Source organism: Zingiber officinale, chromosome 4A (assembly GCF_018446385.1).
Source record: "Zingiber officinale cultivar Zhangliang chromosome 4A, Zo_v1.1, whole genome shotgun sequence".
Lineage (NCBI taxonomy): Eukaryota > Viridiplantae > Streptophyta > Magnoliopsida > Zingiberales > Zingiberaceae > Zingiber > Zingiber officinale.
In genome coordinates this window covers 160,255,605-160,327,305 of record NC_055992.1, presented here as the reverse complement: position 1 = coordinate 160,327,305, position 71,701 = coordinate 160,255,605, and the positions used below count along the sequence as shown (strand labels likewise).

Here is a 71,701-nt window from a genome sequence, read left to right as displayed (position 1 = left end):
AAGTAGGGATTCAATCCCAACTAACTGCACCTGGTATACCCCAACAGAATGGTGTAGAAAAAGGAAGGTATAGGACTCTTATGGAAATAAGTAAATTGATGAGTTATTTAGAATATTACCAAAATCATTTTAAGGATATACTCTGGAAACGGAAATGAATATAGTACCTTCCAAAGACAGAACTCTCTACTCATATAGAATTGCTGAATAGGCGTAAGCCTATTTCGAAGCATATTCGGATTCGGGTAGTCCAACACATATGCAGAAGAGAGACAATGATAAGTTGGACAGGAATTCACTTGTTTGTGGGTTATCCTAGAGAAATGAAAGTTGGTTTATAGTCTTAAAAATCAGAAGGTCATTGTTAGCATCAATGACCGATTTTTAGAAAAGGACTATGTAATAAACCATGTGCCCATAAGAAAATTTGTTCTTAAGGAAATAATAAAAGACATGTCTAATCTAGTACCAACTGTACAAGATGAGATACCACAAGGAAACTGCAACACGTATCACAAATGATACACAATTGCAGAAAGTGTCTTGTCGTAGTGGGAGGGTTGTTAGGCAACCTAAAAAGATTCATGTTTTGGGAGAGTTTTTGGATTCGATCCCTGGAGGACATGAACCTGATCTCCGGACATATGACGAAATACTCCAAGATAAAGATGCAACATCTTGGCAAAGAGTAATGAATAACAGAATTAGAATATATGTATTCTAATAAAATCTGGAAGCTTGTAGAACCACCAAATGGTGTAAAAGCCTTAGGGTGTTAAAAGGTCTATAATAGGAAAAGAGGGATAGAAACGAAGGTAGTAACTTTCAAAGCAAGGCTTGATGAAAAAGAAAACTTTTTCACTGGTAGCCATGCTTAAGTCTATCCGGATTCTTTTATCTATTTGGCAAGTGGATGTCAAGACAGCATTCCTTAATGGAAGTCTTGATGAAAGCATCCATATAAAGCAACCAGAAGGGTTCATTGCAAAGGGCTAAGAGCATCTTGTGTGCAAGCTCAGTCAGTCTATGGACTGAGGCAAAGCTTCAAGGTCTTGGAATATCCGGTTTATCAAAGTAATCCAGACCTATGGATTTATTGAGTAAACGGATAAGTCTTGTGTATACAAAAGGTGTGATGGAAATGTGGTGGTATTTCTTGTACTATACGTAGATAGCATTTTTAGTAGTTGGAAACAATATCAAAATGTTGTCAGAAGTAGGGGTATGGTTGTCCAAATAATTCGATATAAAGGACTTGGGAGAATGTATATATTCTTGAGATCAAAGTAATAAGGGATCGCAAGAAAAGAATATTTTACTTATCCCAAGCTTCATACATCGGAAAAATCCTTGCTCGTTTTAAGCATGCAAAACTCCAAGAAAGGTTTCTTACCTTTTCAGGATGGAGTAACTTTATCTAAAGACATGTCTCTGTAGACATCAAAGGAGATAAAGGAAATAAAGGCAGTTCTTTATGCTTCGGCTGTCGGAAGCCTAATGTATGCTATGCACGAGATTAGAAATCTGTTTTGCCAAGGGCATAGTTAGCAGATATCAAAGTAACCCTGGACAAGGACAGTGGATTGCAGTAAAGCATATATTGAAGTACCTTAGAGGCACTAGAGAATATATGCTAGCTCACAAGGCAGTTAATTTGGTTCTTGTGGGTTGCATGGATTTTGACTTCCAATCGGATAGGAACAATAATAAGTCAACCTCGAGATTTTGTGTTTACTTTAGGAGGAAAAGTCATAACTATGGAAGAGTGATAAGCATAGGTGTTTTTCTGGACTCCACCATAGAAGCTGAGTATATGACAAGCCTCTGAGGTAGCATAAAAGCTGAATGACTTAATAACCTCAAGATAGACTTAGATATGATTTCTAGTTTGTCCAAAGATTACTACAATTTATTGTAATAATAATGGTGCAGTAGCAAACTCGAAGAAACCATGAGTCTATAAGGCAAGTAAACACAATAGAGCGCTAGTACTACCCAATACGAGAAATTGTATAACGAGGAGAAGTTGTTGCCGCCTAGATTGCATCAGATGATAACCTAAGGTCCTTAAGGCAAGAGCTTTTTGAAAGGCATGGGAATCAGATGTATGGCAGCAGATATGGCAGCTTAGTCTTTTAGTATAAGTGGGAGATTGTTAGAATGTATACTAAAAGCCTAGCTTTTGGTATAAAATATTTATCTAGAAATAAGAATCACATTGGTCAAATGTCTACATTTGTGATAAATGTAGTTGTTCAATTAATTTATATTGTAGATAACATGGTGTGTGGTGTCACACACAGAAGATCATGTTATCAGTACCTTATAAATTATAAACAGTAGCTCATGACCAAAATGGAAAGGAACAAACCATTAGAAGGTCGTAGTGTAATTAGGTATCAGTTTATCTTGACTGTATAATTACACTAGTACACTTAGAGTGTATTGAGTAGGACCATTTGAGGTCGTTTCTTTTATACTGACTTTATAAAGAAACAAAGACCTCGGTTATTATGGAAGTGTGTGCTCTTAATCCTAATATAATAACAAGCACATATATTTGATATTTATTTCTTTAATTTATCAATGGGTGAGATTTAGTTCGATGAATCAATAAGCCCGATAAGTTGGGAAATGACATCACTTATAGTGTGTGTTGTTGATTATAGAAGGAAACTGTGTCCTAGAGATACTAGGTTGATAATGTCCTCAAGAGGAGCTCATAAGGATTGTCATGTTAAACCCTGCAGGTGGACCTAGTCCGACATGATGATAAGGTTGAGTGGTACTACTCTTGGACTAAGATATTAATTAAATGAGTTGTCAGTAACTCACTTAATTAGTGGACATTCGATATCTTAAACACAGGGAGACTAACACACTCATAATAAGAAGGAGCCCAAAAATATAATTTGGGATTGGTGCGGTAGTTCAATAATAGTTCTCTAGTGGAATGAATTATTATTGATAAAATTAAGTTGTGTGTTCGGGGCGAACACGGGATGCTTAATTTTATCGGGAGACCAAAACCAATTCCTCCTCTCGGTCCCTATCGTAGCCTCTTATTTATAGAGTACTATACCCACCTATACCCACCTTCTATACCCACCTAAAGGGGGTCGGCCAAGCTAGCTTGGGAACCAAGCTAGGGCCGGCCTAAACATGGGTTTAACTAGATTGAACCCAAGCTAGAGGGGCCGACCAAATTAAATTAAAAAAGAATTTTAATTTTAATTTTTATTATGTGGAAGATATAATTTATTAAAGAGGATTAAAATTAAATTATCTCTCTTGTAAAAGATCTACAAAAGATTAAAGAAAGAGATTAGATCTCTTTCCTTATTTGTAGATTGGTGAGATATTTTATTTTCTCATTAAAAATTATTCACATGTTGTAAAATTAAAATTATGGAAATTTCTTTTTATCAACCATGAAGAGATTTTGAAGAGAAATTTTAATTTTAAAATTTCCGGAAACAAATTAGGAAGTTTTAATTGTTGATTGAAACTTGTCTAATTTGATTTCATGATGTGGCCGACCATTAGAATTTAATTGGAGAAATTTTATTTTATTTTTCTCAATTAAATCATGTCAAGGAAATTAAGGAAATTTTATTGTAATTAAATTTCCTAATTTGCTTAGGCCAAGGAATATAAAAGAAGGGGTGAGGGTGCCTTCATGAGATAGAACCTTTATTATTTCTCTCCTTCTTTTCCTTGGTGTTGTGGCCAGTCATCATCCTCTCCCTCTCTTCCTCTTGTGGTGGCTGAATCCTTCATCTCCCTTGGAGCTCTTGTGGTGGCCGGATACTACTTGGAGAAGAAGAAGAAGAAGGAGAGAAAGCTTGCATCTCTTGGAGCTTGGTTGATGTTTTGTTCTTCATCTTTGGTAAAGCTTCCTTATTGTGGACGAACCTAGCTAGGAGGAGAAGAAGGTGGTTGGTGTTTTCTCATCTCGGAAGATCGTTGCCCACACAACGTCCGAAGTTAGAAGAGGAATACGGTAGAAGATCAAGAGGTCTTTCTAGAAGGTATAACTAGTAATTTTTCCTTTCCGCATCATGCTAGTTATTTATGGAAATAATACCAAATACAATAGGCTTACGTTCTAGTATTTCGAATATGTTTTTCGAAGTTGTGTTCTTTTGTTTTGTTTTGTTTTTTTTCCCTTGTGATTTGATTGTTCTTTTTGGTTAACCTAAAGTTATTTTAGGAAATTAAATATTAGATTTCTATAAAAGGTTTTGTCTAGTCGGTGGTGGTTGCTACCATATCCAAGAAGGTCATGTGCCTCGCCACGTCAGTACTGAGAACCAATTATGGAAATTAATATTTAATGGAATTAATAACTTAAGGTGACTTGGGTCGAACGTGTTAAGTTCCGCAGGAGATCCAAGTCAAAACCTAAAAGAACAAATAGATTAAGTTTTGGATCAAACGTGTTAAGTTCCGCAGGCGATCCAAAATTTAATTTAAAAGAACACATGGTAGCTAGGAAAAGGTTCAGACCTTTGTACAAAATTTTTGTACAGTGGAACCTCTAGGTTTTCCGAGTAGCAACCAACAATGAAAGGACCTGCAAGGAAAGTGCATCTGACACCATACTTTAACAGACATGCATATCCCTGGCATTACAGTAGAAGCTTTTGTCATACGATTCGCCGATTGATCATACCGTGTGTTAGCGGTACTATTTCCCAAAAGGATATTGAGAGATATTCCAATTGTAACGATCACCCTTCTTACTACTACTACTCTCTGAGGATGACCGTTACTTAACTATTAACTCTACTTAATTGGTATGATTAAAAATAACATGGAAACCCTACCGAAAAATTTCGGCAGAATCTCCCCTGTACCGGTGACCTTAAACTGACATACATAACATAATATACACAGCCACAGGCGGCTGGAACACATATCAAACACACAAAAGGAATAACATCACCACGCAGTTTAATGAAATCAAATCATGCAAGTAATGAATAGCGGAAACAAAATAAAACATACAATTAACTAACAGCGGAAGACTAAATGACTCATCTAATACATTCTTAATAAATGGCAATCTTAATAAATTCTTAAACTAAGTCCCAAGGCTTCCATAGTCCTGGCATCACACACCATCCGCGCCACCTTGTCGCCTTCCTTCCTATATCTTTTCCTTTCCTGTATCTGCAGTAAGAGGAAGTGTAGTCTATAAGCAAAATTTGCTTAGTAAGCGCTATCTAACTCACAAAATCACGAATGTGCATGTATACGAAAAGAACTGGAAACTATATGCTCTAAAAAGAAATAAAGCATAAACATAACTGCTCATGTCAAACTAATAGCAAGGAAAAGCTAAGGAATCTACTCATGTAATTCAAATGGCTAATCATGCTACTCATCTAATAGGTAAACATGAAATCTACTCATCTACTAGATAAACATGGTAGAATAAAGAACTAAACTTACTAATTTTTAGAACTATATGAAACTTATTTCATTGTTCTAAACTTATTCTTTAATACTTTATGTTTATGTAAAACTCGTTTTACTTGCTCAAAAACTTATACTTATAATACTTCAAAATAATAATCAACTTCTCTTGGGCCCGGCAACTGTGCTTTTACTTTTGTAACGACCCGACCCATTTAGCGGCCCATTTGGCGACCCTATGATCGTCGACCGTCGACCGTCGGCCGAGCCGTTACTACTAGGTTATCTAAACCTAGGGACGACTATGGGAGCCCAGCCCAAGGACAGAGAGTCCAGTACAGTGCCACTGATAAAAGTAAAATACTTGTTATCTCTTAATACTTCTATATAATGCCTCGGCATTTTCTTTAGCACCTTGTGTGCCAAAATCCCTAAAGTCTTGACTTTGGGATTTACTTAAGGCCTTGGCCTTTTTCTTTCTTTTCTTAATCTTTCGTATACTTTTCTTATAAAAGAATGCTTCTTACAAAATTGAAATGTTTAAACAAATTCTAATACTACAATGCTTAAACAAAATCTGCATACAAGTTTAAACAGAAATCTGCATATTAAGCTTAACTAAAATCTGCATATTAAGCTTATCTAAAATCTGCATACTAAGCTTAATGATCCTGTCTGGAAGCTGAGAAAACGAACCTGCCGGTGTGACGTGTCTGGAAGGTTGACCGCATCCCCATGACCCGGTTGATGATCTGTCCGCTGCGTTGACCAAGTCGTCTGAAGTCCTCCTCCGGTCAACTGTACCTGTATCCAGCGACCGGGTTCCCCCGGTCTCTGGTACCTCGGTGCTCGAGGCAGATCCCAATGATATATAAATATCCGGATAATAATAGAATATTGAAATAAATACAAGAAGAGTGCGATGACGTACCATGGCCCTGGGGGCGCCCTCGGATGGATCGATGAGCTAACCGTGGAGCTGATCAAGTCGTCGTGACTCAGAAGGGTGGATGAATCTGAGCCGATCGAAGAGGAGTTGAATCTGCAGGTGACGACACGGAGCTGAATAAGCATGGATCCAAAAGGTGACACACAATCGAAATACAACATCGGCATGGTCGGCATGTGACAATGGCGCGTAGGTCGGAACACCCTAGAGGCTCAAAGGCCTGATCACCGGCGAGGGCGGCGCTGTGCGCGCGGAGGCTGCCGGCGAGGGAGGCGCTGTGCGCGCGGAGGTTGCCGGCGAGGGAGCTGCTGCGCGCGCGGAGGCTGCCGGCGAGGGAGGCGCTGCGCGCGCGGAGGCTGCCGGCGAGGGAGGAGAGGAGGAGAAGTCCCACAACAGAGTCGCAAGGAGGAGAAGGGAAATGGCGACCGCCGGCGGCCGGTGTCGGCGCTGGTGAGGGGGGGGGGAAGAAGAAGTGCGGTGGCGGCGGGCTCAAAAACACGAACCCCTCCTCTGCTAAAAGCCGAACCCTGCTTCCCTTTAAAGTCAAACCTAATTGGACTTTAAATGACCAAATTGTCCTTTGACCTCCCATTAACTCCTCCCATGCCACATTCATATCCGGAACACAAGCCTCCCCTTCAAGTCTAGTCGAAGGAGGCGTGAGTCCGACTGACTGGACAAGTCTATCGCAAAGGGCTGAACCTCTCACGATATCAAAATCAAATCGCTGAACCCAAAGTATACTGTCTCCAGCGATCGGTCGCTATAATAATAGTGTCGCATGAGATAATACTCGTGCCGAGCGGATCAAATCTGTAACCGGACCAATGCCTAGTACGCAGCCGCGAAGATACCAACTGGACGATCGAAGTGATGCCGATCGGGTGGATAGACGCTGAGCGGAAGATGCTGAGCGAACGACAACACACCGAGTGCTCGCCATGTAAACTGACAGCCGACCGAGCGGCACGTGGGACGCTGAGTAGACCGGCACGAGGCCGGGCGTGCGACCTAGATCAAGCGGTGTGGCCGAACGGATGATCGGAAAGATGTCGATCGAGTGAGTAGACGGCGAGCGGACAACGCCGAACGGGCGACAGAGAAAATGACGATCAGTCGATCATGAAATGCTGGCCTGACGTGCTGAATGAGCAGCATCGAGAATGGTCAACGAGCGAACATAAAATGCTGGTCCGGCAGTCGAGTAGCGAGGAGTTGGCAATGCTGAACGAGCGATCGGAATGATGCCGATCGAATGGATAGATGCCGGACAAATGCTGTCGTGCGAACGATCGTAATGCTGCCGATCGGATGTATAGATGCCGGACGGATGCTGTCGTGCGAACGATCGTAATGCTGCTGATCGGATGGGATGTATAGATGCCGGACGGATGCTGTCGTGCGAACGATCGTAATGCTGCCGATCGGATGTATAGATGCCGGACGGACGATGCCATGCGTGGTGACGTCGATCGGTCAGATAGATACCGGGCGGACGATACCGCGCGTGCGACCGGAATGACGTCGATCAGAAGAATAGATACCTGGCCGCGACGACTGCTCGACCCCGAACGGGGGAGATAGATGATCATGAATCTGGTTCGTGACCAGTGAAGGCCGCTCAACCCCGAACGGGGGATATAGATATATGATGTGCTGGTCCGCTGAACTGGTCCGAAACCGGTGATGATCGCTCGTATATAATCCTCCCGGCCGATTGGCTCGGGGGTCTTCGCCATCGCTACGGGCTTGTACATAATCCTCCCGGCCGAACGGCTCGGGATCTTCGAAAGCGAGCCTGCAGCTCGGATATAATCCTCCCGGCCGATCGGCTCGGGGGTCTTGGGTAATAATTCGACCCTGAACGGGGGAGATAAATAATCAGGACAAGCTGGTCCGTGACCAGTGAAGGTCGCTCAACCCCTAACGGGGGAGGTATGATATCTGAAGGTGACGACCATTCGACCCCGAACAGGGGAGATAGAATATATGATATGCTGGTCCGTGCAGAGGTCTTCAGGCCGGGGGGTTTATAGTCACCGGTCCGACTGCGGCCCGACTCTTGGTCGGTCGCCCGGGAGGTTTATAGTCGCCGGTCCGACTGCGGCCCGACTCTTGGTCGGTCGCCCGGGAGGTTTATAGTCGCCGGTCCGACTGCGGCCCGACTCTTGGTCGGTCGCCCGGGAGGTTTATAGTCGCCGGTCCGACTCTTGATTTTTAACGACGGTGCTCGTCGGTCTCCAAGTGAGACTATATACCCGGCCGAACGGCTCGGGCCTTCACATCGAGCGCTGGGCTCGGATATCATATACCCGGCCGAACGGCTCGGGCCTTCACATCGAGCGCTGGGCTCGGATATCATATACCCGGCCGAACGGCTCGGGCCTTCACATCGAGCGCTGGGCTCGGATACCATATACCCGGCCGAACGGCTCGGGCCTTCACATCGAGCGCTCGGCTCGGATACCACATCGAGCGCTGGGCTCGGATATCATATACCCGGCCGAACGGCTCGGGCCTTCACATCGAGCGCTGGGCTCGGATATCATATACCCGGCCGAACGGCTCGGGCCTTCACATCGAGCGCTGGGCTCGGATATCATATACCCGGCCGAACGGCTCGGGCCTTCACATCGAGCGCTGGGCTCGGATATCATATACCCGGCCGAACGGCTCGAGGGTCTTCGGTCGAGCGACTAATACAGATCATATAATTGACAAAGAACAGGTAACAGAAAAACTGACCGAAGTCATGAGGATGGCAGAACTCTCCGACATCGTCCATCTTCACGTTCCAGATCAGGCACGTTCCCACAGACGGCGCCATTTTGATCCTGTCTGGAAGCTGAGAAAGCGAACCTGCCGGTTGACCGCATCCCCATGACCCGGTTGATGATCTGTCCGCTGCGTTGACCAAGTCGTCTGAAGTCCTCCTCCGGTCAACTGTACCTGTATCCAGCGACCGGGTTCCCCCGGTCTCTGGTACCTCGGTGCTCGAGGCGAATCCCACAGATGCATAAATATCCGGATAATAATAGAATATTGAAATAAATGCAAAGAAGGTACGAGAACGTACCCTGGCCCAGGGGGGCGCCCTCGGATGGATGAGTGAGCTGGTCGTGAAACTGACCGAGTCGTCGGTGCGGAAGGGTGGATGTGAACCAGTAACGGAGCTGGATGTAGCGGAGCCGAATGTGGCATGAATCTGAAAGGTGACACACAATCGGAATACAACGGCGACACGACCGGCGTACGACATCGGCTCGAAGGTCGGAATGTGACAACGGCGCGTAGGCCGGAACACTAGGCAAAGTCGGCACCAGGACTGCCGGTAAGTGCCGGTGGAGGGCTGCTCTGCGTGTAGAGGCTGCAGGCGAGGGAGGCGCTGTGCGCGCGGAGGCTGCCGGCGAGGGAGGCGCTGTGCGCGCGGAGGCTGCCGGCGAGGGAGCTGCTGCGCGCGCGGAGGCTGCCGGCAAGGGAGGAGAGGAGGAGAAGTCCCACAGCAGAGTCGCAAGGAGGAGAAGGGAAATGGCGGGCCGGGGGGGGGGGGGGGGAAGAAGAAGTGCGGTGGCGGCGGGCTCAAAAACACGAACCCCTCCTCTGCTAAAAGCCGAACCCTGCTTCCCTTTAAAGTCAAACCTAATTGGACTTTAAAAGACCAAACTGTCCTTTGACCTCCCATTAACTCCTCCCATGCCACATTCATATCCGGAACACTTAACAAAATCTGCATACTAATACTTTATAAAATTTACATTGATCAACATGTAAATCTCTTTTCTCATTTTCTAAACTAAGCTTCTATTCTGAACTTATTACTTGCATATCTAAACCTCTAGCTCAGATTTAACATAAGAAAATTATCTAAACCTCAAGCTCAGATTTTACATAAGCAAATTATCTAACCTCATGTTCAGATTAAACATAAGCAAATTATCTAAACCTCATGCTCAGATTTAACATAAGAAAATTATCTAAACTTCATGTTCAGATTAAACATAAATAAATTATCTAAACCTCAAATCTATATACTTGAATGAAAGTAACACATCTAATTGGATCTTCCACATAACAAGACAATCTCATTGAATTCCTTGATCATCAAGTAAACTTACACTTCAAAACTGTGCAATAACAAAAGAGATGAACCAAACAAATTTGATCCTAAACCTTTAGAAAACTTTAGCTATTTAGTGATACGGAGATACCAAGGATTTAACTCTACCATAATCTGTCCGAACTCTTATTGCATCAAGAGAAAGCAAATTCAATCAAAATTTATGCCACTCCAGAAAGATCAACTCAACTTCTGTGCTTAACCCGTGTCCCATAACAGTTCAGGAACACAAAACCAACCGGAACCCCAAGAAAGCAAATCAACCTTAAGATTCAAAGCTCCACTAAACTCAAAACACCATTCAATCCTCCGAATAACTTCTCGATCAGGCATTTGATCAAACAGGTATCATGCAGAAATCTCCCAGCCTCAACAACATGAAAGAAATCAAATTCAAATTCATTCTTAGCCATGTGAAAGCCATGAAAATCACGAACCGAACCCCACTTGTAAACCCGAATCCCTCAACAAGACTTAAGCAGAATACAAAGCTTTAAATCTGAAAAACTAGGGTTCTATGGCTAACTCAAAACCAAGATTTCTTCACGGTAAAATCCAAAAGCCATGTATGAAATTCCTCCTGAAACTGTGGCACGGTAGAAAACACAAGCAACTTCACAGCATACTAGATAAGGAAGAAAACCATATATGAAACCTTAACTCACGGCAGCAACAAAATCTTAAACATGTTACAACATACATGCAAAGAAGGAAAACCAAGCCCGAAACTTCAATTCATAGCATACCCAAAAACAGAGGAAACACCAAATTAAATTTGAAAATAAGAAGAGGAACATGGAATAAACCTCGGAGCTATCCTACTGCAGGTGAGTAAGCGACTTACCTCTTGTTCTTTGACTCACAACCGGAATAACTTCTAGGGTTTCGGCGAGCTCGAGGTCCCAGCTCTTCCTTGCACTCACGAGCTCTCCTTGACGAGAGGGACTCGGGTCCGAGAAGAGCTCGCGGAAATCCTCTTTGGCCGGCCGCCGGAGAAGCCCCAACTCCCTGCTGCGTCTTCGCTCGAGAAGAGGAGTGTCGACGCGCCGCGCGTGAGAGAAAGGGGAGGAAGTTAGGTCACGGGTAATCAATCAAGCCCTAAGTTCTCCTCTTTTATAACTTCAATATTCGGTTAACTTCTTTAAATAAATTTGCTATCAATTCTAAACAGAACCGACGGCCTGAATACTTGGTCAGCAACGGTTTGGCGCGAGTTAAAGGTCGCGTGTTCGAACTCTGCTCGGCTCCCTTTTATTTTGGTATTTCTGTTCCCAAAAAAAATTGCTTATATAGATTTTATTCCATACTTTATTAACAAAACTCTCGTAGACCAGCTGGTTGGCTGAGTCCGGTTAACATTTGGTTCGGGTCCGAGGTCTTGGGTTCAAAACCCAGCTTTAACACTTTTATTTCTTCTCTTTTTTTTTAAACTTCTTCCTCTTGGTAAAAATACCAAACGAACTCCAAAAATTGCATAAAAATACTCTATAAATTCCTAAAAATCTCTAGAATATTTTAAAGGTATTTCTAAATATTTTTAAGAACTTTTAGAATTCCTAATGAGGAAAATTGGGTCGTTACAATCCCTCATACCTTATAAAAAGTTCGTCCTCGAACTTAGACTAATTCTGGATATTTCTGTCTTATACTATACTTTACTAGTGGTACTTCTTTATTTCTTAATCTCTTAACTTCTCGATCCTCTATTATTCATCTCGCATCGTATCCATTAATGGTCTTTGGAAAACTTGATATCTTCCCTATCCTTTCTAAACATATTTATGTATATGAATATAAGAGAAACAAAACTAAAATTGTCTCTAATCTTCCTAAGCATATGTATCAAAACATAGAAAATTAAAACATGAATTGTCTTCTTTCCTAAGCACATATAAGCAGGTACTCTATACTGTAAATAATAAAGAAAGCATAAAAGAAAATTAAATACTTTCTTACTTGAAGACAACAAGGATGGTGCTGATGTGTGATGCTGGAGAATGGGAACTGCTCTGATACCAACTGTAACGACCACCCTTCTTACTACTACTACTCTCTAAGGATGACCGTTACTTAACTACTAACTCTACTTAATCGGTATGATTAAAAATCACATGGAAACCCTACCGAAAAATTTCGGCAGAATCTCCCTGTACCGGTGACCTTAAACTGACATACATAACATAATATACACAGCCACAGGCGGCTGGAACACATATCAAACACACAAAAGGAATAACATCACCACGCAGTTTAATGAAATCAAATCATGCAAGTAATGAATAGCGGAAACAAAATAAAACATACAATTAACTAACAGCGGAAGACTAAATGACTCATCTAATACATTCTTAATAAATGGCAATCTTAATAAATTCTTAAACTAAGTCCCAAGGCTTCCATAGTCCTGGCATCACACACCATCCGCGCCACCTTGTCGCCTTCCTTTCTATATCTTTTCCTTTCCTGTATCTGCAGTAAGAGGAAGTGTAGTCTATAAGCAAAATTTGCTTAGTAAGCGCTATCTAACTCACAAAATCACGAATGTGCATGTATACGAAAAGAACTGGAAACTATATGCTCTAAAAAGAAATAAAGCATAAACATAACTGCTCATGTCAAACTAATAGCAAGGAAAAGCTAAGGAATCTACTCATGTAATTCAAATGGCTAATCATGCTACTCATCTAATAGGTAAACATGAAATCTACTCATCTACTAGATAAACATGGTAGAATAAAGAACTAAACTTACTAATTTTTAGAACTATATGAAACTTATTTCATTGTTCTAAACTTATTCTTTAATACTTTATGTTTATGTAAAACTCGTTTTACTTGCTCAAAAACTTATACTTATAATACTTCAAAATAATAATCAACTTCTCTTGGGCCCGGCAACTGTACTTTTACTTTTGTAACGACCCGACCCATTTGGCGGCCCATTTGGCGACCCTATGGTCGTCGACCGTCGGCCGAGCCGTTACTACTAGGTTATCTAAACCTAGGGACGACTATGGGAGCCCAGCCCAAGGACAGAGAGTCCAGTACAGTGTCACTGATAAAAGTAAAATACTTGTTATCTCTTAATACTTCTATATAATGCCTCGGCATTTTCTTTAGCACCTTGTGTGCCAAAATCCCTAAAGTTTTGACTTTGGGATTTACTTAAGGCCTTGGCCTTTTTCTTTCTTTTCTTAATCTTTCGTATACTTTTCTTATAAAAGAATGCTTCTTACAAAATTGAAATGTTTAAACAAATTCTAATACTACAATGCTTAAACAAAATCTGCATACAAGTTTAAACAGAAATCTGCATATTAAGCTTAACTAAAATCTGCATATTAAGCTTATCTAAAATCTGCATACTAAGCTTAACAAAATCTGCATACTAATACTTTATAAAATTTACATTGATCAACATGTAAATCTCTTTTCTCATTTTCTAAACTAAGCTTCTATTCTGAACTTATTACTTGCATATCTAAACCTCTAGCTCAGATTTAACATAAGAAAATTATCTAAACCTCAAGCTCAGATTTTACATAAGCAAATTATCTAACCTCATGTTCAGATTAAACATAAGCAAATTATCTAAATCTCATGCTCAGATTTAACATAAGAAAATTATCTAAACTTCATGTTCAAATTAAACATAAATAAATTATCTAAACCTCAAATCTATATACTTGAATGAAAGTAACACATCTAATTGGATCTTCCACATAACAAGACAATCTCATTGAATTCCTTGATCATCAAGTAAACTTACACTTCAAAACTGTGCAATAACAAAAGAGATGAACCAAACAGATTTGATCCTAAACCTTTAGAAAACTTTAGCTATTTAGTGATACGGAGATACCAAGGATTTAACTCTACCATAATCTGTCCGAACTCTTATTGCATCAAGAGAAAGCAAATTCAATCAAAATTTATGCCACTCCAGAAAGATCAACTCAACTTCTGTGCTTAACCCGTGTCCCATAACAATTCAGGAACACAAAACCAACCGGAACCCCAAGAAAGCAAATCAACCTTAAGATTCAAAGCTCCACTAAACTCAAAACACCATTCAATCCTCCGAATAACTTCTCGATCAGGCATTTGACCAAACAGGTATCATGCAGAAATCTCCCAGCCTCAACAACATGAAAGAAATCAAATTCAAATTCATTCTTAGCCATGTGAAAGCCATGAAAATCACGAACCGAACCCCACTTGTAAACCCGAATCCCTCAACAAGACTTAAGCAGAATACAAAGCTTTAAATCTGAAAAACTAGGGTTCTATGGCTAACTCAAAACCAAGATTTCTTCACGGTAAAATCCAAAAGCCATGTATGAAATTCCTCCTGAAACTGTGGCACGGCAGAAAACACAAGCAACTTCACAGCATACTAGATAAGGAAGAAAACCATATATGAAACCTTAACTCACGGCAGCAACAAAATCTTAAACATGTTACAACATACATGCAAAGAAGGAAAACCAAGCCCGAAACTTCAATTCATAGCATACCCAAAAACAGAGGAAACACCAAATTAAATTTGAAAATAAGAAGAGGAACATGGAATAAACCTCGGAGCTATCCTACTGCAGGTGAGTAAGCGACTTACCTCTTGTTCTTTGACTCACAACCGGAATAACTTCTAGGGTTTCGGCGAGCTCGAGGTCCCAGCTCTTCCTTGCACTCACGAGCTCTCCTTGACGAGAGGGACTCGGGTCCGAGAAGAGCTCGCGGAAATCCTCTTTGGTCGGCCGCCGGAGAAGCCCCAACTCCCTGCTGCGTCTTCGCCCGAGAAGAGGAGTGTCGACGCGCCGCGCGTGAGAGAAAGGGGAGGAAGTTAGGTCACGGGTAATCAATCAAGCCCTAAGTTCTCCTCTTTTATAACTTCAATATTCGGTTAACTTCTTTAAATAAATTTGCTATCAATTCTAAACAGAACCGTCGGCCTGAATACTTGGTCAGCAACGGTTTGGCGCGAGTTAAAGGTCGCGTGTTCGAACTCTGCTCAACTCCCTTTTATTTTGGTATTTCTGTTCCCAAAAAAAATTGCTTATATAGATTTTATTCCATACTTTATTAACAAAACTCTCGTAGACCAGCTGGTTGGCTGAGTCCGGTTAACATCTGGTTCGGGTCCGAGGTCTTGGGTTCAAAACCCAGCTTTAACACTTTTATTTCTTCTCTTTTTTTTTAAACTTCTTCCTCTTGGTAAAAATACCAAACGAACTCTAAAAATTGCATAAAAATACTCTATAAATTCCTAAAAATCTCTAGAATATTTTAAAGGTATTTCTAAATATTTTTAAGAACTTTTAGAATTCCTAATGAGGAAAATTGGGTCGTTACACCAATGATTCCACTTTTCGACCTAGCGGGGTGACCGATCGGCTGGGACTCCGCCGATCATTCAACCTCTACTGTTCTTTCTTGTGGTGGTTGTATATAGTTGCTTGTTATCGCCCGACCGAACTAACGTTCCGGTCGTCCCAATGATCCTCTGCTCCGTGACGAGCGCCTTAAAATCTTGGATGTACGGACGTTCTACTTGGACCGGCACTTTACCGATCCGAAGCATTACGCCTGATCGGCCATGAAGTAGAGCTCCGATCGACTCCTTTTTGGTGAGCCCATTGGTCCTCTGACATTGATCTCCTTGACTATGACCTCCACGTTGATTACTATCTCTATCCTTTGACCCACACTTATTGGACCCTTTTTTATTACCACATTAGTTGAAATTCAAATCCTTACTCTATAATAATAATTTTATCCCATACTAACTAACTCAACCCTATACAAGAATAAAAAAATTACGCAAAATCTTACTATAATAAGAATGATAAAGACATTATATATGTTAAGATAAAAATATTCCTCATAAATTATTTATCTATATTGGGAATCGGCAATAATGAACCATTGGGAATCGGCAATAATGAACCATTTCAAATGGATGGTATCATATTTTCAAACAACTAGATACTATGATAGTCAAAATAAAAAATTGCATTAATTTTTAATATATACATGTTAGAATGGTAAAAATATGATAAAAAGTGGGAATGATAATAAATTAACAAATATAAATCAATGGTTATCGTTAATTAATATTAGTTAAATGCACATGATTAATTTTATATATATATATATATATATATATATATATATATATATATATATATATATATATATATATATAAATAAATAAAATACGCGACGCGCACAGTCCATAACTGTGCGCATCGCGCAGGAGATGCTTTGTTTCTTTTTTTTTTAATTTTCTTTAATAAATTAAAAAAATCAATTAAAAAAATTAACATTTCCTTATATAAATTTCTAATATATTAATATATCCCCTCAACATATTACAATACTCAATAAATACTTAAATTAATTTTATTTTAAATTTTTTTTAAAATCAAACATTATAACCTAATTGGGAAGTCTGAACCCCAGAGATAAAATCTAAAAAAAAATAACTTTGATACTATAACCCAAAGTCTGAACCCTAGAGGTAAAATCTAAAAAAAATAACTTTGATATTATAACCCAAAGTCTGAATCCTAAAGGTAAAATCTAAAAAAAAAATAACTTTGATACTATGACCCAAAGCCTGAACCCTAAATAGCTTTGATATTATAACCCAAAGTCTAAATCGTAGAGGTAAAATTTTAAAAAAATAGCTTTGATATTATAAACAAAAGTCTAATCCTAAAAATAAAATTTTTAAAAAATACTTTAATTATTTGTTTTAATTCAAAAATTAAAAATAAACTAAAACCTTATATCTAATTATTTGTTTTAAATCAAATTTTTTTTAAAAAAAACTAAAACTAAAACCTGATATGCTGCACACACAGTCACACATCATACGGGCGCGCAGGATATGAGGATCGTGTGTGTGTGTATATATATATATATATATACACACGCGATAAAAATGTGTTAAACTCGTATAATAGTATAATGAAAGGCGGTACTCAAAAACTTTAATAATAAATTATTATAATGGATCCTACCTTAAAGAATAACATTTAATCAGATGAATAATTTTCAAAGGTGATTTAACCGTGATAACAAAAAATGGCGGCAATCTTTGAAATTTAGCGCGATGCGCAGTTGGATTAATCTGTTAAGAAAATGTAGGTTAATTAAAACTATATACATACATATATATATAGCTCAAAGAATGAACGACCGAAACTTGTTCCACAATCAGGCTTCAATCCCTCCATCGGCGGCGACATGGCGACCAGGTTGGCCAAGGGGAGCAGAGTGGAGGTGATGCGGCGAAACGCCGACGACAGCCGCACACCTCCGTATTCATGGCGCTGCGGCGATCTCCTCTCATTCAATTCCCAGCAGTTCATCGTTCGCCTGGACGACCCCGAGGTGCCGGTGCAGTGCGTGTCGAGGGACTGCATCCGTCCGTGCCCTCCTCCCTTCGTCGGCCGCTTCCGGTGGAAAGCCGGCGACCCGGCCGAATTGTTCGAGGACCACGCGTGGTGGCCGGCGAAGGTCGTCGACGTGGATGATCGCCGTAGGGTCGTCGACGTTTGGCGCTGGAACTCGGCGACGCAGATCCGAGTTCGCCCGTCCAAGCTCCGGCAGAGGAAACAATGGATTCACGCGAAGTGGTCTGTGATCGATAAGTCTGAGGTATTTATAAATTATGACATCGATAAAAAAATCGAATTAATTAATTTTATGCTTCTTTCTCTAACATCTGTAATGGCAGGCGGAAGCAAAGGTTCCTTCTCAGCCGTGCGAGGACAGAGAGTCCTGCAACATGTCCGGTCGGAAGAGGATGAGTCCGTCGGAGGGAGAGGTGGATAGCCGTCCCTGCCGGCGCCAAGTTGTTTTCTGGACGTCTTCGGTGGATTATTCCAGTGATTCGGCATCGTCGTCTTCGGTTAACAGTCCGGAAAATTAATTGCTAATTAGTTGAGGCAAGATTACAATTCCGTAGGTTAATTTGGTTAACTGATGTTGTTTGTATTGTATTGTAGACTGTTGAACAATGTGTAAATGATTTGATTATGTATATATTAGAAAAACAATTATATGTAAATTGTAGTGCATTTATGGACTCTGTATTCTTCAGTTGGACTACTTCTCAGCCGTTTTTTGTAAATAAAGTGAAAATGATGGTGTTATATATATATTGTGTTAGGTTTGTGAGTCTGCGGCTTAATTATATTCTTCTGGTTAATTTCCTCTCGTTGTTTGCCATCTCTTTTTTCTCTTGTTATATATTGTGGAAGGCAGGGGATGAGGAGAGCAAGACCCGGCTAGATCTGTCGGCTAGGTCTAGGGACGAGGAGATCTTAAAAAATTCGTCTTTGATGTATGATTATTTTATACTTTTATTAAATTTATTTTAAATTTATTAATCTTATTTAATTCTCATGTTAATCTTATTTTATCTTTTTATTTAATAATAAATTTATTAAATATAATTTATTTAATAATAAAATTATATATATATATATATATTGAAAATTATCATCAAACATATAAAATTGATATATCATCATACTAAAATATAATAATATTAATATTAAATAAAAAATAAATAATTGGTTCTCGATTTTTTCGAAGTTAATAATAATAATAATAAAGGACAGGTAAATATTTTAATACCAAAATAACTAACTAATAATATGTTTTCAATTCTTTTATAGTGATAGATAGATAATTTAAATAAGTTGATAGTTTTTTAAATTTTTTATTTTTCACATTTATATAGTTTTAAATATTTTAAAATACAATTAAAAAAATTAAACCAATATGGAAATATCAGTAATCGGCAATTATGAATCGAAATCATTTTTTAAAATTAAAATTAAAAGTCATAATTTTTTAAACCATCAAACTATTCCGAATTATTATCCGATTTAAATATCCGACAAAGATAAGGAACTAAAATTACACCAGTTCATAGAGAACTAGATAAACATTACCTTTCAAATTGATTAAACATACAGTTTTTTTTTTCTAATTATATTTCTTCTGCGATTATTTGAAATACTGCTGCAATATACGTTAGTTAAAGATGGAATCTGTTATCTAAGCGGTCTTTTATGAAGAGAGCAAGACCCGACTAGATCTGTCGTCGGGTAGGTCTAGGGATGAGGAGAATAAGATCTGGATAGATCTGTCGTTATCCGTTGATCCGATTCAACGAGTCTGATCTTAATAAGTCCCGTCTTATATTTTTATTAAAGTCAATTTATTTTAAATTAATTAAATTTATTAATCTTATTTAATTCTCACATGTTAATCTTATTTTATCTTTTTATTTAATAATAAATTTATCAAATATAATATTGATCCTGTCCGAACCATTATCAATGGATACTGGGGATGTGGCGCTCCCTGCTGTATCCTCGAGTGCTCCGGCGAACCTGCAACAAAACCGAGCCGGGGGGGTGTCCTGGCGACGACCCTCCGACGCTCAAGTTAGGCGAAGGAATAAGAAAGTGGCTTTGAAAATGTAGACTCGTGTACCTCCGGTTGAAGAAATGGAGGCCTTATATAGACCTCTCGAAGGAGCCTGGGCACACCAATCGAAGCGATTATCTGCTTTCGACCATGCCTAGGTGTGGACCTGTCAGAAGGGCATCCATAAGACCATACTGCTACTGTATCAACCTGTCCGTGATGTGATGGTAGGGCCTTTAATAGTGCCATCTTGCGTACAGTCTAATCATCATGCCTTTGCTGACATATCATATCCCGAGCCAATCAAATAGGCCGTTCGGCTAACCACTGTTCCCTCGCCACGATTCCGGCCGAGCGGACACCTCCGCTCAGCCATTCGGCTCCTCACGATTCCGGCCGAGCGGACACCTCCGCTCGGCCATTCAGCTCCGGTTCTTCTGCTTTGGCGTCGGAACCCAGACCTTTGGCTGGGTAATCTCTGGTTCCGCTCGGACGGGACCCCATCTGTGGGTCCCCCATTCTTACCGCCGGATTACTTGCCTCCCCTTCAAGTCTAGTCGAAGGAGGCAGTGAGTCCGACTGACTGGACTGTGTGTCCGAGCGGGCGGTCGTCGCCTTATCGCTGCTGCTGATATCCCTTGAGCCGTTCGGCCCTCATGCCAAATTTATCCACTCGGCTCTTTGCTTTGTATGCCTTGGCGCCCAACGTGGATGCTTGCTTGTCTAAATCCTCTTGAAAATCGCGCAAGTCTTTTTCATTAAGCCGAAGCATGCGCGGTATGGGCGCATTAATTGCGCTTGGTGACAGAGCGTCACGTGGCTTGTCTCTAGTGGCGGTGATGCTCCGTACGATGGGACGTCCTTTGTTTTGAAATGAACGGCTAGATGATGACCTCGCCTATTGTGCCCTTCATCCGACGAACGAGGCTGAGCGGTCTCGTTTGTATAAAGCCCTTGTTCTGGCCTTCACGCCGCACTCTCTGTTTCATCGCGCGTCCTCTGCCGAAGCTGCCTGCTGCTAGCTTACTCCGGCGACTCCCCGTGCTTGTTTTCCGGTGGTTTTCGAGTTCCTGGGCTTCTTTCCTTTGATCTTCCCTTAGTAAGCTTCTTCTCTTCTCTCGTCCCCTTGTTTCCGAGTATTGCTGGGCTTTCTTCCCTTCTTTAATCATGGCGAGCACTTCTGCACCCGCTACCGAGGTTTACGGTCCGTGGTATATGAGTATGGAGAGTAGGTTAGATGAGGAGCACGCCCGACGCGTTGTTAGGACCTACGGGATCCCGCATGACCATGAAATAGTTATAGCCGGCCCGACCGACCGGCCCCATAACCCGCCGATCGGTACTATCTGTTTTTTTCTGGACCAATTCGAGGGCGGCCTTAGATTTCCTACTCATCCATTTATTTTGGAAGTTTGTAATTATTTCCGCATCCCGCTCGGCCAACTTATGCCGAATTCCTTTAGGCTACTGAGCGGGATTGTCGTTCTCTTTAGGCTGCACAGTATCCCACTTGACCCCAAAATATTCCACTACTTCTTCTACCCCAAACAATCCGAGTTGGGTACTTTTATTTTCCAAAGTAGAATAGGCTTCAAATTTTTTGAGAACATGCCGACCTCCAACAAGCACTGGAGGGAGTTCTTCTTCTATATAAGACTTCCCGAGCGGCCAGCATTCCGAACCAAATGGCAGACCGCTGTGCCGACCTAGCCGGAGCTCGGCAAATTCAGAAGCAATCCGACCTACCTTCATGCGGCAAATTGCTTGTCCGGTCAGCGGTACAAAATCGACCAGTTGCTTCTCAAGGGGGTGTTGTACATTTTTGGATTATCTCCCGTTCGGGCCAATCTCCCCTACCGCATGGGTAAGGACTCTTTACTCCCTTCGCCTTTTTTGTCTAACTGATTTTAATTTCTTCTACTGCAGCTGAAGTCATGTGGCGCTCCAAGGCTACCGATCATCTGAAATTGAAGACTGTGGAAATCGAGGCGGCTACCAAAAAAGAACTCGCCGAGCGGGGTCTTATCCCCAGCCGCCCGGCAGATGTAGGAGAGGGGGGGACGCAGTCCGCCCCTGAAACAGAAGCTACCCAACCTGCTTCAATGGAGGTTGAGGCGGATCCTGTTTCCTCTGCTCCAGCCGAGCTGGGAGTCCCCCAGGCCGGGGATTCACCACGGGAAGTTCAGCGGAAACGTCGAAGAGAGTCCAGCCTTCCGCCGACCTCAGAGGGCGAACCGCAGGCGCCGATCGAGATCGCTTCTCCAGATCGCACGCCTTCGCAGATCAGGACCCCCGTGGCCTCGCCCACCGCACAGCCCTCTGGTTCTCCTCCACGGACTCGTCGCCGCTTACGACGGTTGGGCGAAGCTTCAACCATAGGGGAGTCCTCGGGCCAGGCGACTGCGGCTGAGGAAGTGCCGGCCGGCCACCCGACCATCAAGACTACCCTTCGATTCCCATCGGAGGAATATTTATTATCTGCCGATCAGCCATCAAGCCCCGTTCATGAAATAACCTTGACGGGTCCGCTCGCCAAACTTTTCGAGGACGCCCAGATTCGGGTGGCCCTCATGACGCCCAAGCAGCTCAGCGATAACCACATGCAGCAGGCCACTCAGGTAGGTTCATTTTTCTTCCTGCGCCATGCTACTGTTTGGTTCTTGATTTTATTATTTCACTTACAGCATTGGGCAGAGCAAATCGCCACTAGCCATCGGCTGGCTGAGCTGGAGGATCTCATGGAAAAACTCCAAGTCTCGGGGGGTCCATCGGCCGAGCGGGAGAAACAAGCCCGCGAGGCCGAACAGAAGAAGGCCGCCGACCTAGCTACAGAGGTGGCTCGACTTGAAGGCTTGGTGAAGAAACGCGACGGAGACGTGAAGCGCGCCACTAGCCGGAAGAAGCGGGCGATCGCTGATCTGGACAAGATGAAAGTCGAAGTCCGAGCCCTAGATCAGCAATCTAAGGAGCTGGAAGCCCAATTAACTGCCGAACGGGATGGGCGCTCAGCTGAACGCACTAAAGCGGAGGTTGACCAGAAAGTTCTCCAAGATTCACTAATTGCCTCCCGGGCGGCGCTCAGAAAGTACAAGGAAGAGGAACCGAGTCGTCTGGCTGCTGCACGTCAAGATTACCTCTGCTCGGAGAGATTCGGCACGAAATTTGGCGGCAGCGTCTCTTCAACCTTTGCCGAGGCCGTTAAGGTTACTATGGCCTACTTGAAGAAGGGTGGCCACCTTCCTGCGGGAATGCACATTCCCGCCTCCGATCTGGCGGCCATGATAGACGACATTCCGGATGGTTTCTTCAACTTCGAAGACCCCGAGTGAAGAGTGTTCCTCGTCTCTATCTTGTTTTTGCATTTCTTACGCCCAGCGCAACCTTTTGTACTTGCCGTTCGGCATGCTTTCCCTTTAATGCAATTATGTCTCTGCTTGCGTCTTCTTGATCATTATCCATAATATTCTTCTGTTTGCTTAACGTTTATGCTTAGAGTCAGTCATTCTCTAAGTGTTCTTCGTCACGCGGCCGATCAGCTTAACCCATTAAACAAAGTCCGAGCGGGAAGGCCTACTCGCTCTGTACGTATCTAACCTGTGTGAAGTCAACAAACGCCAAGTATCGAAGGACCAACGCCCGAACGGGCCTAAATGTTTTAATACTTAATTCTCTGATATTCGTTCATCCGCCCGGGGTATTTATAGTCGGTCGGCGCGGCTCTCGATCTTTAACGACGGAGCTCGTCGGCGCGGATATTTATAGCTGGTCGGCGCGGATATTTATAGCCGGTCGGCGCGGCTCTCGATCTTTAACGACGGAGCTCGTCGGCGCGGATATTTATAGCCGGTCGACGCGGCTCTCGATCTTTAACGACGGAGCTCGTCGGCGCGGATATTTATAGCCGGTCGGCGCGGCTCTCGATCTTTAACGACGGAGCTCGTCGGCGCGGATATTTATAGCCGGTCGGCGCGGTTCTCGATCTTTAACGACGGAGCTCGTCGGCGCGGATATTTATAGCCGGTCGGCGCGGCTCTCGATCTTTAACGACGGAGCTCGTCGGCGCGGATATTTATAGCCGGTCGGCGTGGCTCTCGATCTTTAACGACGGAGCTCGTCGGCGCGGATATTTATAGCCGGTCGGCGCGGCTCTCGATCTTTAACGACGGAGCTCGTCGGGCTTTTAAGCCTAATTTGGACAACGTTTACCTGGCCGAACGGCACAGGGTCTTCGGAATTGAGCCTTTGGCTCGTACAATATACCTCCGGCTGAGCAGCTCGGGGCCTTCGGATAACCAACCGTTCGGCTATGAACACAGAATGCCTTGGGAATAATTTGTTTCCTGCGATAAAAGGAGTACAGCTATTTTGAATTTACACAAAATAGAGCAAAAGCACACCTCTCACCCAGCTCTATATGGCTGAAGGTGATTTGCACTCCATGGCCGATCCAGCATCCGACCTTCCGCATCCTTGAGGTAATAAGCGCCCGAACGGAGCTTCTCGACCACTTCAAAGGGTCCTGCCCAGGGAGCTTCCAACTTGCCGACATCTCCGACCGGCTTGACTTTCTTCCAAACTAGGTCGCCTACTTTAAAGGCTCTGGGGATCACGCGCCGGTTGTAGTTCTGTTTCATACGTTGCCGATACGCCATCAGCCGGACGGACGCTTTAGCTTTTTCCTCTTCAACCAAGTCTAGCTCCATGCTCCTCCGTTCGGCGTTATCTTCATCATAATTTTGTACCCGAACGGACTCTACCCCTATTTCAATCGGGATGACTGCTTCGCCTCCATATACCAAGTGAAATGGAGTGATGCCCGTTCCCTCCTTTGGTGTCGTGCGGAGAGCCCATAGGACGCTCGGCAGTTCGTCTACCCAACTGCCTCCTTCATGGTCGAGCCGAGCCCGTAAAATTCTGAGAATCTCCCGGTTCGTTACCTCGGCTTGACCGTTGCTCTGGGGGTATGCCACCGATGTGAAGTGCTGCTCGATGCCATAACTTTCGCACCACTTCCCGAGCAGCTTCCCAATGAATTGACGTCCGTTGTCGGAGACGAGTCATCTTGGGATGCCAAAGTGGCAGATGATATTTTGCCATATGAACTTTTTAACCATCTGCTCAGATATTTTTGCAAGTGGCTCAGCTTCTACCCATTTTGAGAAGTAGTCGACCGCCACCAATAAGAACTTCCGCTGCCCGGTAACCATGGGGAAGGGTCCCACGATGTCCATCCCCCATTGGTCGAACGGGCAGGCCACAGTTGATGCTTTCATCTTATCTGCCGGTCGGTGAGACATGCTGTGATACTTCTGACAGGATAGACAATTTGCAACGGTCCGGGCAGCATCCTTTTGAAGTGTTGGCCAAAAATATCCGGCTAGCAAAATCTTCCTGGTTAACGACCGTCCGCATGGATGTCCACCGCACGATCCTTGGTGCACTTCTCGAAGGATGTACTCGGTATCTTCCCAGCTGACGCACTTTAGGAGCGGACGGGAGAAGGCCTTCTTGTAGAGTTGATCTCCTACGAGGGTGAAACGACTAGCCCTTCTCCGAGCTCCTTCCCGGTCGGAGGGGGTAGCTCCCGAGTACAAAAACTCCACAATAGGTATCCTCCAGTCGCTCGGGTATGTGATGCCCTCCATCCGATCGACATGTGCTACTAAAGATACTTGCTCGATCGGCTTCTGAGAGCCGACCGGGTATAACGCGCTTGCCAGCTTGGCCAATTTATCCGCACTTGATTCTCCGCCCGGGGGATCTTCTGAATAATCACCTCCCTAAAGTTGAGCTTAAGTTTTTCAATAGCCTCCACGTAGAGCTTAAGCCTTGTACTATTTATCTCGAAAATCCCCGAGATTTGCTGCGCAGCCAACTGGGAATCTGAATAGAGGATGACCCGGACGGCTCCAACGTGCCGAGCGGCCTGCAATCCAGCAATAAGGGCTTCATATTCTGCTTCGTTGTTGGTCGCTCGGTAATCTAGCCGGACGGAGAGCTGCATCCGCTCTCCTTGTGGGGACAGCAAAACTATGTCAATTCCGCTCCCGTGTCTAGTGGACGATCCATCCACGAGCACTTTCCACACAGCTTCGGGTTCCGGGTCCTGCACCTCCGTCACAAAATCGGCTAAGGCTTGTGCCTTGATAGCCGAGCGGGGTTGATATTGGATATCAAATTCGCTTAGCTCGGTTGTCCATTTGATGAGCCGTCCGGAAGCTTCTGGATTTAAAAGTACTCGTTCCAACGGGCTATTGGTCTTGACGACAATCGTGTGCGCCAGGAAATAAGGACGAAGTCTCCGAGCGGCCAGGATCAGAGCAAAGGCCAACTTCTCGAGTCCGGTGTAACGGGTTTCAACATCTTTCAAGATATGACTAAGGAAATATACAGGTTGCTCCTCACCTCCCGACCGGACTAACGCTGATCCCACTGCCTGCTCGGTTGAAGATAAATAAATGTGCAACGGTTCGCCAACAGCTGGCTTGGCCAGCACAGGTAGGGAGTTTAAGTACGTCTTCACTTTGCAGCTTTGCGGAGGACTTTGAAGAACGGAAGGCTCCGGTCGAGTCTTGGAGATGAAGCGTGATAGCGCTGTAATCCGACCGGTCAGCCTCTGTACTTCCCTCATGTTTCTGGGTGGTGGCATGTCCTGAAGAGCCTTCACCTTGCTAGGATTAGCTTCAATACCCCATTCGGTCACAATATAGCCCAAGAAACGTCCTCCTTTGGCGCCGAACAAACACTTATGAGGATTTAGCTTGACCCCATATTTTCTGAGTGTACGGAAGGTTTCTTCCATATCTTTGCATAAAGTGGCCGCTCGGAAGGATTTGATGAGGATGTCATCTACATAGACCTCCAGGTTGTGTCCGATTTGCTCGCGGAAGACCCTATTCATCAATCTTTGATATGTTGCTCCGGCATTCTTCAGTCCGAACGGCATCACCGTATAGCAATACGTCCCGTCCGGTGTAACGAAGCTAACTTTTTCCTGATCCTCCGGGGCGAGCGGCACTTGATGATAGCCTTGGTAGGCGTCCAGCATACATATAAGCTCGCATCCGACTGTAGAATCTACGAGCTGGTCGATTCGGGGCAGAGGGTAGAAATCCTTCGGGCAAGCTTTGTTCAGATCTCTGAAGTCGATACACACCCTCCATTTGTTGCCCGGCTTGGAGACGAGCACCACATTTGCTAACCAGCTTAGGAATTGAACCTCCCGTATGTGGTCGGCCTCTAAGAGCCTTTCTACCTCCGCTCGAATAATAATATTCTGCTCGGCACTGAAATCTCTTCTCCTTTGTTTTACTGGCCGAGCGTCCGGCCGGACGTGAAGCTTATGTTGGGCTATGCTAGGAGAGACACCGGGCAGCTCATGCGTCGACCAAGCGAAGACGTCATGATTCATCTGGAGGCATTTGACCACTTCTTCTTTCTGTTCGTCCTCCAGGTCGGCGGCAATAAAGGTTGTAGCCTCCGATCGGCTCGGATGGATCTGAACCTCTTCCTTTTCATCATAAATTAAAGCAGGCGGTTTCTCGGTTATGGCGTGTACCTCTATCCTTGGAGCCTTTCGCGCGGAGCTGGATTCGGCTCGGACCATTTCCACATAGCATTTCCGAGCGGGTAACTGATCTCCCCGTACTTCACCGATTTTGTCCTCGACCGGGAATTTGATCTTCTGATAGAACGTCGACACAGCAGCTCGGAATTCGCTTAACGTCGGTCGCCCCAATATCACGTTGTAGGATGAAGGGGAGTCGACCACCACAAAGTTTGTTGTCCTCGTTCTCCGGAGCGGTTCTTCCCCTAAGGAGATAGCCAGTCTTACCTGTCCGACCGGAAGAACCTCATTGCCCGTAAACCCGTAGAGGGGGGTTGTCATGGGCAGCAGCTCGGCTTGATCAATTTGTAGTTGATTAAAAGCCTTTCTGAAGATGATGTTGACCGAGCTGCCAGTGTCAATGAAGATACGGTGGATGGTGTAGTTGGCTATCACCACTTTGATGATAAGGGCATCCTCATGCGGCACTTCAACTCCCTCAAGATTCTTGGGCCCGAAACTGATCTCGGGTCCGCTCGCCTTTTCTTGGCTGCAAGCCACCTCATGGATTCTGAGCTGCCGGGCGCTTGCCTTTCTCGCCCTGTGTGAATCTCCTCCGGTCGGCCCACCCGCAATAATATTGATTTCTCCCCGGGAGATGTTGTTTCTATTCTCCTCTTCCCAAGCGGACTGCCTAGGTCGCTTATTGGACCTTCGAGAGCGATCTTCATGCCTTGGAGGGTAACGCTGTTCGGGAGATCTTCTATATGTTCGCCGAACGGACTCTTGATGCCGCTGCCGGCGGCCGGGTGAAGGCGATCGACGAGGGCCACCCCGTCGTATGGGATGGGTGATTGAAGGCAGGCCCCGACAGTCGCGGGTGTTGTGGGAGTCAGTATTATGGAAAGAGCAAAACATTGGGGTCCATACCCTCTTTTTCTTCATCTTTGGCCGCTCGGCCGCTACCTCTTGGACCACCGGGGACTTCGCATGATGTGCCCGGGACGCCTCAACTCTTGGTCCTCTTGGTGGCTGATGGGCAGCGGGCTGCTTCCGTTCGGCAAGGGCCAGACGTTCGGCAAGAGTTACCTTCCGCCGGGCAGCCTCCGCCTCTTCCACATTTATATACTCATTCGCCCGGTGTAGCATGTGATCGTAGTCTCTGGGCGGTTTGCGAATGAGCGCACGGAAGAAGTCCCCTTCCGCGAGGCCTTGCGTGAAGGCATTTACCATTGTCTCCGAGGTGGCTGTGGGGGTGTCTATCGCTATCTGATTAAATCGCTGTATATACGCCCGGAGAGATTCTCTTGGTTCTTGTTTGATGGTGAACAGGCTGACGCTTGTCCTCTGATAACGTCGGCTGCTCGCAAAGTGATGAAGAAATGCCTTTCGGAACTCTTGGAAACTAGTGATAGAGCCGTCCGGCAGCCTCCGAAACCACCTATGTGTAGATTCCAATAGAGTGGTGAGAAATACCCGGCACTTCACGCCATCGGAGTACTGATGTAAGGTGGCGATGCTGTCGAACTTCCCCAAGTGGTCGTCGGGGTCGGTCGTCCCATTGTAAGCTCCGATCGGCGGTGGTGTATAGTATTTTGGTAATGGATCCCGATGTATGGCTTCAGAGAACTGTCGGTGAACCTGCTCGGGTGGTGCGTTCGCTCGGGGAGCTTTGCCCTTCCTATGATCCCGAACGGGAGGCTCATCGGATGAAGATCCTTGCTCCCCGTGAGCGGGCGCGATTTCTGGGGGAGTACGGAAGAGTGCCTGAGGGAACCCTCCTGTTGAAACATATTCCGGGCGGTCTGCTTGTGCTGCCCGGCCTGCTGAAGCCGAGGTTGTTTGCTGTTGCGCTCGCTCAGCCTGTGCTTTCTCCTTTTGCTGCGCCACTGTCTTGGCTGCCCTCGCCTCAACTATAGCGTCAAACTCTTCTTGTGAGAGTGCCACAGTATGTAGTCTTCCGGCCTCGTCCATTGCCTCTGCTCGGATGCAGGTGCGTTCCCACAGACGGCGCCAAATTGATCTTGTCCGAACCAGTATCAATGGACGTTGGGGATGTGGCGCTCCCTGCTGTATCCTCGAGTGCTCCGGCGAACCTGCAACAAAACCGAGCCGGGGGGGGGGGGGTGTCCCGGCGACGGCCCTCCGACGCTCAAGTTAGGCGAAGGAATAAGAAAGTGGCTTTGAAAATGTAGACTCGTGTACCTCCGGTTGAAGAAATGGAGGCCTTATATAGACCTCTCGAAGGAGTCTGGGCACACCAATCGAAGCGATTACCTGCTTTCGACCATGCCTAGGTGTGGACCTGTCAGAAGGGCATCCATAAGACCATACTGCTACTGTATCAACCTGTCTGTGATGTGATGGTGGGGCCTTTAATAGTGCCATCTTGCGTACAGTCTAATCATCATGCCTTTGCTGACATATCATATCCCGAGCCAATCGAATAGGCCGTTCGGCTAACCACTGTTCCCTCGCCACGATTCCGGTCGAGCGGACACCTCCGCTCGGCCATTCGGCTCCGCACGATTCCGGCCGAGCGGACACCTCCGCTCGGCCATTCAGCTCCGGTTCTTCTGCTTTGGCATCGGAAACCCAGACCTTTGGCTGGGTAATCTCTGGTTCCGCTCGGACGGGACCCCATCTGTGGGTCCCCCATTCTTACCGCCGGATCAAATATATTTAATAATTAAATTATATATATAATGAAAATTATCATCAAACATATAAAAGAGCTCACTTCGTCGTTTTCTTGGTGACTTGTCATCGGTGAAAGTTCAATGTAGGTTTCGATTTCTTATTCTAATGATGACGTTTCATCCTAGTTGCCTTTAGATTTTTGTGCTTCTTTTGGTTCAATCTTTTGTGTTGGATCGTAAAGATGTTAGAGGAGGGGGTTGAATAGTGATCGTTGAAAATTGTAATTAATAATAAGTTACTCAGCGGAAGTAAAAATAAGTAAAAGAAAAGGAGAAAGAAAAACTAAGCGCTAACACAAGTAGTTTTTACTTGGTTCGGAGCTTTCGATGGCTCCTACTCCAAGGCTCGCACTCGTCGAGTACTTTCGTTGATCACTCCATTAATAGTTCAAATGATTACAAAATTCAAGTACATAAGAAAATGTTACCATCGACAGAGAAAATAAATAGATATTGATCGTCGGTTGTCTGAGGAGCGTTATAACGTTGTAAGAGCTTTTCCATATTGAAAGTGTTGTTCTGAAGTTATTGGTAGAAGGCCTTTATATAGACTCATTCTGGGCGCCTGAAACCCCTCTGGTTGCCTAGACCGCTGCTGAGGTGGTGATCTCTCGTCGAAACTTGATCCATCAAGTTTATCCACTTCCTCGCGCTCGGACCCCCTCTGGGCGCCTGGATCGTTGATATGGATTTGGCCAGTCGTCGCGCTCCAACTCAGTTTTGGGATGAAACTTTTGGTTCGGGTGCCTAGGGCCCGCCTGGGCGCCTAACGTCCGCCCGGGCGCACGCCCGGGCGCCTAACGTCCGCCCGGGCGAGGCTGTTCCGGACGCCCGAACTTTCTTTTTTAGCAACATCTTCTGCTGTAAAAAGAGTTAGTCCAGATAATAAAAAATATATTTATCCTGCAAACTAAGGTTAGCATAATATACCAGGATAGTAGTAGTAATTAGATTCTATCTCCCTGAGATCAGGATCTAGTAAAGATCTCAACTTAGGTTTCTCAAATGGATCTAAGTTGGACTGACACCTATAGTTCCCTTAACGGGGAATGCGTCCTCATTAGATCTCTCTTCCAATTGCTTACCTCCACTTACCAATTACAGTCGCTTGACTTTGTCTTTGACCCACCAGGTCTTCCTGCCAATTGTCAAGTTCTACAGACCCAACTGGACTTCTTGCCAATTGTCAAGTTCCACAGACCCAACTGGACTTCGGCCAATTGTTAGGTCCCGCGGACTCAACTGGACTTCCTGCCAGATATCGGATCCTGCGGATCTATCTGGACTTTGCAACAACTATCGAGTCTCGCGGACCTAGCTAAATTTCAACCTAGTATCAGGTCCTTCAGACCCGTCAATTCCTACACACTTGGTAAAGTAATTAGATCACAAAATACTCTAACTTTAATCCCCTTATCGTTCATCAAAACATGAGTTAGATCATTAGTGCAAATTGCACCAACATTTTGTCCTTACCTTTGTCCTCCTTGTTCAGTTTTAGGCAGTCATCCTTGATGTGCCCTTCTTCATTGCAATGATAACATCTCATTTTCCTTTTTCTTTTTTTTTTCTTGGCATGCACTTGATTCAATTTATTAGATTTAAATAAATTCTTAAATTTTGTTATCATAAATATAGTTTCGTCATCGTTGAGGGAAGTGTCGGCGTCTGATTCTCCCCTTTTAGTTTTTAGGGCAATGTTGTTTGATTTTTTCTATGTCTTGAGTATCTATACAACGAGACTCGTGAAGTTCAAAAGTAGAGAATAAACTTTCAAGCGTACTTACCTCGAGGTCCTTAAAGATGTAGCAAACATCTATTAAGGTTGACCACACTAGAGTTCTCGGAAAGACATTAAGTGCATATCTTAAAGAGTCACGATTTGTTACTTTTTCTCTGAGGTTGTTGAGTTGGGTGATCAGATCTTTGATCTTAGCATGGAGTTGAGTTACCTTCTCTCCCTTGTTCATCCGAAGATTCGTCAGTTGACTTCGGAGGATATCTCATCTTGCTAATTTTACTTCCAAAGTGCCCTCATGAAATTTCAGAAATTTCTCCCAGAGCTCTTTTGCAGAGTTGTAGCTTTCGATATGGCTGACCTCATGGAGCGGAAGGGCGCTAAGAAGATGAAATTCTGCTTTGCCATTAACCACAAAGTCGGCTTGTTGCTTTTTCATACACATGTATTCTTTTTTGTCAGCTCCTTGTTGATCCTTAGGTGCTACAAAATTGTATTTTATAATTAACAAAATCTTGAAATCGGCCTTGAAGAATACTTCCATACACTTTTTCTACGTTGCGAAGTCTCACTCAAATTTTGGTTAGTAGATACTGGATCCGACCATCGTCTTTGTGCTTTAGTCGGTGGTTAGTCCTTCTGAGGTGATTTTGCTTTGATACCACTTGTAAGTCTCATGCGGCCGACAAGAGAGAGTGAATTGCCTTGAAAAAATAAGTATACCCTTCTCGAAACTTACAGCTAGATTAAAACAAACACTTTAATAAAATAAACTCAAATGCATAAAATAAGTACAAAACATAAATTATTTACTTGATTTGTAACCGGGGAGATTGCTAATCTAAAGTAAATGAAGTTCAACTAATCAACTCCTTCTTCGACACAAGTCGGAGGAGGAGAAGCCTTGTACAAAATGTTAAACGCATAGAACTTTGAAGAACATAGTGGAAATACTCGAATACAGAAAGTGTTGTTCAAAACTACTGAGACCAAAACTCTATTTATAGCTTACTGGTCGAATCGTTGTTGTGGTTAGCTACCGGATTTCCAAGAAGAAGACTGTTGTGGTGGTGGCATTCTATTTAGCAACTTGGGACATTGCGCCTTCCAATGACCCTTTTGCTTGTAAAAATGCACCCATCATAACCAACTTTTGTTTAAGATCTATTTTGATTGTTGGAGGGAGGTTTGGGTTGGGCAACAAAAATAGAAGGATTGGGAGGAGAAAAAATTTCTTTTTCTGTGCTCACTTTTTCACCTTGAAACTTTAGGTGAATTTCTTTAGCTAGCAGCTCATTGATTACAGAGTCAACAGAAGGAAGTGGATTGCGATGCATAATGATTCCATGAAGCCCCTCAAAATCATCTCAAAGAGCCATTAGAAACTAAACCAAGCGTCTTCCCTACGAGCAACAAATGGAGCAAACCTCATAATTATATAGATTTTGTAAGTGCTAACTAATCCCAAAGGTTAGATAGTGCAGAGTAAAATTTCTGAACACATACTATTTTATTGTAGAACATGAATGCATATATCCAATTAATAATGTTTTACAAAATTAGATTGAGTATACAATCTCTCTAAGTGATTCCAAACTTCCTTAGTGATTTCATACTTTATAGGTTGGACGCCTACTGATTGCAACACAGAGTTGTTGATCCACGTGATAATTTTCAAATTGCAATCTTTCCAGACATTTAATTGTTCTGCATATTTCGTCATCACATGTTTGATAAAGGTTCCCGAAATATACCCCCGCGTTTGTTTGCCTTTTAAAAATTCCTCATCACATAACTTCAATAGGAGTAGTTTTGCCCATTCAATTGCAAACTAATGGACTGAAGTGAATCATCTTTTGCATCCATCATTATAACAATAAAAGCAATATGTTGGTGCAACGGGGCCAGCAAGAGGGGGGTGAATTGCCTGCAAGATGAAAGTATACCCTCCTCAGTTTTTCAACTCAAAATAAATAGTAACAATTAAAGTAAAGACAGAATTAAAATAAGAGACAAGAAATTAACTTGGTTACAATCAAGACGGTTGTTAATCCAAGGCAGTTGAATAGCTCCACTAAAATACCTCCTTCACTGTAGGCGGAGAAGTCTTTTTTACACACTAAACGAGTTCACAAGTTGCTAGGAATTGAATGCTTGATTGAATATTGATTTCCTAGATCCAAGGGCCTTTAAATAGCTCATGGAAATCCTATCTCGAAGGTCCAAGGCGCCTCCAACCAAGTCAACTGAATAAAACTCTATCCGCGCTCAAACGGTCGAGTTGACCAGCTTGGAGGCGCCTCAAGCAGTGTTGAAGGCGCCTCCATTGTTGAATGCGCCTTCAACACTTGTTAGAGGCGCCTCCAAGATTGAGGGCAGCGCATGCGCCTCCATTGCTTTATTGAGGGCACCTTCAGCTAGCGTTCCAACTCCTTTACACTTCCTTTTGGCTTCCGATGCTCCGATAGCTTGGGTGATTGCAGTCAACCGGAATAGAGCTCACCCGAATCCAATTCCCGGCCTTTTCCTCAAGCAGTCTTCCGTCCCGGCTTTACGTCACTCGAACGTCGCACACGTTCTTCTCACCCACCGGTGTACTCTTCCGCAGCTCTCTCGTCCTTCGGACGCACTGAGCCCGTCAGCTCCCTTTCTGTGCTGTCTTTCTCGTTAGCAGCGTCTTCCGCTCGATTTCCTGTGCTCCTAAGCTCCTGCACACTTAGACATAGGGATTAAAAACAAACAGGACCTAACTAACTTGGTTGATCACATCAAAATAATTACGGGGTCCAACACAATATACGTTCTAGAATCAATAGTCATTTTTTTTATGATCAGGTGGGCTTAAATAATCCAAATTCCGATCTCCATAGTTCAAAATGTAATCCTAGATGTGAGGAGTATTTTCTCATAGTTTTAAGATAATCCAACGATTGAAACATAATTGCCTCACAGAATTTTGAAGATAAAATTCTTCTTTCTGGTTAGGTAATGAAATGAATTTGCTCGAATACAAAGTGAATAAAGCAAAGAATGTAAATAAAATGCTAACAGAAGGAAAAGGAGAAGAGGCTAATAAATTTTATTACAATGTAGGGCTTATTAAAGAGATATAAATAGATATCAAAAGTAATAACAAAGACTAGTCACCGTTATATAAAAATAATAAATTATATTATCAATTGTACCCGCCTTTGGAACACAGTGATTATTAAATTATACACAATAATATACAAAGATATTCACTATATATTATAATATTTTTAGAAAATAATAAAATAATAACTAAAGTCGAGATAAATCTGAGGTAAAAGGTAAAATTACCAACATAGCAGCTTCTCACGCTAAGTTTTCTAGATATCTTCGTTGCAATTATTCCTGTGATTCAACGTCGGCTTAGTTTAACAGTTCAGATTAATCTTAATTAATTGAGATAGTTTCATGTTCTTCTGCTTAATTATATTAGGTGGGTTTTGAACATATATTGGAAAAAAAAAACATGTGAATTGAGTTTTCAGTGTTTTCATTGTAAAAGAATTTATTAATGTTCTTATTTTAACCACTAAAGATAAAAGTATTTACATATTTTTTAAGTATCAACAAAAATATTTCCATTGGTTCTCAGTTTTTCATGTTCATACATATTATTTTGGTAATTGAAATATTTTTAAAAATATTAGAGAAATGTAATGAGCGAAGGACAACTTTTGAAATGGTAACAGTCTTTGGTCTAATTAGTAATTTATAATTTTTGGGTGTGCCGCCTAGTAAAATGCTAGTCAGGGTATATGTGCAAAAAACCACTGCACCCTCTCCGATGACCACAAATATCTCGCCGGCTCGCGTTCATTCCACCGACATTCGCCGTCGCCGCTGCTATTTGGTCGCGAACAGTCGAGGATTACGCTATTCTGAAGTTGCGATCTCAACCCTCAGCGCCTGCCTTCTGATGCGGGAAGCGAGTTCCTTTCCTCTCCCGAGATCGAGCAGCCATCTTCTTTCCCCCTCTCCGAAGGTGTGACGACATCATGCCTCTGCCATAGAAACAATAAGCGAAAGGTGTTTTTTAATATGTTGATGGCATGCGGGATTTCTTGTTCGAGTTACCATCTCTTGTTCAGTTCTGGAGGTTGGTAGTCCTCTCGCGCTTATCTTCTTCTTGTTTTCCCCCCTCTTCCTTTCCTTCCCTTTATATTCAATAGAAAATATATGAAGATATTGGTCAGGGTTTATATTTCAAGAAGAATTTCATTTTTATGTTTTTGCATTTTGGATTCAATGTTTTAGAGATGTTATTTGCCGTCCTGATTTGTAAATCCTTGTCGCATAGCTCCTTTCGGCTTTCACTAGACCAGTTACTGTTAGGTTTGTATAACTTAAGTTATTACATTTAGATTTGGTAAACAACTTAATCCAATCATAAGGATTAAGGATACGAGAATATGTGGGTCAGTAAAACAACAGTGCAGTAACAGAGTTGTTCAGAAGACAATGAGAAGCAAATTAAGAACTTATTATACTAAATTTAGCATTAATTAGCCGTGATTCTGTATCCATTTGCTATTTCTGTTCAAGATGCAGTGTAGCAGAAAATAGTAGTTTACATGGGAACCATTCTTTACAAACAAGAGAACCACTGCGTTAGAAGATACTATCTACTTTTTGCACCAGGAAACTTGTTGATGCCATTGAAACTACCATGTCATGAAGACTAGAGTAGCAAATTGGTTTGTGCAACTAGTGTTTGTGGACGGCTAGATTCATTTTTTTTTTCAGGAAATTTGACACTGGTAGCAACCATGAATAGAATTCAAAGGCAACTGAAGAGGAAAAAGGTTTAAGATACTTTATATGAGTACAGGAAAATATAACCAAGATAAATCCTAGACTTTTAGCTAGCATTTTGTAACAAAATGATATGATTGTGATAACTAAAATACTAACAATAATTTTTGGACTTTATGAAATAATAAAATTTATGAATGTATAGTATAAACTTTAAACATGCATTACTAATATATCCAAAAAAGCAGGAAACTTTTCTAGCAAATCTGTCAAACAACTACTGTATGATAGCAAGTCAATCTCTATTTACTGTGAACTTTATTAGACTCCTCAAAGAATTCACTCGATGCTAATTTCACAAAGAAGAGGTTAACTTAACTGATTTAAAAAAATCTTTGAGTTTATATAACTTGGATAGGAATCCAAGTGTCTCTTTCATCAATTAGCCTATCGTTTTGCTTTTATCTCAGTTGATATGAGTTGGATTTGCTTCCTTAGATGGAAGAGACTTATTGGCAAGTAGGAAGTGTAGTCATAGCCCTTTTCCTGGAACAAAGTTTCTGTCTACTAGTATATGCTGTGTAAGTACCACCTGTGTTTTATTTGCATTGGCAGCTTACACTTTTTGGGCAAGCATTTTTATCATTTATTAGGCTAATCTAAACACAGTTCTTGTGAATATTCCGTAGGGCCATGGGCTACAACTGAAAGTTTTTGCATCAGGGAAATCTGAAAAGAAATTTAGAAAAGATGGGAAATCTTCCAAAACTTTTCCAATAAAAGAACTGCCTCTGAAAGAACTTAAAAGAATACCAAATGAGGTACCTTCAGATGATAAAGCAAATTTTACCTCCAGCACCAAAGTGTCTGCTGATAAATATCCTAGCCCTAGCAGACGTCAAGTGCTTCAAGCTTGCATTGGTACATCATGCTTGCTACTTGCTCTAGGTGCAATTCTTCGGCAGGTCGGTTTATTTTCTCACTTTAGATTATGGTATAAATGAATTATTCAAATAGAAAAAACCAAGAAGATAAATAATTTTATTATGGATCTCCTTGATTACATCTCATGCAAAGAACCAGCAGTTTTACAAAGCTCCATATTGACCATGGACATGTGTTAAGAATAGCTTATCAAGCAATTGGTTTTCTATTCTGTTTTATCTTCAAGATGAATTTTGTATAAATGCTTTGATAGTTATATATCGAGATGAAGAGAGAGGGAGTGTCACCAAGTCAGAGAAACTCATTTGACGTTTTGACCAAACTTCTAACCAGAGCAAGGTGGCTTGTAGCCAGCATGATTTTTGTATGAAATATGGGATGGAACACTCCTGCATTAAAATTTTGGGACGGGAGCATTTTAGTTCCTGCGGGTGAGTAGTTGTGCCTACATAGTTAGGGGTTTCTCCTCCAAGTGGGATTCAACTTTGTCTCTTTCACTGAGCAAGCTGCAATCTCCAAGGCGCTGGCCAACCAGCACACTTTAGACTGTAGACTACTTTGGGTTAGTCTTGCTTTGAAGGGGAAGGCTAAGAGTTACCCTGCCTAAGGGGAACGTCATTGGACTTCCACCTCCACCACATGACTTGCTCGATCCTCTGCTCAGGTGATTTCCGGCAGTTCGTTAGACACATGGAAACGTTCATAAATAGGGCTTCTTCTCTAGATGGTTATCAATCTCACAGAAATGCATCCATGTGGTAGCACTGCCTATGTTGCCAGGGACACGAGGTCATTCCAACGCGAGCTACTTCAATGGCTGGTTAAGGTGAAACAAATATCTAAAAATTCTGCACCTTTATACGAGCTTGGCTTCATAGTTTGTGGTTCCAGCTTTCTGTAATTATCTTTGGTAGGAGCTCTCATCCAGCTGATCTAGTTTGGCTCAATTCTCTGTGGCTATGGAGGATCCGAATTTCGGACGATGCCTGGGGCTCAATATTCTGCGTTCACTGCGTTACATTGCACCTAGAAACATAATTTGCTACATTCTCCAACTCTGCTGCACTAGCTTCTGATCTCTCTTTTTTTTCATAATTCTTGACTCTATAATCCGCCTTAAGTCAATCTATTGCAATAGCCTAGGTATTCTGGTTTATATGGGTGACTTTTGTAAGATTTATTGTGGTTTATTTCGGTGACTTTTGTAATATTAATTTAAATCTATAACATTGAGTGAGCTACCTGCTCTCTCAAAATCTTTTTTCAACTAGAAATTTCTTGAGATATTTTTTCATGTCAAAATGACACACTTTCTGTTTTCTTGTAATTCAGTTAACCCATCTTGCATCTGCAGAAGGATGGGCAGTAGTCAACCCATCAGGATTATCATGTAAGTGTTTGATACTCCATTTTGATATTTAGCAGCAAAATTCACATGGCATACTCAATAAATTACTTTGTCAAAAACTTGTTGATTGTGTCAAGGATTTCACTTCAATTTTTTTTTCTTTATGGCTGTGTGGCTTCACTGCAGTTGATTTTGAGATGTGGCATCTTGAATTGATCTTGGCACTTGTGATACTGATATCATCTAGCCGATATATTCTATTGAAGACATGGCCAGATTTTTCAAAATCAAGTGAAGCTGCGAATCAGCAAGTATGGTTGGTTTTTAGAAAATATTCTAGGATTCTTTCTTTATTTTATACAATATTCAACATTACGTTGTTTAAGAAAAAAGATCATTATATTCCCTAAAGGGTAGCTATCTTTTCTGAATACCCTGGAGTTTCATTACTGTTAAAATCCCCCCTTGTAGTTTTTAGCTTCACTGGTGCCCCTAGATCTTCTTACAAAATCCGATCCTTTAGCCCCTACCTTGACTATGATTTTGTAAAATATAAGGAGGAAAAGGGGCACTTCACAAAAAGAAAAACGAAACTCAGAGGCATTTTGCAATGAAAGTTAAACTTTGGGAAGCATTATACCAAATTAGAGACTCAGGAAGTTTTGCAGTTTTTACTGAGGAGCTGTGCCAAATTGAATAGGAGTTTTCTGCTAGTGTTTCTGCAGTTTTGTGTTCTCTTGCTATTTGATCTGTTTCCTTCTGATGGCACTGGTCTTGTAGTTGTAGTAGATTGGATTTCTCCTAGCTTATAATGGATCTGTGGTGAACTGTTGTTCAGTCTTTCTAGATAAATTTGCAATAGTGTAGACTTTCTGGCATAAAATGAAATTCTACCTATTATTTATCTGGTTTTTGCTTGGGGATGCAAACCTTGCATGACAAACATAGATAAACTTTTGCATTCAAAAAAATCTAGGTATCTTTTTCCAAATTATTCAGATTCATTTCAACCATTCTCATTTCTGTCATCTGGAGACAGAGCAAGCTAAGAAGTTTTATCGCAATATAGGAACATAAGGTTAAGACCTTGTCCATTTGAACATGATTTAAATTATTCTTTGTTTTTCAGATCCTCAGTTCGCTTGAGCCTTTGGATTATGTTCTGGTGGCATTTTTGCCTGGAATTAGTGAGGTAATGAACTGCTGCTTCAAGTTCTTTCTAGACAGTTTGGTGCACTTATGCTGGAATTTACCTCCGGGCTTGAATGCTTGTTGGTCCCTATGTCGTGTGTTATTGTCATTCGAATTTTCACTCTTGTTTCTGCATGCTTCTACACACCTATAAATATTATTTCAGGAGTTCCTTTTCCGTGGGGCATTGCTGCCGCTGTTTGGGCTTAACTGGATGAGTTCTCTGCTAGTTGGAGCTATTTTCGGAGTTCTTCATTTAGGGGGTGGAAGGAGATATTCATATGCAATCTGGTAATTATCTCGAATACAATTGCTAAAAATCTAGCTTTAAAGTTCTTTTAGAACTCTTGCTAAATAAAAACAACATTTTGGTACCTTGTTCGCAATATCTTCCAGTAAAAGGTTTAATCTTCAGAGAATCTAGATAGAACATAGAGATACTGGTGTTGGCAGGTTTTTCTTTCTTCGTCTTCTTTTTACAAGGGAAAGAGAGAAGGGTGAGTGAACAAGTTCATTTCACAAGGAAATGGTAAAAGTGAAGCTTTATAGTACAGCCACAGGTTGTGTGTATTCGATCAGATGGGGAGGAAAGGAAAGGAAGAGAAGAGAAAAGGATAAAAATTGCGGTGTATAGGAGGACATTTTCATCTTCCCCTTGTTTAAAATGGCCAAGACACCTTTGATGGTACCTACTCCTTCCCCAAAGAATGTGTATTATAAACATTTAAACTATTAATTCCATCCATCCTTCATAATGTAGTATGCATACAGCATACTAGTGAAGGAACTTATTTTTGAACACTTTTCCTCCCGTCCAACCAAATAAATGCACAGGTCCTAAGAGAGGCAGCAAAGAGAGAAAATTTGAGTAACTTGAACTCTCAAAATGTTAAACCAGGTAACACCGAACCTAGGTCGACCGGTCTGGCCCGGCCCTATAGAAGTTTTCTATCGGTCAGATTAACTTGAACCCTCGATGCAATTGCTGGTAGATTTTAATAATCATGACCTCATCTCAAGGCAGTCACAAACATTATACAAAATCTACTTGACAAGCCGCATACATCCTTTTTTATTGCAGGAATGTTTTCCTTCTATAGGTTTTCCAAATCTAATTACCACCGTTAGCAAGTTGGTATGGTAAGCATCTTGAGAGGCATTTATCATTCGCCGCAATTTGAGTTGTTAAAAGGAGTAGAGAAGATAATCTTGTTCCTGTCTTCTTCCGATCTCTGAAGAAGGTTCATGAAGTCAAATTTTAACTCTTTCTTCGCTCAGATGGATTTTGTTGGCATCTTTTGTTGAGGCAGAGGAACCAATAGAAAGAAATGGCATACCTGTATCAGTAACAATCTCATAAGCAGCTTGACCCCTAACTGCCTAAGCGTAACCAATGGCATTGATGCCCACTTCTGCACTTGACAGAGCACCTTATTGATTTGGTTTGAGGGAGAAATCTAATTCCCTTAACATGCTCTGTCCTCTTTTGTGAGGTTATGGTGCGGTTGGACTATCAGCAGAATTTTTCACTGAAACATACGAGCTTGCTGTTGTGAAACACATTCCTTTGCTAAAATTGACTCTTGATTGGCCGAAGTTGGCGGCACAAATAAAGATTTGAAACTTTTAGATTTGCTGTGTCGCTCTGCTATCCACGTCAAGTAGATCACCGAACTTGGCGCACCTCACCCTATCGTCATAAATGCTATCATCTTGCAGGATAACATGGCTGAAGGCCTTCATATAATTCGTGGGGACTTTGGCTTAGATATTAACTGAGATATGCCAACGCAGCTTAGTGATCTTAAACAGTTCGAATTTTGAACGAAAAATAGTTAAGATTTTTTACTTCATATCAATTTGAAGGGGAGTCTTGGCGCAACGATAAAGTCGTGCACCGGACTATCTTTTTTTTTATCGTTATATATCAATTTATGAGCAGCTGGTCCATTGAGAAGCAGACGTCTTGGATGTTTTAATGTCTACAAAATTTGCATTGTAAACATCTTTGTTTCTATAGAACTAACTTCTTGTGGAATCTCATTCATTCAGGGCAACGTTTGTTGGCTTTGCCTATGGCCTCGCAGCGATTATTTCCTCAAGCATCATCGTTCCTATGGCATCGCACTCGTTGAACAACCTTGTTGGCGGTCTTCTATGGCGCATCACATCTGTTTCAAAGAAACAAGATGAGTGATTCTGCAAAACATCTTACAGAATGAATGCCACATTCATGGTCCCTTTTGTTTAATGAACTCCAATGTTTTTATTTATGATCAAGAGTGGCATACATGCTGTTTGTGGTTGTATAGGCATGCATCATGTTACCTAAACTAAGATGGCGTTTGGTTCACTTTTAGGAATCGGAATGAGAATAAATATCATAGTATTATGGAATGAAAATGAGTATGAGCTTGGGTATCATTGTTAAAAATAATATTTAGTTAGTTGAATATTTTCAATCGGAATGAATCTAAATTTTCTTTTTTACCTATAGAGGAAAATAAGAGAAAAAATTAGATAGGAGCGAAAGTTGAATATGAGAGAAACATATGATGAAAGAAAAAGTGTGATGGAAAAAAATGAAGAGAGAAAGTGTGATGAGAGAAAATGAGGAGAGAGAGCGTGATAGGAGATATTGAGAAAAGAAAAGGTATGATGAGAGAGAAAGTATGCTTAGGGAGAGAGTGATGAGAAAAAAATGAAGAGAGAGAAAGTGTAATGAGAGAAAATGAGATATTGAGGAGAGAGAAAGTATAATAAAAAAGTGTGAAGAGAGAGAATGTGTGATGGGAAAAATAAAGAGAGAAAAAGTATGATGAGAGAAAATGTGAAGAGAAAGTCTGATAAGAGAGATTTAGGAGAGAGAAAATATGATGAGAAAAATGAGGACAATGAAAATTGAGAAAATGAGGAAAGAAAGTGTGTGATGGGAGATAATACATAGAGAAAATAGTAGAAAATATGTGATAAGAGATAATGAGAAGAAAGAAAGTGTGATGATAGAATGAGGAGAGAGAAAGTATAAAAAAATAAAATATTAACCAGATTAGGTAACGTCGAGTCTGGGGTGACCGGTCCGGTCCCACGGAAGTTTCCCACCAGTCACCAGGGTAAATCGAGAAGTGCTCACAGTGGACAGCCAAGAGCCCAGCATTCTTTAGTTGCGTGCTCTATTTGGAGGAAATTTTTTTACAAATTCACCATAGCTGGGGCTCGAACCGCGGGTGCCTGAGTGACAACCTGGATGCTTTGCCGCTGCATCATAGCCCCGAGGGCGAGAAGAGAGAAAGTATAATGAGAGAGAACAAGGAGAGAGATGAAATGAAAGAAAAATTAAACAAATATAGTAAGGGTATTTTTGTCCAAAACTTAATTCTCATTCTCATTCCATCAAAACCTAAGGGAGAGGGTGAGTTTTATTCATACTCAAGTTTTTGGGTTTCATTCTAAAATCTTGATTTCATTCCCATCAACCAAACACGATGTTTGGGAATGAATCAATTCTCTCATTCCCAAACCCCTAAACTAAACGTCACCTAAGTTAATTTTCATACCATTTTATTTCATTTCATATTAACTCAAACTTTAAACAATTTCATATATACAGGATTGTTACCCTACACACCCGTGTTACCCTACAATTTCATATATAAGTGAGTGGGGTGTCCAAAAGTGATTAAGACATTCGGAAATGCACTCAGTCGTCCATGCCAGTCGCGCACGGGGTGTGTGCAAGGTCATATATATATATATATATATATATATATATATATATATACTTATCTTATGGTGTTTACATATATAGAAAGAGATTTATTATGTTAAGCATCGGTCGTGCACGCCTGCGTTGCATGACTGAGTGATGCAGGGCACTCGGAAGTGAACGGGGAATCCTAACCCAAGTCATTTTCAGGTGCTCCGCATCCTCAGTTGCACATCGCAGGCGTGCGCGGTCGGTGCTCAACATATCATATACATCTCTCTCTCTCTATATATATATATATATATACGCGCGCGCCCCCTTAGGCACTTATAACAGGTCTGCACCTAAGGGAGCACGTCGATGTGGGCACTTGAGGGCCCCACAACAATATATATATAATCTCGATACCCTACTTACCTTATAATGCAAACCCCATGTATATCATGTGCATTTTTTTTTAAATTTCATTTAGCCTAAATACTAAATCCGAAGCTTTAAAAATACACTTGGTGTGAATGCACCATAAGTATATATATATTCGGTGGGCTACACTAGGCTACTCTTAGTGAATTCAGGTGTTTGGACTACTTTCGAACACCCTGAGTGGTCGAAATCTACATGGGGTGCTCGGATTCACTGAGAGTCACGCATGCGTTGCCCACCGAATGATTGTGGAGGATAACAAATCTCTCTCTCTTTATATATATATATATATATATATATATATTACACGACATTATACACTTGGGTGATCAGGGTATTCGGAAGTGGCTCAGGGTGCTTCAAATGCATTCACTTGGAGTGCCTGGTCACTTAGGTGCCATGGGACGTGTGCAAGCTGAGTTAGCATCATGTGTATATATATAAAGAATTTTGTTACCCCGCACATTTTATATTGTACACTGAGCATCTCAAAATTTATTTTTTTTACTTAATACTATAACTCAACTTTTAAATCATAAATGGCAAAATCCTATGTCAAAAAAAATCTAGGCAACGCGCAATCGGGCGTACCATCAAGGTAAAACACTACATGGCTAAATCTCAAATAAAAAAAAACAAAAACAAAACCTGGACAACGTATATATATATCAGTTTTGATACCTTGAGGAACACCCCATGTGTGATTGAGTGCATGGGGCACCCGGATGAGTATTCAGTCGTGGCGTCGTGACCACTCAATCGCCCATGCATGCTGTGCACGGGCTACCGCTCTGGGTAAAAAAAAATCCTCAATGTATATAGATCGGTAAAAAAAAAATCATATATATATATATATATATATGCTTTTGGTTAGAAAAAAAAATTATTTCATGTTCTTACCCTTTTTGTTGGAATCACATGTATAAATCACAGTACAATTGCATAGAAACAGAGAAAGATTTATGAAAATAACCCATGCATAGTGATAGAGTAAGATTTATGAAAATAACCCATGCATAAGTCGAAGAGTCCGGATCCTCTGGATCATTTTTTACGGTCTAAGAGATAATTCCTAGACATGTATTGATGGAGATGAATGATCCCCATGCATTCCACCAAGATTTATGAAAATAACCTATGCATAGTGATAGAGTAAGATTTATGAAAATAACCCATGCATAAGTCGAAGAGTCCGGATCCTCTGGATCGTTTTTTACGATCTAAGGGATAGTTCCTAGACATGTATTGGTGGAGATGAATGATCCCATGCATTCCACCAATGGATGTTTAGGGATCATCCTCTAGACCACTTTTATAAGTGGAGGTCATGCATTCCATCAATGGATGCTTAAGGACCATCTCCTGGATCGTAAAAAATGGTCCAAAGGATCTGCCCTCTCAGCCGAAGTTTAAAGTTCTAAAACAAATTTAGTCTTTTATATGGATTTAATTTCAATGATGAAATCATTGTAACTTCTAAGTTGAAATGTTTACATAGAAGTGATTCTTTTAGCGTTGAGTAATTTAATAATTGTATTAAATATTCACTCCTCAGCTAGAGATGTGCTATTTTAATATTAAAAAAAATTAATTAACCAATCAATTAAATGAAATTACAGACACTATAAGATACACATGGTATGTTTCAATACAAAATTAAAGAAATTAAACTACAAGACACATTGATATTTCCTACATGTTTATATCATTATAATACATATATACAATGTTAATACATTTGAAAAAAAAAAGAAGTGATTATTGATTACGATGCGAGTCAATCCATTAATTAGTAGAAGAACAGTAGTAACTCCTTGGCATTCCCCTTCACACAAAAGAGTGAGTCAATCCATTAGTAGAAGAACACTTGTGGTCATTCTCATTCACAATAGTGTGAATAGTAAGTGAAAGAGGACAAGAACGGTTTTGCAGAGCTACCAGCTTTAACAATCCACTTGTTGATGCCATAAATCTCTAATCCTCAAACATCAAGTTCATCTCTAACAGTAGCACACTTCTCCATCACCAGCATTGCCAGGCCAAGACAAAGGTCTCAACAAACTTCCTGATCAACATTAATCTCTCCACACTGGCAGAAACCCAACGAGGAGCTTATATAAACCCTTCTTCCTTACAGCATGCACCAACTCAGGCATATACTAGCCAAGAATGGGCAAGGCACTATTCTTGTTCGCGGCAGTGATGGCAATGGCCTTGGGGCAAGGTAAGGGCATCCCCTTCAGTGAGGAGGATCTCGCGACGGAGGAGAACCTATGGGACTTGTATGAGAGATGGCAGAGTCACCATGGTGTGGCTCGAAGCCACTACGAGAAGCACTTGCGCTTCGATGTCTTCAAGGAGAATGCCAAGTATATACATGAGTCCAACAAGATGGAGAAGGGCTATACCCTGAGCTTAAATAAGTTTGGAGACATGACAAGGGACGAGTTCAGGAGCACCTATGCTGGATCGAGGATTGACCGCCATAGCTTGTTCAGAGAAAGCAGAACGGGCAAGGGGAGCTTCATGTATGAGAATGTAACTGACCTCCCTAGTGCCGTTGATTGGAGGCAGAAGGGCGCGGTCACCGGCATCAAGGATCAAGGCAAATGTGGTGAGCTTGATTTATAATCTAATTTCATTGCTATTGATTTCTAGTTTTACACAAGGATACTGACAATTCGTTCAAACATTCTAGGGAGTTGCTGGGCCTTCTCGACTGTGGTTTCAGTAGAGGGGATAAACCAGATTAAAACTAATAAACTCGTATCCTTATCGGAGCAAGAACTTGTCGATTGTGACACTAACACTAATAAAGGATGCAACGGAGGTCTAATGGGTGATGCATTCAACTTCATCAAAACAAATGGTGGAATAACCACCGAGGAAGCTTACCCTTACGCAGCTAAACAAAACAAATGTAACCTTCAAAAGGTATCTAACATATAGCTTCAAATTCAAATATATAACCAATTCAATTATAGTTCACTAATAGAACATGTTACAGGAAAATTCTCACATTGTTGTGATCGATGGGCATGAGGATGTTCCCATCAACGATGAGGAAGCTTTGATGAAAGCTGTGGCAAATCAACCTGTATCAGTTGCTATAGAAGCAGGGGGTGGCAAAGAGTTCCAGTTCTACTCTCAAGTAATTTGCAGAGGAGAGTTATTTTTCAGTTAACATTGTTTCGTTCTAATATGCTTTAACCAACATGCTTGGCTACTTTCGTCTACGACAGGGTGTCTTCGCAGGGAATTGCGGAACCAATTTAGACCATGGAGTTGCTATCGTAGGGTATGGAACATCTCCCGATGGGACGAAGTATTGGATAGTGAAGAACTCATGGGGGATAGAGTGGGGTGAGCAAGGGTATATAAGGATGAATAGAGGGATCTCGGCAAAGGAGGGGCTATGTGGCATTGCCATGCGAGCATCTTATCCTACAAAGTCATCTCCCAACCCAATTTAACTACAACTGCAAGTCTAATGATCTTTGAAGATGTATGCAGATGCCTAAGAAGAAATTTAGCTGCTAGTTTATAAGTTTGCTACATCCAAAACTTTGGATTCTTTAGGATTGCAACATCTTGGTGCAAGCAACTGTATTAATACTTTAAATAAGACAGAATGGGATGATAATGTAATGTCTTTTTGATAATTTAACGAGGATTGAACTGTCTACTTCTACTTCATCTTTCTGGGCTACACTATTTTTGTTTCTTTTCTGAAGTATGGAATTACAGAAGTGTTGTTGGAAGCTGATGCATGTACGAAAATCCAAGAGGAGAATGAATATGAATAGTAAAAATTCTGCCTTAACCTATTTGTTGTGATCCCCGTAATTCTAACAGTATGAACTTCAGATGATATCTTGCAAATTACATAATGCAAAAAACTAGAGACCTTATGCATTGCTCTCCTCTTTTAAATGAAAATAAAGAGGAGCATGTACCAGCAACCAGAAGGAACTTTTGTTCTTTCAACTCTTTGCATAAGAAAGATCTTCAAAGTAGTAAAACAAAGTAATGAAACTAGAGCACTTAACTCATCAAGCACTATCCACTTATCAAAATTCAAACTAATAAATGAAAAATTGCATGCTTTATTTTATTAAAGATAGCGATCAATCAGGATCAATTCTATAGGATGATATGGGTAGAAGACCATACCAAACTTAACCATTCCATGTTGATCATCAACCGTAGCATCTAATCGGGTCATTGCACCCTTTTCTAGCAGACTGCTTTGCTCCTTCTTTACCACCCTTCTCCAAGTACTGCTGATGGTATTCTTCTGCTTTGTAAAACTTCTTTGCCGGAAGAATCTCTGTCACAATCTCATTCTCCAGTTGGTTTTGTTTTTGCTCCAAAGATTCCCTTGCAAATTTAGCTTGCTCCTCATTGTAGTAATATATCCCTGATCGATACTGGGAGCCTACATCGATTCCCTGCCAAAACAGTACATCATTACCAGATACCCGATTGTCAAGTGCTTGTGTGAATCTGATGCATTGCCTATGATTAAGACATTAGTTTCTTTTAGATATTAATCTCATTTGGGCACTATCTATTGAGACGACAAAGTCTAAGACCAACTAGAACTAGTGCTGAGTTTAATTAATTAGCAAAAAAAATAGTTATACATAAAAATATATGAGGCAGTGATCCAATTAAGTGTTGAAACCAGATTCTAAATTTGGATATCGTGTTTCTATTCTACACCCATGTCCAATGAAAATTTAAAATTTTATTTTATGCTTTAACAATTAAATCAAAGGAGTGTTCGTATTGATTTTTAAAACAAATATAAATATGATTTTTAATCTAAGCATGCATTACAATCTAACCATTCAAGCAAGATCCTAAAAGCATAGAAAAGATAAACTATCAAGTAAATAATTCATCTAATGGCAATTTAATCATTTTATTTACATATGCTAAACTATCTAAGATAACATATTAGATCATTTAAGCATAATCTAAATAAAACTATTAACATATGCATCAATATACATATGAATTAAAGTACAAGTGAAAAACATATCTCCAAAAACAACCTTTGTTTGGAGATGACTCCAACTATTCTGGGCTTAGCGGAATAACTCTTGGTTGTTTGTCACGAGCTCATGCTTCCTCTAATCCAGTCTATGATCGGAGTCCTCTTTCCAACACTTGATCGCACTAGAGATCAAGTGTCATTTTTCGTCGAGACGATAGAAAATGTCTTCCTCAAAGATGAGGAAGGGGCTGCCCAATTAACCCCTTCACAAGGGGCTACCAAGTAGCTCTTGACAAGGGGCTGCACTTCCCAAAAATTTGAAAGAATGTGGGCGGCAACAATCCTTCTCGGAGAAGGAAAAACTAGCGACAAGGAGATGGTACTCTTTTGATGGATGAAAGGGAAGAAGATCTTTATCTTCTTCCTTTGAGAGGGGCTGCCGAATTAAGTGATGATGGTTGCCAAAATTCTCCGAGGAGAAGAAATATGGTTGTCCGAATTTTCCAAGGAGAAGAAAAGAATTGTTGTTTGAATTCTCCACGGAAGAAGCGTAGAGGTTACCACCCACAATTTTCAAGGAAGAAAATAAAAAGCTTTGCTCCTCAACTCTCCAAGGAAGGCTCAAAAGGTTGATTCTCTCCAAGGAAGAAAAGTGTGGCTGCCAAAATTTTCCAAAGAGAAGGAAAAAGTGCTGTCCCAATTTCTTCAAATAGAAGATAATCATTTTGTTTGGCTTTCATACTTCTCTCCAAGGAGAGGTGGCTGCCGTGAACTTCATGGAGGAGTGGAGTTAGTGGAGAAAATTGGCCAATAGGGTGAAGAGAACAGAACTCATGATATTTGTTTGAATCAAGTCTTAATTTTCTTCTCATTCTTATTTCTCTTCTCATAATTTTAGATAAAATTAATGTGATTATAATGGGCTTAGGCTTTCAAGGCCTATTGTCCCTCTTCCATCTTTGTCTATTGGATTTTTATAACTTTTCTAGAACACAATAATGCGAGTCCATTGTAATTATATCAATGATCCAATATCGTTGACGCGGCAAACACACTTGCTTGCTATTGCAATAACATAAATATAATTTGTGGACTCTATCTAGAACTCTTCCACTCTCCTTATTTCCTTTAACTGGAAATCATATACAACCTCTTTTATGAATCATAACATTTGATCATATCAATTTTAGTTGTCAATTCACTATTTGATCACATCAAACTTTATTCGCCGAATTCAACAAGAAATAGGGAAACCAATACTTGTGTGACCCTCAATGGCTCAGAGAAACAGCCAGCCATGAGTTCACAACTCTTTGTGAGTTAGGGTTATACTCGTCCTTTATTCAGGCATACCCTTAATAACCTCATCCTATGATTAACTCCTTAATTATAGGATGTTAGAATTAATTCTGATTAATATCCAACAAATCATGGTAAGAGCGTCTAGCAGTACTGCCTAGGTATCACTAAATAGTGTCGGTAAGAATCAGTCGATTATAGTTAATGTACAGTCTGATCCCTTCATCTCATATATCCCGGTCAAATCTACAACCAATGGTACATCAAGGGTTGTATATTGATTTGACAACCATGTGATATATCATATAGTGATATCACATGTGCAACTAGGAAACTCATTTCCTAAAGCATATCTTACAGCTTTGATCAGAGACTTCATACACTATAAAATGTATATTACATAGGATATCCACATCCGTGGGTGTGTCGTGAATCCCTAATTACAATGCATTGACTCTTACATGTTTCGTTACTACACCCAATCTCACTACCTAATAACCCTAATGGAGTCGGTAATTGAGTCAAAGTATAGCCCAGCATAGAGTCTTAGTGTTGTCTCGGGTCATAAGGACTACTAGTGTACAACCACAACTAAAGACTTATCCACTCGATAAATGATAACCACTTGAAAAATTTGTGTGAGGGATGTTCGATGAACTCATCGTATGATCACTCATCTGTATGTTTGAACATTTCTATATTCTTACCAATGAAAAGTGATACACCAGATGCTAGTCTCTAGCTTGAACGGTCTTTTATCCTTATTTATTAGGCGGCCCAATTAACTAGGAACATATTTAGAATATAAGTGAATATTGATATATTTCATGATAGTCATCATATGTACTACCACATCTCATTACAGTATATTCAAGTACTTTATCTATGCATCTAGCATGGGTATAAAGACAAAGTAATCTCAAACCGAATTGAATTATATTAAAATAAAGGTTGTTTATTTACAAGAGTTAATAAAACCCTAACCAACAGTTGGCTTGTAAGGCACCCACTCTAACATTAAGTTCTACAAAAACTTGTCAAAACCGGGACATCTTCCAAATGTATGGTTAAGGTAAAGGAACAAATACACGATTGAATTGGTATACCTTAAAACTAAACATTTTTCCTAAAATCAGGTTGATTTATTCTTTCCGATCAATTGTTTAAACATTTATTTTGCTTGATAGTCCCGAATACCGTGAGAATCGGTATACAATGAGTTGTCAAGGATCTACTCACCTAGATCCTTCCAGATACTGAAACTAATAAAAAATGACGAGAAAAGAATCGATTTTGGTGTTCAGGAGAGGCTCATTCTAATTCGATTGATCTCCTCTACAGAAAAAATGATAGAACTACGTCAAAAGAGAGGATGAACAATTAGTCGAGATGAGGCACACCTGGCGATTGAGCGTGGTGGGATCATGGCGAGACCAGAAAAGGGCGAGGAGGTTGGAGTAGGGGCAGACCGCTGGGTCGAAGTGGAGGCGGACCACTTCGGCGTGGCCGGTGTTGTCGCCGCAGACGTCTTTGTAGGTGGGATCGGGGAGGTGGCCCTGGGAGTAACCCACCTCGGTCTTGACCACGCCCTCCAAGCGCTGGAAAGCGAGCTCCACGCTCCAGAAGCATCCCGCCGCGAACTGCGCCAGATCCAGGCCGGGCTGCGCCGGAGACTCCACGTCCGGCGCCAAGGCAGGGTTCGCCGCCGCTTGCTCAGCCGTCGTCGCAGCCATTCCGCCCTTTCTTTCTCCAGAAGGGAGGAGGCCGGAGGATTAATTGGAATGTTAATTATTTTAGATTGGTCGATCTTTTTTTAGTAGGTTGCATGAGTGCCACGTCACTGACGCGTTTTACTGATTAAAAAAATCCCCACATAATTTTTTTACAAACAGAATTAAAATTTATAATATTTTATTTAATTATTCACGACTTGTTCATCAATCAAATTCAAACTATAATTATTGTTATTTAAATATATTCAATTTAAAATTTAAATAAATAAATCGAATTCAAATTAAAGTTATTTCAAATTATAATTCAATTATACTTGAAAATAATTTAAACTAAACTCAAGGTCATTCCAAAATTATTATATTTTCTATTTTTAAATTTAAATATTATATATATTTTTTAAACTCAAACACAAATATTAATATTTTTATATTATATTCAGTTCGATTCGCATTTGCACCCCTATGTATCCCAGGTAGAGTTTTAATTTGTTGCACCCTTTTTAAAATTAACGCAACAAGTTTATAACAATTATACTTGATGGACGTGATATGTGATTGGCGGGCCTAGGAGTGCTTTATCGTAATTTGAGTGTTTCCTCTTCGTTGACAAATGACAATGAACAAAGGCTTCCCTTCTTTGTTGGCAAAGGGAGAGTTGTAAACGTCCAACTCTGGGTTAAGCTAAATCAACTTAAAATAAATTAAGATATTAAAATAGTTATTCAAATTTGACTTAATTCTTGTTTATAAATTTAAATTTGGTTTAAATTTTATTTAGATGTTGTTTAAAATTTTTATATTTTAAAATTTATTGGTTTATTATTGTGTTTGATAATAGAAATTTGTTTATTTATTTTTAAAATTATTTTATTTATTTAATATGTTGATAAGAATTTATTAATGAACAAGATTCACAAATTTTATTTGTGAACATTGTTCATCAACACTTCACAATCTACGATTTACAATCTTTTATTAGAGTAAAAATGAAACCGTTAGGTTAGCGGCTCCTATAGGGTGATGTCATAGTCTTTGTAAGAGGGCCAATTATGAGGGGCATTTGTCCTAACATAGCGACTTTTTGCATGGAAAAAATCGGACACCGAGTGAGGTATTTTGCACTCGCTGAAAATTGATTCCAACACCTAGTGAAGCAACCACTCATGTAGGTCAATCCGTCGAGGCCAATTCATAATCTTTTATTAACAATAACAAGTTGAACAGACTTCTATTATCAAGCAGAATCTAGGGATATCATCGAGCCGAGCTAAGCTGAGTCAAATAGTAAGAGGCTCAAGCTTGGCTCGGTTTATTTTTCCTTATGATTGAGTTTGGCTCGAGATCTATAATTGTTAAATTCGACTTTAGTTAATAATGAAATTATTAAATGGTTCGTGAGCGGCTGCTCAAAAATAACTCATTTAAAAGTTAAACAAGTTTGGTTTGAGCTCAACTCGTCAACATATCATTTTCATATCATTAAATAAGCTCGAGTTTGAACTCATTAGACACATAATCAAGCTCAAGTTCGAGCTTGACTCGTTAACATATACAAGCTAATTGGGTTTGGGCTTGTTAGTCACCTAGGAACATCGAACCACATTGTTGTCAATTTGATGCTTAGGACTATGCTCGATGGCTGGAAATATGTTACTCGACGGTTGCATTGCTACAACTGCTCGACCGAGGAATGCCAATGAAAGTTGTCGCAAAAGATTTTGAGGATGGTTGGAGTGACGATGTGCAACAATTGCTAATGAAAAGGTTGTCAAGACAAGAGCAGTACGACAGAAGAGAGAAAGAGAATAGTTGGAGCGACGACATGCTGGAGCGGCGGATATAAGAGCAAGACGAAGGATAAAACCTAGCTTTATTATAGTGAAAGGTAGATGGGGATTTGATCATGTTCAAAATTAGCGAAAGCTAGACTATCGGTGATATAGCTTTGAAGTTGATTGCAAGAAGACCTTGAAGGAGAAAAAGGGGATCACCAACGAGATGATTTTGAAGTTGACTACAAGAAGACTTGCAAGATAACAAGGTGAAGGAAAAAGGAGCATTAGTAAGTAGGTCAGGGTTCCTTGGTGTAATCACTCTGACTCTCAAATCAGTGACATGAAGAAAATATGGAAGATGGACAGTAGTAGAAGAATGTAAGATGTGTGTGAAGCAAAAGATGAACTTGCCCACACAGGGGTGGGATCCATTTATAACTCCTTTATAATTCTCGCATTAATTAAATGTCATATCAGCATAAGGGATATCTCAAATCTATGTATCTTTGTTGTAGTGTGCAATCTCATTGCCCATATGGTTCTGGTATTCCGTATTTTGTACAAAGATATCGTCTCACTTAGTTCTGACAATCCCACGTGCAGGATTAATTATGGAATGAGCTCCTGAGTTGAAAGGTCAATTGGGCTTTCAAGGTCTGACTCAAATAGTGGGATAATGAGTTAGTAAAAAAAGGAGACCCAATCTCCGATCATGCAGTGACGGGTCTGATTGTATGTCTATTCATCTTATAGGGAGTTGAGGGAAATATAGCCCTGTGTGTCAGAGATCTGATCAGGAATTGAGTACGATGATATAGGAGAGCAGTACCCCATGACTCGAAGATTTGATTAGAAATTGAGCGGGAGGATATAGGGGAGTAGAGCCCCGTGAACATGTGAGCCAATCGGGAAGATGTAGGGGAGTAGAGCCCCTTGATCCAATGAGTCGATCGAGAGGATGTAGGGGACTAGAGCCTTATAACCCTTAGACTGCAACCGTTGACCATAAGATTGACTTTCTAATTCTATGAAAGGAGCCCCCTACATATCTCTACCACATAAGAATTTATGTAATTTTTGTTTTATATTCTTTATTTCCCGTTGCAGCTTTGCTTTTCCTCCCAAGATTGAATTTTCCTTCAAAAATTATCTGCCAAAGAATTATTTTCCCAACCCATTCTAAATTTTGAATAAAGTAAACAAGGAAAAATTTCCATGTAGGAAAACTTTACTTGGTTTTACTTTTCACACCTCCAAGTAAACAGAGACTGTTATATATATAATAAGATAAATAAGTCACTTAACAAATATATTTGGGAGCCTCTTAACGAACACATGCGCGAGTTGCTAAACGATCATGTTTGTGAGCTTATGTATCAAATACGGTTAAACTCGAGCTTGACTTGTTAACTTAATGGAACGGACTCGAATGAATTTTTTTCAAACCGAGACTCGAATAGCTTGCAAGCGGCTTAACTCATTTACACCGTTAGTTGAACACGTATGTATTCAAACTTATTTATTTAATTTAATAAGTTATTTTAATTTATTTATTCATTCAAATTTATTCAAAATGCCCCATGAGATTTACCTGCTTGTATTTTGCCGAAAGACCGACAATATTGGGTCACTTAGGGTGAATAATATCACCTTTTACTCCGATGAAATATAAATAATAGCCCCTAGGGTGTAGTACAGTTGGTACTTGGGTGGTGATTTGCCACATTAGACAGAGGGGTCGATTCTCATGAGGAAAAACATCCCATCTATCTAGGAGGTTGCTGGTTACTCTGATTTACCAATCTATATTTTATCGTGGGACCGTTGATACTAGACTGTTCGAGATGAGCACATCACCTTTTGTCACATGATATATAAATAGTAAGTTAGTTTTATACATGTGGTCTATCTTCTTACAAAACATGAACTATCTCAACACGCTCCCAGGTGTAGTATGATGGCAAGTGGTTGAGCACTTCTTGTAAGTAGCAAGGGTTCAATCCCCCATAAAATGCACTTGCGGCAATTGAATTTTTGGTGTGCATGAGTGTCATGTCAGGAGTTGTTGTGTTTTCTGGATTTACTTGGTGGATGGAATTTGACGTCAGATCGTTTACTTTAGAATTAGTCGCGTTGTAAGATCCTGATACCTAATATATAATAAATAAATTATCTCAACACTGCCCCTGGACTATGATGCGATAGTAACCGGTGGGATGATCGCCCTAAACAATGAGGATTTAAATCTTACCCATGACACATTACACATGTGGAGTTTGAAAAATTAGTGATGTTGGCCGTCCGCTATGACCCATCTATACTTTTTAATTTACCCTAGTGGTTGATGGAAAACTTCTATAGAACTGAATCAATCACCTTTAGAATTAATTTACCCTAGTACAAGGACGGATCCATGAATTATACTTGGGGTAGGTTTGAATTAGAGTTGATGAGAATACTTATGTTCGCCTCAGTGTCTTACTCAAGGATGAATCCAAGAATTATACTTGGGGTAGGCTTGAATTAGAGTTGATGGGAATACTTATTTTTGGCAACAGCACCTTACTTTCTCACTTCACCGTTGTCTGCCAACAGAGGAAAAAAAATAACAAAACAACTATAAGAATGAAAGAAAAAGATAATAGAAGTCTCACTATCTTTTTTTACGATCTCGACTAGCTCTGATGACAAGAAAAGATAAAACAAGGACAGCTCTTGTTGAAGAGTAAGAAGGACTAGAATTGTTGGTCTGTTGAAAAACAACAAAAGAAAGGGAGGAAGGAGGGCTGCTAATTTTGCGAAGAGGAAAAAAAAAGAATAGCTATTAGAGAAAAAGAAGACAAAAATGATCAAGTTATAGTTGAGAAGGAAAAATAGAAGAAGAAGAAGAAGAAGAAGAAGAAGAAGTAGTAATAGTAGTAGTATGTAGTAGTATGGAGGCTTGCGGTACTATTTTTCTTAAAAAAATTTAATTTATTTTAAATTGATTGAGCCAATTTAATCTAATTAAATTTGATTCAATCATAACTTAGCTGATCCAAATTAATCTATTTGAACCTAACATATTTTTTATCTATCTTCATGCTTATTCAATAGATTTTATTCGACTCCAATTCAATTTTAACTCAATACCTATTAGTTTATTTATTTATTTTGTTAAAAAATTCAATACCTAATATAATATAAATAATAATAAGCTATCACTCATTTATTTTGGACCACGTGACAGCTGGACTATGGCCAAGGACACTCCTCATGTGACTGTCTGTCATGGTGGCTGAGAAAAAGTATTCATGAGATTGTTAATCATATGCTATGAACTTTATATTTGTATTACAATTTGGTGTTAAGTTTTAAATGATAAACTTGTTAAACCCGGGTAGCTTCTGGAGTATGCTAACTGATCGTCGAGGCTAGTGTTCGACACTATCTCCGTAAACGATATTGCTCTGCTACGGTGCTTAACGGATTGTTGCAATTCGTTCTCAAGATACAACGACGACGAACGTCTCGGAATCGTAGCACTCCGACTTCCGAGACCAGCGAACCTTCTAGTAGACTTCTTGGACTCTTGAATGCACAAGATGAGATGAATGCTTGAGGAAGAGAAGAGAGGATTGAGTTAATATTCCATCATCTGGAGGGTTCTATTTATACTGAAAGAAGAGGTTGAGTGTCCTTTGGGTGAGTGGATGTGTTCCTTGGGCTGGATCGATCTAGATCATCCATTCTGAAGGGTTGTAACCCTTCACCAAGCCCACTTCAATCTCATCCATCAGATCTGAGGAGTTGTGACCCTCAGATCCCGCCTATTGTCATCGGCCATCGGATCTGGATCCATTGATTAGATGCTTCAGATCAAGTCTCATCCCAAGCCGTCAGATCGTTACTCTTTGCGATCCAACGCTCTATATCGCATCACAAGCGATCCATCATCCTATTTGATCAACGTTGATCAATGGTAGCCATCCATTCCCTAAGTCAACTGTCCAGTCATTTCCCTTTGCCCACGAGGATGCCGCATAGGTACTGCCACGTCAGGTACGAGCCTGACACGTCACCCGAGTGTCACGTAGGCACTGCAATGTCACCTGGAGCATAAATTTAAGCTCCTCAATGCGTACGTGCGAAGTGCAAAGTGCGCCTACAAAGCGCCCATTGCGCACGTGCGCACGTGGCGGGTGGTGGGCTCACAGGTGCGAGCACCTGTTCGCCCTGGGCTAAGGGAGCACCTGTCCTTTTATTTTTGTGTTAAATCCATTAACACATCTTCATTAATAAGTAGAGAACACACATTGAGAATTTCCTATGTGGAACTATTCTCCCATGCACTTTATTAATGAATAATAAATGTTATTTTGGACCGATTTTAAACATTAATTTCTCATTCACCCTTAATCGGTTTTGAGCAAATTAATAGTCTAAATCTATCTACGCGAATCGTAGATTTCAATTTTGAAGTCAATTACGACTTTCAACAATTGATGGCTTCCTTCCTCAAAATCGTTTTGGTCCATTTAAGGCCCCAATATCCAACAATCCCCCACATGAATGGAAATTAATGCAATGCGTGTATGCATGCTGACACTTTACAAGAGTCCAATCGATAAGTCACTGCATCGGGAGAGGTAGCTTGTGGCTTTGAACCTTCCGTAGTGAAATGCTATCGAGTATACTAGGTTGCGCAGTGAACGTGATGTCTTGAACTGCTCAGCTGTTGGGGTATACTTAGACAATAACACCCACACAGAGATCTATCTCACCTACTTTAGGTTCTCATGGTTGGTTCCGTTTCGGCCATGGATACCATCTTGGATTCATGAGTGTTTCATTGAAGCGGTCTGTCTTCACACTCACATAGGTGACACTTCTATCAAGAGTATCCTACCATACTCCACCTTATCAGGTATAGAAGTCACTAAAAGCATAAGCTTAACCTCACTACATGAGGTAGGACAGCACAAATTCATCCTAGGATTGGGATAGAGATAAGCTATCTAATGTGCTGGACCACAACTTATGTAACTTCGTTGTCCCATTGAACCAAGATCTTGGGATCTCCAGTCAACAAGGTTGGGTTATTGCTACAGTCGTTTTCAGTTGTAGATTTTTAATCTCATTCCTCTTGATGAGCAGTATACTTGATCTCGACTCAACCCCTTCGTTAGAGGATCTGCCAAATTATCTTTAGACTTAACATAGTCGATTGCAATCACTCCATTCAAGATCAACTGCCTAATGGTATTATGTCTACGACGTATATGTCGTGACTTCCCATTATACATATTACTCTGTGCCCTTCCAATCGCCGATTGACTATAACAGTGGATTAGTACGGCAGGCACAGGTTTCATCCAGCTCGGAATATCTTCCAAGAAATTCCGCAGCCATTCAGCTTCCTCAGCTGCTTTGTCTAGTGCTATAAACTCGGATTCCATAGTTGACCGAGCAATACAAATCTGCTTAGTGGATTTCCAAGATACTGCTCCCCCACCGATCGTGAATACATATCCACTAGTGGATTTGGAGTCTTTTGTATCTGATATCCAATTAGCATCACAATATCCTTCCAACACAGCGGGATATTTTTCATAATGTAATCCATAGTTCATAGTATATTTCAAATATCTGAGAACTCGCATCAATGCTTTCCAATGGGTGTCGTTTGGCTTACTCGTAAAACGACTCAGTTTGTTGACCATACAGGCAATATATGGACGTGTGCAGTTTGTGAGATACATCAAACTGCCTATTATCTGAGAATATTCCAACTGCGATATGGTCTCACCATGGTTTTTCGCTAAGTGTTGACTTAGATCCATAGGTGTTTTCACTGTAGAGAGATCGTACGCATTGAATTTTTTCAATACAGATTCTACATAATGGGATTGTGTTAAAACTATCTCTTCTGATGTCCTGAGAATTTTAATTCTCAATATAACATCTGCTTGACCTATATCTTTCATATCAAAATTTCTGGTCAACATTTTCTTTGTAGTCATGATTACATCATGATTACTGCCCATTATTAGCCGGTCGTCTACGTATAGACAGACAATTACATAGCCTTCAGGTGTGTTTTTGACATAAATGCATTTGTCACATTCATTTATTCTGAATTCGTTTGACAGCATTACTTTGTCAAATTTTTCGTGCCATTGTTTAGCCGCTTGCTTAAGTCCGTACAATGACTTAACAAGTCGACACACCTTTTTCTCATTTCCAGGAGTCATGAACCCTTCGGGTTGCTCCATATAAATTTCTTCTTCCAACTCACCATTTAAGAACGCAGTCTTAACATCCATTTGATGTATTTCAAGGTCATACAGTGCTGTAATGGCTATTAGCACTCGGATGGACGTAATCTTGTCACCGGTGAGTATGTATTGAAGTAATTAAGGTCTTCCTCTTGCTTGTACCTCTTGGCTACAAGTCTGGCCTTATACTTGTCAATTGATCCATCAGCTTTATACTTACGTTTTAGTATCCACTTACAACCTAATGGTTTATTACCAGAAGGAAGGTCTACTAATTCCCAAGTATGATTATTCATGATAGACTCAATTTCACTATTGACAGCTTTTTTCCACATTGGAGCATCGGGTCTAGAGAGAGTTCACTTAATGTTCTTGGTTCCATTTCTGACATGAAAGTCATGAAATCTGGCCCGAACGATTTCTCAACTCTAGCCCGTTTGCTACGACGTGGCTCTTCACTTTGATCGTCAATAGTCCTTTTATAACAGCTAAGTTCGGTAACCTCATTTTTGTTTGAACTTCCGTTGTTATCACTTTCAACGTTTCCCTTTTTATTTGGGAATACGTTTTCAAAGAATATCGCATTCCGAGATTCTATGGTTGTTCCCACATGTATATCAGGAATGTCTGATTTGTGAACTAGGAAACGATATGCACTACTATTATGGACATAACCGACAAATACCGCATCGAACGTTTTAGGTCCAATCTTTACTTGCTTTGGTTTAGGTACTTCGACCTTTGCCAAACACCCCCACACTTTCAGATATTTGTACGATGGCTCGCGGCCTTTCCATAGTTCATATGGAGTTTTATCATTTTTCTTATGAGGGATTCTATTGAGAATGTGATTTGCCGATAATATTGCTTCCCCCCACAAGTTTTGAGGTAAGCCTGAATTTATCAACAAGGCATTCATCATTTCTTTTAGTGTCCGATTTTTACGTTCGGCAACACCGTTTGATTGAGGTGAGTAAGGCGCCGTTGTTTGATGGATAATGCCAGATTCTGTACAAAATTCATCAAACGGTGCACTATATTCTCCACCTCTATCGCTTCGAATTATTTTAATTCGTTTGTCAAGTTGGTTTTCAACTTCTGTTTTATAGGTTCTAAACGCCTCTAGGGCTTCGTCTTTACTTCTTAAAAGAAAGACATAATAGAACTTTGTGCAGTCATCGATAAAAGTAATAAAATATTTTTTACCTGCTATAGTTTGCACAAATTTCAAGTCACATAGATCACTATGTATTAACTCTAGAGGAGTTGTTGTCCTTTCCACCGAATGAAAATGTAGTTTCGTCATTTTCGCTTCCACGCACACTTCACATTTATGTGTTCTGTCAACATTGACGTTTGGTAATAAATTTAATTTGACGAGACGTTTGAGAGTATTATTATGCACATGTCCGAGTCGATCATGCCATAAATTAAAACACTCGACAACATAGCTGGAAGCATTTATTTTATTACCATCAAAATTTCGGAGTACAGGCATTACAACCATTTTGAATAGACCCTTTTCTAGGTACCCCTTTCCTACGAAGACACCATTCTTCGTAAGTACAAAGTTGTCTGACTGGAACACTAGCCGAAATCCGGCCTTGACCAATGCCGCTCCAGAAACTAGGTTCTTACTGATGTCGGGAACATGGAGTACATCAATGAGTGTTAGCTCCTTTCTGGACGTCATCTTCAGAACAACCTTTCCGAGTCCAACAATTGGCGACGTCGTGGAATTACCCATATAGAGCTTCCTGCCATTTATCGGAGTATACTTGGAGAACATCGCCTTATCGGAACAGATATGACGAGTTGCTCCAATGAACCACTTCTTCGGGTTGGTATCCATCAAGTTGGCTTCAAATACAACCGCAGTGAGATCCAAGTCCTCAAGAGAGGTTACGACATGATTCGCAGCATCCTTTGGCCCCTTGGTTGGCTTCTTTTGGCGTCTGCAGTCCTTGGACAGGTGTCCTGCCTTTCCACAGTTGTAGCAGGAGCCTTTAAACTTCTTTGCTTGAGCCTTCTTTTTGAACTGCTTCGACTTTTTAGCGTTCGGCTCGACCAGGTTGTACATTTCGTCTATAGTCCGCTTGGTTCCTCTGGAGTCGGATAACTTTCGATTATCCTCCTCTATTCGTAGCCTCAGGATCAGGTCTTGCAGCCCTATCTCCTTTTGCTTGTGCTTTAGGTAATTCTTAAAATCCTTCCATGACGGAGGGAGCTTCTCAATTACCGCAGCAACTGCGAATGTCTCGTTCAGCTTCATGCCTTCGGCGTCCAGATCATGCAATATTAATTGCATATCTTGGACTTGAGATGAGACGCTTTTTGAGTCCACCATCTTGAAATCCAGAAACCGACCGACGATGAATTTCTTCAATCCAGCATTTTCAGTCTTGTATTTCTTCTCAAGGGATTCCCACAAAGATTTCGCCATCTCCAGAGAACAATATACATTATATAACGTGTTGTCCAAGGCGTTGAGTATATAATTGCGGCACAGAAAATCTCCGTGAGACCACGCATCGCTAGCAGCCTTACTACCTTCCGTAGCGGTTGGCGTGTCTTCGTGCAAAAACCGTACAAGGTTTAGCGTTGTTAGATAAAACAGCATCTTCTGCTGCCATCTTTTGAAGTCGGTTCCGGTGAATTTCTCCGGCCTTTCTCTGTGCGGAATGGCGGTCGGAACGACGGTCGGTACGGCCGTCAGAATGTCATTGGTAGCCATATCAGTTTGCACGTAATATCGTTTACGACTGTTAAACCCGGGTAGCTTCTGGAGTATGCAAACTGATCGTCGAGGCTAGTGTTCGACACTATCTCCGTAAACGATATTGCTCCGCTACGGTGCTTAACGGATTGTTGCAATTCGTTCTCAAGATACAACGACGACGAATGTCTCGGAATCGTAGCACTCCGACTTCCGAGACCAGCGAACCTTCTAGTAGACTTCTTGGACTCTTGAATGCACAAGATGAGATGAATGCTTGAGGAAGAGAAGAGAGGATTGAGTTAATATTCCATCATCTGGAGGGTTCTATTTATACTGAAAGAAGAGGTTGAGTGTCCTTTGGGTGAGTGGATGTGTTCCTTGGGCTGGATCGATCTAGATCATCCATTCTGAAGGGTTGTAACCCTTCACCGAGCCCACTTCAATCTCATTCATCAGATCTGAGGAGTTGTGACCCTCAGATCCCACCTATTGTCATCGGCTATCGGATCTGGATCCATTGATTCGATGCTTCAGATCAAGTCTCATCCCAAGCCGTCAGATCGTTACTCTTTGCGATCCAACGCTCTAGATCGCATCACAAGCGATCCATCATACCTATTTGATCAACGTTGATCAATGGTTGCCATCCATTCCCTAAGTCAACTGTCCAGTCATCTCCCTTTGCCCACGAGGATGCCGCATAGGTACTGCCAAGTCAGGTACGAGCCTGACACGTCACCCGAGTGCCACGTATGCACTGCAATGTCACCTGGAGCGAAGTGCAAAGTGCGCCTACAAAGCGCCCATTACGCACGTGCTCCACGTGGCGGGTGGCGGGCTCACAGGTGCGAGCACCTGCTCGCCCTGGGCTAAGGGAGCACCTGTCCTTTTATTTTTGTGTTAACTCCATTAACACATCTTCATTAATAAGTAGAGAACATACATTGAGAATTTCCGATGTGGGACTATTCTCCCATGCACTTTATTAATGAATAATAAATGTTATTTTGGGCCGATTTTAAACATTAATTTCTCATTCACCCTTAATCGGTTTTGAGCAAATTAATAGTCTAAATCTATCTACGCGAATCGTAGATTTCAGTTTTGAAGTCAATTATGACTTTCAACAATTGATGACTTCCTTCCTCAAAATCGTTTTGGTCTATTTAAGACCCCAATATCTAACAAAACTATTTTTACTAAAAATATCCTTTTTAATAATAAAAAAAGAAATGAATAAGATGGACGATCAATCCATCAATTTTTAGAATAATAGACACTATTAATCATTTTATAAACCGAAATAGAACCAGCTCAAATTTGTGGAAATTCAGTGAAACATGCATGCCACAAGATACATCCGATCCTCACAAAAAGAGTGCCCTCCCTAAACAAACATTAAAATACACCCTCTTTTATTAACTCCATATCTTAATTCTTAATTAAAACAAATAGCCAAATTAATCAAGCTTTAGGGTTGTTTTTTTTAATTAATTAAGAGCTGACTTTGGCACAGAAGTTGTAGTAATACCAAGCCGCACAGGCCAGGCCGAGGACCAGAAGAGGGAGGAGGAAGGCCCCGGCCGACGACGTCTCCGCCGGCTTCCCCTGCTCCGACTGCGACAGCATGGGCCCGAAGAAGGGCTTGCTCGCCCCCGAGGCGTGTCCCTCCACCGCGCCGATCAAGTAGCTCCGCATCATGCTGGTGGCCGTGGAGCTGTGGCCCACCTCGTCGAAGGCCTGCGAAGCGTCTCCGCCGGCTGCAGCTGCGGTGAGGATGGCTTCCTCTCCCCCCGGGTGTTCCTCCATGAACGCAGTCACGTCGTAAACCTTGCCGTGGATGGACAGCCAGCAGTCTTTCTTGGTGGCGTGGAGGGAGATCTCGGCGGCGGAGTACGCCTTCAAGGTCGACGACTCCATGGGAGTTAGCTAGCTAGCGCGCGAGGATCAGGAAACAGAGGAGAAAACAGAGAACGAGCTTCTTGTTGCGGCGGATGGGCAGTGGTTGGTGGTGGTAGCTTCACCTGCACCGGCAAAGGCGAAGGGATCTGGTGCCGAAGAGGGTCGCTATTATACTGACGATCGGGAAGCCGACTGTCAACCCTTTCAGTCGACCTTTTCGATCGAGAGAAAAAAAAGGATCAAAATTCAAGCTTTCATCACGATGATTTCCACATTTCTTAAGCACTCTTCCGAAAAGCGCCCTCTGTATTTGATATTTACCAAACCATGTCTTTAATTACTAAAATTATAGATGAAATATCTCAAAAGTATTTTTTCCCTCTCTACTTCAAAGATAAATATAAGATAGATTTATGATAATTTTAAAGTGGTATTTAGTAAACACCAAATATGAAGGGGTCTCGTATAGCTAGCTTATTTGAATAATAAATTAATGACTTACAAAGTCAGCAGGCCACTGGATTTGACTGGAAACTATCTTCTAGATATTGAAAAATCTATGGCAAGTGAGAAATAACAAACTCAAATCTAATCTGACTTTGACTTTTTTTTTCTTTGTTTTTTTGTTTTTTTGTTTTTTTGGTCTCTCTCAACTTAAATTGTGGAATAGTATAAACTAATCTTCCATGGTTTAGATTTTGTGTATTGATGAAATTTTGAATGCAGTGCCCCTGTTCGTGACTTGGCCAGCCATTTCTGAAAGTTGACATTCTTTTTAATTTTTTTTAGTTTTATTTTAAAATTGGTATTATATATACTCATTCTTATGAAAATTTTTCATTATGTCTTCATCAATGATCAAAATAAATTAGAAAGTATCGACCAATCAACTCAAAGGTCAAATGTGAAAGTTGACATTTGATTTCAAAAAGGTCAGAACATAATTTAATCACTAAGCCATGGTCAAATAGGGGGAACGCCTTTGTTTGACAAAATATATATTTAAAATTAATTTTTTTAAAATAATAAAAAACACCGGAGTTTAGATGTTAAATGAAATGAATATTTTAATTGAATGTATATAAATTATGCCTTAAATTTACTTGATAGGTGAATTTAAAAAAATTATCTATCTCCAAAATTAATATATAAGATGCTCAGAGACTTAAAGTATTAAAAATAATCAATGATAATAATAATTAAACAAACTGATAAACTAAATTTTCATTACTAATCAGCAGTGATTGGTAATACATACTATACATTGAGGATGGCATGAAGACACAAGATCTTGCATTAATTAAGAAGAAAATATAAAAAATTAATTAATCACAAAAGATCTTGCGATTAAGAAGAAAATATAAAAAAAAAATTAATAGCACAGATATATATTTTTAGAATGGACAAGATTTTAAATATGATAATAAGTTGTATAATAGTGGGGTCCGATAAAGTCGGGCAGTCAGAAGTTAAAGAGATGTGACAGTCAGAAGTCAATAGGACGTGTCATTCAAAGGTTAAGGTAACGTGACAGTCAGCAGTTAGGGAAATAAGAGGTGAGACCATCTAACAACATCAGCGACATGGTTCCCAGTCGAGTTCTCATAGACCAGGGCTCCAGATCTGAGACACCCAAGTCTGAGACATGACGGGCAGTCGGGGTGATGCCTGATCTACTCCGACTGGTCGGGTTTCCACAGGTCGACTATATCCCGACCTGGTCCTCCCAATAGGCCAACTACCGATCGGCTCAAGCTTCTCTTATTCATACCCGGTCGGGACAGAAAAGTCAAGACAGAAGGTGCTACACGACCACAAGATAAAAGAATTGTAATCGTCTGTCAGAGAATAACTACTGTATGTCAGAGAATATTCCAACAGTCTACGGTCATCTACGAATGGAACCTTCCTTCGGTATACAAGAGGATGTCACGCGTCCTCCATCACCAAATAGAACTTGACACCTCATATTCTCTGACATCGGTTAATTTCCAGAGGTACACACTGTCATATAAAAAAAATTAATAACGCATATATATATATATATATATATATATATATATATAATGGACAAGATTTTAAATATGATATAGTTTTTATATTTTAATAAAAAAAACTATTTTTTGTGAAATGATTATTTTTATGTATTAGAACATTGAGATCTTACAATCTGACACCTGACACCCATGCTCAATCAAAAAGTTTATGATCGCGAGGTGAGAATGATATCATTATTATTATTTTGATTACTTATTATTTAATTAAGAAATATAGCCGTCTTAGCTCAGCTGGTAGAGCGCGTGGCTTTTAACCACGTGGTCGTGGGTTCGATTCCCACAGACGGCGTTTTCTGTCTTTTCGTTTTTTCCCCTTTTAGAAATGTTTAATTTGCGTCATCAACCCTCATAAAATGTCATAAAACAAAGAATAGTTAATGACCTCCGAGTGAAGGGCTGAAGGCACAAGGGGGCAGCTAGCTGCAAGGACACACTGTCTTTTCGTTTTTTCCCCTTTTAGAAATGTTTAATTTGCGTCATCAACCCTCATAAAATGTCATAAAACAAAGAATAGTTAATGACCTCCGAGTGAAGGGCTGAAGGCACAAGGGGGCAGCTAGCTGCAAGGACACACTGTAACGACTCGTCCCTTGGGTGGCTCATTTGGAGATCCCTTGAACGATGGATGACCTTCGGTCATGTCATTATTCACTAGGTCTTTTCCTTCGACCATGTCGTTACTCACTAGATCTTCCCATCCCTGGTCAGTATATTTTTACCTTCCCCAGGATTTGAACTTTAGACCTCCAGACTAAGTACTAGAGTTTATGAATCCTGCTAGCTAAGTGACGCGCTCACTTGACTACCAGGATTCATAAACTCTAGTACTTAGCCTGAAGTGCCTCACTTGACTACCAGGATTGATAAACTCTAGTACGTAGCCTGGAGCGCCTCACTGGACTACCAGGATTCATAAACTCTAGTACTTAGTCTGGAGGTTTAGAGTTCGAATCCTTCGTCTCACTTGACTACCAGGATTCATAAATTCTAGTACTTAACCTGGAGATCTAGAGTTCGAATCCTGGGAAGACAAAAATTCACTGGCCAGGGGTAGGAAGACCTAGTGAGTAACGGCACGACCGAGGGTCGTCAATCGACGACATAAGGGGTCGTCAGTTGAGCCGCCCAAGGGACTGCCAAGGGGCCGCCAAATGGGCCGCCCAAGGGACCGCCAAGGGGCAGCCAAATGGGCCACCAAATGGGCCGCCCAAGTGACCGCCAAGGGGCCGCCAAATGGACCTCCCAAGGGGCCGAGGGGGTCGGGTCGTTACAATAAAAAGGAGAAGAGGATCGGCGTCGAAAGGAAATAGGCACGGGTAAGGACTAGGGCACACGACGAGGAGAAGGAAATGAGAACTCGGCCACGACTTATACGCGAGGGAGAAGGAAACCGCCGCTGGTTAGGGCAAGGATCAGGCGCGTGGGAGAGAAAGAAACGGCGAGTAAGGAAGAGGAGTCCCTGCCAGAAGAAATTTCGGCAACATCTCCCCTATACGGGTGACAATATCAAAATTTATACATTGCCGTCAGGGCCACATATACCTCGGCCAACATGGCCGAAACAATAATAATAATAAAAATGCAACAACCAAGCATCCACGCAGTTTAATAGTAAACAAACTAAAACAGTAAAAAGAAAACTCAAAAACAATCTTACTCAACTACACCCATAAAGCTAAAAAACACAACGAAACAAAATTCACTCACCTCTTCTGCCGTCCAGGCAGACATGTAGTAAAACAAATTCAAATAAAACTTATCGACAACATCTATAAAGTAAACTAATACAAGTCCAGATAGTGCAATAAGAAAACAAAAACCAAAGTCCGAAAACAACACATCCTAGCGACCTGCAGGAGACTAGCGACTAGAACCCTCCGGACAGCCTCAACCTGAAATGTAATAATAACCATGGGGTGAGTCAACTCCTCAGCGGGTAACAACTGATATACATGTTGGAACCCCAAGGTTGTTTTGGTGTGATTAACAAGTTAAGTTAGGTCCTGTATGTTTCTAACCTTGTGTCTAAGTGTGCAGGAGCTTAGGAGCACAAGTAGTCGAGTGGAAGACGCAGCTAGCGTGAAGGATGGCAGTCCGAGAGACAAGATGCTGCAGAAGAATACACCGGCGGACGAGAAGGAAGCACGCGGTAGTTCCGAGGGACGAAAGCCGAAGCGGAAGATTGCTCGGGGAGCAAGAGACGCAGCTAGCGAGAAGGACGGCACGCGGTGCGTCTGAGGGACGAAGACTGCGGATGAGTACGCCGGCGGACGAGAAGAAAACACGCGGCGATTCTGAGGGACGAGAAGCCGAAGGGAAGCCCGCTCGAGAAGACCGGAACTTGGGTTCGGGTGAGCCCTATTCCGGATAGCAGAGATCACCCAATCAAGCGGATCCGGAGCCGAGGACCCGGACGAAAGTCAACCAGAGTTGACTTAGCATCCGGGGTGCCCAGAACTGTCCGGGGCGCCCGGACCAGCCCGGGGCGTTCGGACCAGTCCGGGGAGCCCGGAACCCTTCCAAGCGCCCGGAAGTCAGTTTTTGACTAGATCGAGCTTTGACTCGATCTGAACGTTGGGGGATAAAATTTATCCCCCCAAGGCGCCCGGAACCCTTCTAGGCGCCCCGACCAAGGCTATAAATATAGCCTTGGTCCAGAAGCTTTGAATCAACTCAGAAATTTACATTCAAAGCACTTGTGCGCTTCTGTTCTAGTTTAGCTTTTGTCTTTTATGCTTTCACTGCTGTAAGTGGTTTTCCGCCTGAAGAAGATATTTTAGTGCACGTTCATTCCTTGGATTAACAACCTCCTTGGTTGTAACCAAGTCAAATTGTGAGCCTCTTCTTTCTGTGTTATTTACTGGTAATTTACTTTATGCAAGTGTTAGCTTAAGAGTTCGAGAAGGGTTGTTCGTTTTGATTTTACAGGCTATCCAATCCCCCTTCTAGCCGGCCGCAACGGTCCAACAAGTGGTATCAGAGACGAGACGCTTCAGGAGGACTAACCGCCCGAAGCAACAAGATGGCCGGATCTAACATCCACCCGCCAAAATTCGAAGGGGACTTTGCAAGCTGGAAGAAACACATGGAGGTATTTTTCGGTACCGATTTCGATTTATTACTAACAATGGAACTCGGTTTTGAAGCTCCCGAGTGCAAAGCAAAAAATTCGTGGACAAAGAAAGAGCAGGCCGAGTACGTGGCAAACAAGAAAGCAGAATTCCATCTACTAAGCGTACTTCCGCCACAAGAAGTCAACCGTGTTAGCACCTACAACTCGACAAAGGAGCTTTGGAAGAAGTTCCTTGAACTACACGAAGGAACATCCGAAGCCAAGCTTGCGAGACGGGACTTACTTCGCAACCAGCTCACCAACCTCCGTCTTGAAGAAGGTGAAACAATTGCACATCTACACTCGAGGATATAGGGGCTCATCATCGAACTCTCGAATCTCGGAGAAGAGGTAAGTAACCGAGATTCGCTCAGGTACGCTTTAAACTTCTTTCCTAGAAACTCAAAATGGGCATCACTAGTAGATGCCTTTTACATTTTGAAAGATCTAGAAAAAATTTCACTAGACGAATTCTTTTCAACATTTGAAGTGCATGAGTCAAGATGTGCAGGAATGAAGGAACCCAAGAACAACATCGCCCTCAAAGCATCGAGAGACGAACCTGAATCGGAATCTTCTCTGGACGACGAGGAAATGGTAATGATGGTAAGAAGATTCAAGAAACTTTGTAAATCTAGATTTACTAACCATCCGCAGGGGAAAAAGAAAAGGACAATCCACTGCTACCACTGCGACGAAGAAGGGCATGTCAAGGACAACTGCCCCAAGTTGAAGAACAAAGACAAGGAGAAGGGTAAGAAGCTTATCCAAAAACGAAAGGCCCTGAAGGCGACGTGGGACGATACGTCGTCCGAATCGGAAGTCGAAGCATTCTCCGGACTCGCACTGATGGCGAGTCATCAAGATGACAACTACGATTCAAGCTCTTCTGAAATGAGCATCGAGAGCATCGATGAAGGGGGAGACACGTCGGAAGAAAGCAACAGCTCAGGGGGAGAAACGGACAACGAGATCGACAAGGTAAGTCAGGTACGATCTCTTCCTCCCGATAAACTTTTTAAGTTTGTTAAGTTATTAACTAAAGACTACTGTAAATTAGAAAAAGAAATAAAAAATTTAAAAATAATTTTAGCTAAATCCTACCCTTTAGAAGAATTAGATAAATCATTTTGGAAAAAGAAAAATTACAATTAGAAAATCAAAATTTGAAAAATCAAATAGACAACTTGAAAAACTATGCATGCTCATCTAATTTTAGAAGGTTTAAAAATTTAAATTGGTATTATAGATATCACCAGGGACAAATTAGGAATATCTCTAGAAAATATGTCCCTAAAAAATTTTTAATCAACCCAGTAGGCCGGAACCTTTATTGGGTTCCTAAATCTTGCTTAATCTAAATATTAATAAAAGTTAGCGCTTTCAGTGAGAAAATTAAATAATGAATTTCTTTATGAGGCTTTGTCTAAGGAAGTGGTTGTTGCTCCAATAACCAAGAAGGCATATTACCTCGCCACGACCTGGAAGCCAAAATATTGAAATAAATGTTTAATTAACTTTCTGTCAAAGC

The 71,701-nt window shown here is 41.3% G+C and overlaps 5 protein-coding genes and 1 non-coding gene across 6 annotated transcripts; 4 read left to right on the top strand and 2 right to left on the bottom strand.

Annotated features, from left to right (window-relative positions):
• Positions 1-17,737: 17,737 nt before the first annotated feature.
• Positions 17,738-18,425, top strand: LOC121972996. The gene is made up of 2 exons (XM_042524598.1): positions 17,738-18,151; positions 18,231-18,425. The coding sequence occupies exons 1-2, from the start codon at positions 17,738-17,740 to the stop codon at positions 18,423-18,425; spliced, it is 609 nt and encodes a 202-aa protein (XP_042380532.1).
• Positions 18,426-35,712: 17,287 nt separating this feature from the next.
• LOC121971976 lies at positions 35,713-42,542 on the top strand. Its single transcript, XM_042523536.1, has 8 exons — positions 35,713-36,045; positions 37,200-37,282; positions 37,391-37,666; positions 38,979-39,036; positions 39,181-39,305; positions 40,124-40,186; positions 40,352-40,476; positions 42,238-42,542. Exons 1-8 carry the CDS (start codon positions 35,988-35,990, stop codon positions 42,380-42,382), a joined length of 933 nt encoding a protein of 310 aa, XP_042379470.1. The 5' UTR covers positions 35,713-35,987; the 3' UTR covers positions 42,383-42,542.
• A 3,640-nt stretch (positions 42,543-46,182) lies between these two features.
• Positions 46,183-48,132, top strand: LOC121971975 (vignain-like). The gene is made up of 4 exons (XM_042523535.1): positions 46,183-46,928; positions 47,013-47,248; positions 47,322-47,465; positions 47,557-48,132. The coding sequence occupies exons 1-4, from the start codon at positions 46,484-46,486 to the stop codon at positions 47,785-47,787; spliced, it is 1,056 nt and encodes a 351-aa protein (XP_042379469.1). The 5' UTR covers positions 46,183-46,483; the 3' UTR covers positions 47,788-48,132.
• Positions 48,133-48,292: 160 nt separating this feature from the next.
• On the bottom strand, positions 48,293-52,399 carry LOC121971974 (peptide methionine sulfoxide reductase-like). The gene is made up of 2 exons (XM_042523534.1): positions 52,016-52,399; positions 48,293-48,765 (listed from the first exon to the last, which is right to left on the bottom strand). Exons 1-2 carry the CDS (start codon positions 52,346-52,348, stop codon positions 48,514-48,516), a joined length of 585 nt encoding a protein of 194 aa, XP_042379468.1. The 5' UTR covers positions 52,349-52,399; the 3' UTR covers positions 48,293-48,513.
• An 11,961-nt stretch (positions 52,400-64,360) lies between these two features.
• On the bottom strand, positions 64,361-65,257 carry LOC121973846 (cytochrome b5-like). The gene has a single exon (XM_042525191.1). It carries the CDS (start codon positions 65,017-65,019, stop codon positions 64,594-64,596), a length of 426 nt encoding a protein of 141 aa, XP_042381125.1. The 5' UTR covers positions 65,020-65,257; the 3' UTR covers positions 64,361-64,593.
• Positions 65,258-67,274: 2,017 nt separating this feature from the next.
• TRNAK-UUU lies at positions 67,275-67,347 on the top strand. Its single transcript has one exon. It is a non-coding gene; the product is annotated as a tRNA-Lys (tRNA).
• Positions 67,348-71,701: the final 4,354 nt, after the last annotated feature.

What these genes read in the sequence shown, in the direction of transcription:
- LOC121972996 (XM_042524598.1), top strand. Translation starts at nt 17,738, where the DNA reads ATGGCGACCAGGTTGGCCAAGGGGAGCAGAGTGGAGGTGATGCGGCGA. An exon ending in CTGTGATCGATAAGTCTGAG is followed by an intron (nt 18,152 to 18,230) that starts GTATTTATAAAT and finishes CTGTAATGGCAG; the next exon opens with GCGGAAGCAAAGGTTCCTTC.
- LOC121971976 (XM_042523536.1), top strand. Translation starts at nt 35,988, where the DNA reads ATGTTGATGGCATGCGGGATTTCTTGTTCGAGTTACCATCTCTTGTTC. An exon ending in TCTCTTGTTCAGTTCTGGAG is followed by an intron (nt 36,046 to 37,199) that starts GTTGGTAGTCCT and finishes TTGCTTCCTTAG; the next exon opens with ATGGAAGAGACTTATTGGCA. An exon ending in AGATATTCATATGCAATCTG is followed by an intron (nt 40,477 to 42,237) that starts GTAATTATCTCG and finishes TCATTCATTCAG; the next exon opens with GGCAACGTTTGTTGGCTTTG.
- LOC121971975 (XM_042523535.1), top strand. Translation starts at nt 46,484, where the DNA reads ATGGGCAAGGCACTATTCTTGTTCGCGGCAGTGATGGCAATGGCCTTG. An exon ending in CAAGGATCAAGGCAAATGTG is followed by an intron (nt 46,929 to 47,012) that starts GTGAGCTTGATT and finishes CAAACATTCTAG; the next exon opens with GGAGTTGCTGGGCCTTCTCG. An exon ending in AGTTCCAGTTCTACTCTCAA is followed by an intron (nt 47,466 to 47,556) that starts GTAATTTGCAGA and finishes CGTCTACGACAG; the next exon opens with GGTGTCTTCGCAGGGAATTG.
- LOC121971974 (XM_042523534.1), bottom strand. Translation starts at nt 52,348, where the DNA reads ATGGCTGCGACGACGGCTGAGCAAGCGGCGGCGAACCCTGCCTTGGCG. An exon ending in CCACCACGCTCAATCGCCAG is followed by an intron (nt 48,766 to 52,015) that starts GTGTGCCTCATC and finishes CTGTTTTGGCAG; the next exon opens with GGAATCGATGTAGGCTCCCA.
- LOC121973846 (XM_042525191.1), bottom strand. Translation starts at nt 65,019, where the DNA reads ATGGAGTCGTCGACCTTGAAGGCGTACTCCGCCGCCGAGATCTCCCTC.